The sequence below is a fragment of the Bidens hawaiensis genome, unplaced genomic scaffold (genome assembly GCF_021521415.1).
Source record: "Bidens hawaiensis isolate Kalapana, Puna unplaced genomic scaffold, B.hawaiensis_p1.1 tig00010985_1, whole genome shotgun sequence".
Taxonomy (NCBI): domain Eukaryota; kingdom Viridiplantae; phylum Streptophyta; class Magnoliopsida; order Asterales; family Asteraceae; genus Bidens; species Bidens hawaiensis.
This window is the reverse complement of record NW_027491850.1, coordinates 4,992-77,080: the sequence shown is the minus strand read 5'-3', so window position 1 is coordinate 77,080 and position 72,089 is coordinate 4,992. Positions and strand designations below refer to the sequence as shown.

At 34.5% G+C, this 72,089-nt stretch overlaps 3 protein-coding genes and 2 pseudogenes across 5 annotated transcripts; 3 read left to right on the top strand and 2 right to left on the bottom strand.

The window, feature by feature from the left end:
- Window positions 1-18,509: 18,509 nt before the first annotated feature.
- LOC143536916 (beta-galactosidase 8-like) lies at window positions 18,510-23,641 on the top strand (annotated as a pseudogene). Its single transcript, XR_013135959.1, has 18 exons — window positions 18,510-18,665; window positions 18,794-18,889; window positions 19,252-19,364; window positions 19,485-19,551; window positions 19,640-19,732; window positions 19,900-20,043; window positions 20,135-20,329; window positions 20,733-20,820; window positions 20,886-21,004; window positions 21,106-21,267; window positions 21,494-21,696; window positions 22,082-22,191; window positions 22,285-22,395; window positions 22,482-22,691; window positions 22,775-22,983; window positions 23,054-23,399; window positions 23,492-23,558; window positions 23,601-23,641. The product of XR_013135959.1 is annotated as a beta-galactosidase 8-like (transcript).
- Window positions 23,642-24,935: 1,294 nt separating this feature from the next.
- LOC143536918 (uncharacterized) lies at window positions 24,936-26,414 on the bottom strand (annotated as a pseudogene). The gene is made up of 2 exons (XR_013135960.1): window positions 26,087-26,414; window positions 24,936-25,726 (listed from the first exon to the last, which is right to left on the bottom strand). The product of XR_013135960.1 is annotated as an uncharacterized LOC143536918 (transcript).
- A 7,511-nt stretch (window positions 26,415-33,925) lies between these two features.
- LOC143536905 (serine/threonine-protein kinase GRIK1-like) lies at window positions 33,926-37,602 on the top strand. The gene is made up of 11 exons (XM_077030790.1): window positions 33,926-34,445; window positions 35,161-35,235; window positions 35,343-35,387; window positions 35,518-35,592; window positions 35,717-35,804; window positions 35,908-36,032; window positions 36,533-36,628; window positions 36,872-36,938; window positions 37,025-37,140; window positions 37,212-37,290; window positions 37,367-37,602. The coding sequence occupies exons 1-11, from the start codon at window positions 34,101-34,103 to the stop codon at window positions 37,519-37,521; spliced, it is 1,266 nt and encodes a 421-aa protein (XP_076886905.1). The 5' UTR covers window positions 33,926-34,100; the 3' UTR covers window positions 37,522-37,602.
- A 12,485-nt stretch (window positions 37,603-50,087) lies between these two features.
- LOC143536915 (uncharacterized) lies at window positions 50,088-62,909 on the top strand. The gene is made up of 6 exons (XM_077030798.1): window positions 50,088-50,684; window positions 59,170-59,652; window positions 60,878-61,040; window positions 61,580-61,880; window positions 61,966-62,050; window positions 62,772-62,909. Exons 1-6 carry the CDS (start codon window positions 50,088-50,090, stop codon window positions 62,907-62,909), a joined length of 1,767 nt encoding a protein of 588 aa, XP_076886913.1.
- Window positions 62,910-66,815: 3,906 nt separating this feature from the next.
- On the bottom strand, window positions 66,816-67,352 carry LOC143536904 (large ribosomal subunit protein uL11). The gene has a single exon (XM_077030789.1). The coding sequence runs from the start codon at window positions 67,314-67,316 to the stop codon at window positions 66,816-66,818; it is 501 nt and encodes a 166-aa protein (XP_076886904.1). The 5' UTR covers window positions 67,317-67,352.
- Between the last annotated feature and the right edge of the window lie 4,737 nt (window positions 67,353-72,089).

Below are 72,089 nucleotides of genomic sequence, written 5' to 3'. Positions count from 1 at the left end.
TAAAATAAAATTTTAAAAGTCATAGGTAATTTCAAATTAAAGAAAATAAAGATACATCATTGTTGAAAAATTTGAATTTGAATGGTTAACGAAAAATACTAAAATAGCATTATTTTGGAAACATCAGGTGTTGATTTATAAGAAATTTTAAAAAAATGTACTAAAGTTGTGTAGTTGGTCAAACCTTAGGTATGAAAATGACATTTGATTCAATAATGAATATAATCCACACTATGTTATAACCCATGACCCATGAATAGCTAGAATGAATAAGATTAGAGATTAGGAATTAGGTGAAATGTGGGCTTGACACCTAAGCTTCAATATTTTCTTTTATTAGTATTGTAAGATGTAAGATGTAAGATGTAAGATGTAAGATGTAAGATGTGAATTCAGCCAAGTGTGGGTGTTCTCTTTATACTTGTTTATTGGCGGATCTAGACAATTATTTCAAGGGTAGCATAATTTTTTTTCTTAGTCATACATTAAGAAAATTTTTTTACTGGTTTTGCATTTACCGGGGCCTAATTACGCATTTCGCTCGTACAAGCATCCGGTTACACGTTTGGCGTGCCCCCGACCCGGTTACTCGTTACGCGCGTACCGACCTTAGGTTACCCGTTCCCACGTGTACATGCATTGCGTGACAGATACATAATTTTTATCAGTTGGGGGCAAAAATAAGTACGTCAAAACAAGTCGGTTTAAATGGGTCAGGTCAAAATAACCCAAACTTGTTTGGTTAACGATATTAAAAATTATTCAAACTTATTAACTTATAATACAATAATTTTGTTGATATTTTCGACTAGATCAAAATGATATTGTTAATGAGTAGTTTCAATATTTAATTAAACTGGAAAATAAAAGACAATTGTAAACCAAACATAACAAATAAAAAAAAACATTATAAATAATTGACTAATCTAACAACCAAACGTATTATTTATCTATTCAGTTTAACTAGATTTGATGAATAAGAAATATAAAATGTTTAATTATAAGGTGATTCGAAAATTCAAATCTAACTAAAGGGTACAATTTGTAACTGTTCTAAACTAAAGGGGGTTAATAACAAATTTACTTATACTTTACTTTTTTTTATTTAAAATATTTTAGCCCTCGTCCCCCACTCCTATTTATATCTCTTTCAACAAATCCCTAAACACTATGGATTCCAAACAGGTTTTAAAACTTTAAAAACTATTGTTATGGGGTTTCAAAATGTTTCAAATTCTTTTGATGGGTAACATAATATAATTTCAAGGGCAACATTATACATAAATCCTAACAAAAAGAAAAAAAATTTCATTTAACCGGAAAAGTTAGGGGTAGCAGGTGCTACCCTTCCCATTCAATTAAGTCCACACTTGTACTTGTTTATCATATCATCTAGGAGATAGGGGTGTCAATAATGTTAGATTGATGGGTTAATAGTTAAAAGGTTGAACTATAAACTCGGACCCGACCTGTATAAAACATGACTTTCTTTCCCATATCAACTTTATGCATGCGCATTACCATTAATGGATTGGCTCCGTTAACCTAGATCTTCAAGTGTTAATGATAATACATGAGAATGTCTAAGGTTGATACACAAGTATAAAGTTGATACACAAATAGTGTAACATCCACAAAATTTTGATCCAAATTTGACAAGTTTATAAAGATAAAGGACTAAAAATATCTATGAGATAAGTAATAGGAATAAATGAGAGAAAGAAATGAAAGAATTATATATTAAAGGAATAAGTAAGGAAACTCCATCCCACATAGAAAGTGGGAAAGAATTTAAAGCACTTTATAAGAAAGAAGTTTTCCATGGTAATGTTCTTATATGGCTAACCACTCTCACTAGTCCTAGCGGAGGGTGCGAAGCACCCGACGCGCACGCTAACGGACACGGACTCGGGCGATGGGCGTAATGTGGCGTTTTGATGGCGCACTCCGCATAAGGGCCGCTTTAGTATTTTTGAACTATGATCAAGGTGTGACAAGCTACCAAAGACCAAGGACTGAAAATGAAAATTTAGCACCTTCGCGATACGCGAAGCAACTTCACGATACCCGAAGATGCATGAAGTAATCTCACCCGGTGCTGACACGTGGCAGGCCTAGTGGTTGACTCAGCAAGGCTATTAAGCAGCTTCGCGATACGCGAAGAATCCTTCCAAGGTACGCGAAGGAATATAATATTAATTGCGGCTACATTTGTCCTTCGCGATATGCGAAGATCCTTCGCGATACGCGAAGATGCACGAATTTTTGCCTATAAATAGCCGGCCATGGGATAAAGTTCCTATCACATCACCTCACATCTCATATCACACTTTACCTCAGTTTTCGTGCCAAAGTCCCGTCATTCCCGATACGCTCGTTGTCTAGAAGTACGTGCAAGTAGGAGCGTTACCCACGTGGAGTTTAAGCATTTCATAGATAAGCCACACAAGGTAGGGGTTTTGCCCGATTATTTTATTATATGGCTTAGACCCTAGTCGGGGTTATAGTCTATACCTTGATTAAATAATAAGTGAAATGTAGCTTTCATAAGATAAAAATCTAAAGCCAGATCATAGATCTAGTTATTTATAGAATGTTGTTCTCGTACTATAGGTCCGAGATAAAGATCAGACATCTGTTGGTGAGAAATCTTGAAATCAACAAAAGGTGAATACGTCCAAACCTTTTTATAGTTTTATGACGTGAATACGTCTATGTACTGTATATTTTGAAAAGATATTTACTCTTTAAAACTATGGACTGTTATCCATATGTAAAAGAGTTATGGAAATATTTGCATGAGGGTTGGTTCAAATCCTCTAAAACGTTTTGATACAAGGTAGTACTAAACACTCAGGCTGAAATACACATGTGTCTGGATCCTTACATATATGTACTGTAGTGGGCACACTACAGACATACTGACCATGAAGCAAGTGACTGTCTCTAGGGCGAGTGAAGTCCGATTATGTGGTTTGTGCGTATGTTAGTTTCGATGAGATGGGATTGAGATCCACTGAGTCGTTGAACACTATTGGTGTTGTGTCATTACGAATGGTGAAAATGTTTTTTTGAGTCAGCGTATTCACCAGCATATAGCTGACGTATTTTCAAACTGTTTTCAGGTAACCAAGAGTAAGGTATAGAGAAGAATATGCCAGTGAAGATAGAAGATCACTAGGCATAGAATGCAGCTGGTGGCTCAGCTAATTTTATATTGAGGCATATATATATTAAACTTGTTTTTTTATAAACAAGTAATTTGTAAAACAAACAAGGGTATTTAATTCCCTATGTTATGAAAGTAAATATTTTAAAATAACATTTTCCGCTGCAAACTTTGATAAATTGACAAAAGTGGTACCAACTGTGAGTCACACGCCTAAGCCCGAAGGCGGGGTGTGACAAACAGAGTTACGTATCAATGTATGTAACTATATATTACTGTAAGTTAACTTAAATGAAAGTGAATACGGTGTGTATCATATTAAGATGTATCTCATGAATATGAAGATGAATTTATCATAAAAACACAATAAATTTTATAAAATGATTATTTTATATTTAGACATGGCATGTTGCCTTTTAGTGCCAAACATCCAAATATGTCAATATTCCATTATTCCACTAGAAGTGTACATTACCCTTATTCTAAAACGGGATAAAGCTGGGTGTTACTATAAAATATTGTGATGTTAAATCCTCTTCATTATACGGCGGATTTTACTTTATATATTTCTTCTCTAGGACTAGTTGCTAAACTATTGTAATGATCATAGCAAATAAATAATATGACAAATGACACGCTTATAAATTTATATTTTATAATTTTGGGAGACTTGTGCGTTAAAGTTGCAAAGTCTATGGCTATTGTTGTACAACAATATAATTGGATCGCCATTCTCCCCTCCCTCTCTCTCTTGTACAGACCACCATGTTTTACTGTTTTATATTTTACGATGGTTATGCCTCACGCCACCGCTGCTTTGTTTCGGTCTCTTTGTTCTCCCCAAGGTTTTGCATACTTTCTCTCTTTATCTGCATCGATTTTGAGTGGTAATTCACTTCAACCCATCAATAGTAAAGTGGGAGGTCGGCAGTGACCCAAGCGATAGCCAATGCTCGACAGAAGACCCATGTGTGTAGTGACTTTGCGTCGACTAGTCTGGGCTGAATGGTCAAATTACCGACTCATATTTGGAACGATGAGAATGTGAAAGAAGAGTGAAAATGGGTCAATAACTTAAAACAAATAAAAAAACAAATACAGAATCTCTCTTTTATAAAGCTGATTTTATTTTGAGTTTTTTTTTTTAATTAAAGTCTAGAATATTGGCTAAAATTATTATTTCGGTTATGGTCTTCGTCATTTATGTATTTAGTTTTATTGTTACTTTGATTGAGACTTTTGATATATGATAATATTTCTTCCACATAAGTTTTATCTAATGTATTTAGCATTCTTTCGATATGGTCATCAAGTTTCAAAATTAGAAAGATGGCTCTCAAGCGGCTACTTATATACCACTTCAAAGTTCCCTTCATCTCCTACGTGGGACAATTTCCACTCTTTCCACCTTTTTCCATGTTAATGTTCATAGTTATAAACATCAAGTTCGAACATTGATATCTCATTCATCCTAGTTTACTTTTGGACAGGGTTTTGTTTGTTGCAAAAATCTAACATTGTAGAACACCAACCAAATAATTAATACTTGTATTAACCGCAGTTACAATAAAAATATTTATGCCCAAAGTTAGTGAAAAATACAATTTTCCAGTTAGTGATACAACTCGTTCTTAATGATTTCTCCCAACAATAGCGGATACATAATTTGCAAAAGTTGGCTAACCGGTTTGTCGAATATTTTATTGAACATAATCTTAAACCTAAAAATTTATCCAAAGCATCGCTACTATACTGACTGAACAAACCTTACTACCTTAGGGATAGCCGATAGATTTATCACTCGGTAAAAATTTTGTGATTACAGTGCATATTTATTTTTAGTTTAGTTATTAACTTATTCGGTTAGCCACGTAACTATTTTTCTAATTTCTAAATGCTCGTTTTTAATTAACAAAATATATTACTAACCTATTGATTTGTACCAACGAGTGGAATTTGTACCAAACAGATTTGAAAGGATTCGTTATGATTTAAAGCTTTAGAAAGTTGGTAATGAGTATGCATATGTTAAGATCATAACATACATCTTAACAAACTTCGGTAAATCATGATCTACAGACTACAATGACAAAATAAGAGCAAATCAATAAGGTTAAACGTTATCTAAAATATTAAAAAATAAGAGCAAGCGTATGATCCGCTTGATAAGTTTTATTGACTCGTGACTTCTATATCATTTTAGTTTTTATATAATTAGATAGTTATTGCATAAGTATTATATTTTCCTAAGTTGTATTAATAAGTAATAATATATAGGATCAGAATCATGTTAGAAATTTTTGAGAATTGAGAACTATGAAAACCATTTTAAACCACAAAAAACTCAAAAATAAGAAAAATCATAAAACAAAAAAAAACATAAAAATATAAAAAGTAAAGTTCTTATTTATCATCCCGGTTTCTAAAAAAAATCTCGGTTTACCTAAAATTATACATATATATGTACACATAATTTTTTATACACATATGTATAATTAAAGATAAATGATAATGTATATTATGTAACTAGAGATTAAATGAAATTATACGCATATAATAGGTATAACACGAATTAAAATTTTATTTTTTTTGGTGTTTTTTTATGAAACCGGAATTAAATATAAAATTTTGATTTTTTTACTTTTTTATAATTTTTGTTTTTTTTGTTTTATATTTTTTTAAAGGTTTTTTTTAGTGCTCCAAAATGGTTTTCAAAGTTCTTACTTTGTCAAAGGTTCTCTTAAGATCCTTACTTATAACCAAACGACATACACAACATAAACTGATAAAAGATAGATGAAACACAAAAAGAAAACTACAAGATTTCATTAACATGGAAATTATATTACAGTAGTGCATATGGATACATTTTTTAAATTTCCTGCCGAACTAGATCAAGTATGGATACATGTGTTGCGGCAAATAAAGGTGCTTTTCAAACGTGTGAAACTCTGTTATACTCATTTCAACGTTATAACGTTAAACAGAAAGTGAAATGTTGAAGTCACGTCATAACCAACACACCCATCTTATATAAATAAGGTTATTCGAGATAAGAATGTATTTATTGTCAAAAATTCAAAATAGTTGGATGCTGACCACATATCGAAGATCTATCTTTTGTTTGTTATTACAAAATGCTATTTTATGTTGCCTTACGTAATATGCTATCTCTGGTCCTTGCTAGCCTCTCGAGGAAGAAGAACTTGGAATGTAGATATGGTTTTTAATATGGCATGTTAAAAGTTTAGATAGGGTTAAAAAGATGAATAATTACATGATATTTAAAGATCCAAGATATATCCGTCTAGTTACATACAAGCTTGGTTTAAGACCTTGTTTGTTCATATACAATAGAATATAGAAATAATAATAGAAGCATTTGCATTAAGAAAGCGTCTTAACATGAGACGATCGATCTTAAAGGATAAACATGAGGTGAATTTAAGCAATAATGTGTGAATATTGTAAGGAACTAGTTATAAGATGATTATAATAAGTTTAGGTGTTAATATAAGAAATTTAAAATTGAATGCGCATACAAATCTATTATGAAAACAACATATACCATATTAGACTAAGAGGGTGTTTGGGATTGCTTAATTAACTCTAAAAATGTTTATTGGCTTCTGGCTTTTTGAAAAGGAATTTTTAAAAAAGTGTTTGGATTAACTTATGTGGTTGGAAAAGCCATAAGCACTTTTTAAAAATGTTTGGCTTAGCTTATTTACGTAAAATGACCAAAAAGGGTAAAGGGTGAGTAGATTAGCAAAAATTCAATCAAAAAGTCAAAAGTATTTTTGAAAAACCCCAAATTGGGGCTTTTGAAAAAGTGTTTTTTCAAGCCAATCAAAAAACCAACACCGAAAGGGCTTTTACATTTGCCAAACACCTTTTTTGCTTATTGGCTTCTTGAAAAGGCCAATAAACCAATAAGCATTTTTCAAACTCAAACCCAAACACCCTCTAAAGATCTTCCTTTTATTGGAGACTAGAGCCTGACTATCACAACATTCTAGTTGGTAGTTGCCGGATAACAATTGTAACTATTGGCCCTTACATGAATGGGAAAACCATTACTAGAAACTTATCAACAATAACATAGTTACCTTAGTGTGATCACCTAGTAACCATTTATGTTCAGTGCCACTAATGCTCAAATACAATTGGTCCTACCTGTCGTTTATGGTCAAGTTGCTGCTAATCTCAGTTACCGGCCAATAACCACATGCAACAACTTACTACTAACAATTAATTCCCGCTAATAAGCATTCCATACAATTTTTAATAAGACGCACAAATCTAAAGCAGCTTCCAGTGGGGGTAATGCACCCTTAAATTTTCTACACCCTTATATTCATACTCATATCAACATTTATTCTTATTTGTAAATTCAATTATATTAAAATTAATATAATGAAACTAAAATCACTAAAGTTAGAATCCCAATTAGCTAATAAAACAAAAGTCAAAATCCCACTCGTGAACCCATGTTCAATTGGTTATCTTGTTAATAGTGAGAAAGGTCATACACAACATCAAAACCTAGAGTTGTTGATCGATGCCAAATCGTGCACCCACCCACCAACCTCAATCAATTTTGCTTTAAAGGTGCAACCACCCAAACATCACCACATTAGTCCTTTCATAAAAAAAATAATAAAATAAAATAACATGACAAATATTTTTTTTTATATAAAATGACAATAATTCATATTATAAGCAATATTCATGTAATTAAGAAACCGTTTGATCTATGTCATCGTGTGGCATAAATGTGATGAATTTATTAAGTATTATGTCGTTAAGTATACGCCATTCATAGCAAAATTGTTGGTAAGATCGGAACATTGTGAGATATACACAAATCGTATCTTTTATCTTATTGGGATAGAAAAACTAATTTCAGGAAGACTTAAACTCCAAATGCTTATCTAAACCTAACAAGTATATTAGAAAATTAGAATGTTAAAAAGTATAAGTAAACTATCAATAACAAAAAAATATAATGAAAATGTATAATAGTAAATGGTCGGTATTGACATATTTCACAAAATGTAATACACATTATCTTAAGTTTTGTTTGTTAATATTATATACGGTCTTTAAGTATAAAGCTTATGACTGTTTTAAAATAAAAGTAAAATCTCTTTCTAGCTAAAAGTGTTTACTAGACATCGCTTATTAGTTTTCTAAATATGAATAGATTGTTTAAATATCAATTTGAGGATTACACTAATTATTAGGAATAAATTAATAAGATTAAACAAAAATTGTTGGCAGGTAGTTCATAGAATCTCTATTGGTCTTTGTTACCTGTTTGTCGTTTTGGTCGCGCCTATCCAAAGCTTCTGAGGCACCACAGGATTAATATTATTAGCATACGTACATTTTAAATTTCATGAAAAAACAGAATTAAGACTAAAATATTTATGACGGAGTATGACACAGATATTAAATTCTACATAAGATTAAATATGTTTCTTTTATGAGTTTAGGATGGTATTGAGATACATTAATAATATATTATACGATAATAAGGATATAGCAAATAGTAAAATAAAGTCGTTAGTATTAGACCGTACGTATATATTTATTATTTAACTTAAGTTTTGTATGTTTTTTATTATTATAATTTGATAATAGATCAATCCTTCATTCATGATGAGGGCAGATGATATGCACATTAAACCTAACAAACCTACAAGGTGTAACACCCGGCTTTAAAGCGGAAAACACTCGGGTGCAACGTACAGATCACTCATAAGCTCGTAACACTATTAATAGCGACAGTATATTTATTTCATTCCATAATATCACAAGTACACAAATAGTTTGATAATGAGACAATCAACATTACATCTAAATGAAACAAATATTATTCATTGAAATAATCCTAAGGTATAACTAGTTTTCTTGTCCTGGCACTTCATCGTATCAACCTGCAGCACGTTTAAAATAATATATTTTGTCAACAACACATGTTGATGAGTTTTTATAAGTTTTTGCGTATATAAATATATATAAAATGCGCGATTCAACGATCGTCATGCAATAAATATTTAAGCATAATATAAATGAAATCAAAAAGTGTCGTCCTCTCGTTCATTTAGCCGAAGCCGTAGAAGTCGGGGAAATGAGAACCACCTTACGTAAACAACCGAAGTCGTAACGTTAGACGTCGCAGGTACGTCCCGTCGGACCCTCCCACTATGTGTATGCGTTTGCGTTTGCGTAACTTCCACCAATAAAACAATAAACACGTTGCAAACAAGTTCACGTATAATCATAAACAATATGCACGAATAATATAAACATGTACGATATAAGTAAATCGGTTTGTAAACAAGCGCATAACTAACGAAATAAAAACTTGTGACGTGCTACACCCCAAAACATTATAAAGCATTAAAAATGGGGTTATGAAGAACTCACATGTTAAATAAGCAAGAATGAGTAAATAAGCGAAGATGTCTTTAAGCGAGTGAACCGACAGGGTTCGGTTCAATAAGTGACCCTAGATAAATAGATAACTATGATCAAAATAAGGTTGAGGAAAGATAAGAAATAGATGGCCGACATGTTCGATTTATAATTCTTAAACGAAAAGTTTGTTAAAAATATATTTTTGTTCTATTTTTATAAGTTAAATGAAATAGATTAGTTATTTGATTTTTAATCAATTTTATTTTAGTTTTAGAAAAAAAAAATAAAAATAAAGGTTATAATAATTATTAGTTAATTTTAATGATTTCGGTTCGTTTCCGAGCCGAATATTATTTAATAAAACAAGTTTAACGAGTGGTTCATGTTTTTGGTTGGACATGAACTCGGTTTGATTCGGGTTTATATTTTACATGCTTGAAATGATAAGATGGCGTGACATGTTGGAAATTCGTAGTCTTGTTTATTAGCTTTGCAAAAGTTACTTTTTAACTTAAAACTTATTTTTAACCGAACATTAACGTGTCGGCGAGTGATAGTGAAAACACAACCACGGTTGTTAATTTAGAGTGACAACATGATGATGATCACATGATATGTTGTACATAAACAAGACAATAATTACCCGAGGATGTAATATCAAAGAAGAACTTGAAACTTGGATTTTTGCACCATTTGAAAAGTAATAACACAATTGAAAGTGTAAAGTGTTCTCGTGAATGATTTGTAGAAGTTTGAGAGGCTTTATATAGGCTTCAAATCGTTAATAACAAGGTTGAAGTGATTAAATGCATAAGCTAGTCATAAGGCTAGTCTTAAGCAATATTAATCACCAAATTAATGAGCTTTGACCCAATTTGGTGAATTAGGAAGCTAATTATCAATAATAAAATAGTCTAGGTTCATCCAATACTTGGAAAAAAAAAACAGGTCAAATGGCGGGAATTTAGAGAGGATGAGAAGAATGCGGTTGACCTGTTTTGAAGAATACCAATAATTATAAACAATTAAATAACACAATCAATACTCAATAAATGCGGAGATTTTATTAATAATCCGAAAAGTATCAAAATTTTAAAATGGTGCGGGTTTTCGGGTTTTTTAAAAATGACGAATGTCACAGGATTCACAACTTTTAGAAATTTCGTCATGAAATTAATTTAAAAATAATTAAAAAAAACAACTACTATATGGAGTTGTTAAAAGTTTTAACAAATTTTATATACATATGAAAAATAAAATTGATAACTAAATAAATTAATAACACTGATCTTTGAATGACCTGAAAAATGCCACAAATGGGATGTATGGCAAGGGCACTTATATATAAGATGTACCAGCGGCGTATCCACCATGTCCTTATCATACTGCATTTGTCCTGTTTCCCAAAATCATTCCAAGTTCCGAGTTATTCCATACAACCGTACTTATTATGTTTTCCATGCGAGAACTTTGATAATTACGTATCAACCCATAATTATCTTTGTCGTCGGATGGTCCATATAATCTGTCCCATTGTGTGGGTTTTAATAAATAAAATAAAATTTTATATAAAAGTTTAGAAATCAAGAACAATGAACTATAAGGATCAAAACTAACAAAAATATATAAGCGAGCCCTTAAGGTTATGGATAACGCGAAAGTATTATGTCAAAATAAATAAATTAAACTATTGAAGTTTAAACAAAATAAACGATGTTATTCGGGTTTAAAACGAAATAAACTATGTTATTAACGTTGAAACGATATAAATGATGTTATTGAGGTTTAAAACTAAATAAATGAAACTATTGAAGTTAAAATGAAATAAGCAAAACTCTAGAGTAACATAAATTAATAAAAATAATGATTGAAAATTTAAGGTCATGAACGTCGCAATAAATAAATAAATGAAATATTGGTGGGTTGAGAATAGCTGGGTGATTTTAACTAGCAAAATATAGCCAAGTAAGTCGATATAGCCTTGAGTTCAAGAATAAAATACATAAACGGCACTTTTTTTGTCAAAATATCAAAATACATTAAGTTTTTGTGGTCGATAATGACATGTTAAATAAGTGAAACTTCATATAAAATAAAGTATCAACATGAATAAGGTAGCATTGAGATTAAGAATAACAAAGTAAATAGTTGAAACCTCAAGATTGAGAGTAACACGGTAAAACATTGGACTCAAATTGATGAAACATTAAGATCAAGACTAACAAGATGGTTCGGTGAAACATTGAGCGAGAAAAGAGCCAAACAAATAACCTAAACAATTCATGTAAAGTAAATATAAAATGAACACGTGTGTTATACCAGATAGCTATAATCATATTCCTGGTTATAAACAAACTAATCTTTTTAGAGGTAACCAGAATAGATAGCCAAAGGTAGAAATACGGTTTCTATTAGATAACTATCCATGTTCATAGTCCCAACTTCCACTAAACGATTATGTTCATGGGAAATCGGTCATAGACCGTGAGATTGAGGTACAAAAGTAAACCAATTTAACAATACGACTATATATTATAAATGACACATGTATTTATGTGTTTCGTGCTTGAGAGTAAACATGAACGAAAATAGGTCAACAATCGACAAATAACCAAACTCAGATATAAATTTAATAACAACTTTCGAAGAAATTAGATACATAGAATTATTTCGATGATATCCAAATATAAAAAAAATTCATGAAGAAGAAGTTAAAGAAAAAAAACAAAATGCAGCTTGCAATACTTGTCTTCTCGAAGGTAGGTGGGTTGAGGAATGGAGGCTAGGGTGAGGGGCGGTGCCATGATTTCTTAACCGAAACACGTTGGTGGTGATGAAGGGGGTGGGGGGATAAAATGATTTTTAAGATTCATTTTAATTTGTGAAAATCGGTTGCAAAACATGGTGATTTATAATTCAAAGTTAATTTTTTTTTCTTTATGATAAATAAAAGTCCTGAATTAGTGCTAAGGCTTTCGAAACTTTATGATTTTTTTTTTGATGTAAAATAAAGGTTTCCCGTTTGGCGGCGTACTATGAAAACTTTAGAAAGGATCGTCAAATAAAATGACTCATTTTGATATAAATAATATATTAGCCTAATGGGCTTGGGACTTGTTTGAAACAAAAATTTTTTTGAACCTTGGAAAATATTATATATAATAATAATAATAACAATAATGGTAATAATAATAATAGTGATGATAATAATAATAACATTAATAATAGTAATGGTATGATGATGATGATGATGATGATAATAAACCATTTGATTTGACTTAGAGTCTTTTTGAAGAAAATTAACTGATTAGTTAATTAGCTATTTAAAATAATTGAGAATTTAAAATTATAAGTGTAGGGTGTTCATAAAAAAAATGAAGCGGAGAAACATGCATGGTTTAAAAAAATAGGTATGTTTGACGAGTATGAAGGGCCTAAGTATTGGTGCAAGGCTAAGAGTGAGCTTCAAGTGGCCAGGGAACGCGGTTTAGGGTATTGCATGGCAGAAACAAGTTAGGCCTTCCTGAGCATAGTTGGTGTGTTTGGGTCACTACAGTGGTACTAGGCTCGCAACATCAGCATATGGTAAAACATAAGGTGTGGTAAATGGCTGAGTAATGGGTCGTGGGAAGCATTTCGATATTGTGAGGCGATTGAGTGGTGACGCATAAACAAGCCAAACAAAGGTTGTGTTTCCGTGTAAGGTATTTTTTTTTATCGTTGGGTTGGCTTTGGGTGTCTTGGGTTTGTGTTGGGTTTTAGGTTGGTTAGGGCATAGATTTGGTGTTTGCGCTTGTTGTTGTGGTTGGTGTTGATGAGTTTTGATGCATTTGGGTCAGCATGGTCAGGATCACGACAACCTATTGTTTGAAAATCTGGGCTGTCACTTTGCGGGTTGAGTTTCGAGGGCGACATCGAGAAAACGAGAAGACATGTTGCGAAGCAGAAATGATTCGCGTGACATGGGACGTAAATATGAAAATTCGAATTACCAACCAATAGAAACACTACATGAAACATTTCTGAAATCAGAATTACTCTGTATAAATAATTAAATAAAAGTGCACTAAGCAAAATTTTAATTCGAGATTCAAATGTCCATGACCCACCATGGGTTTTCGGATTTCAATAATAATTTCGTAACTAATTAAATGAAAACTATATCAAATTTGCAATCAGAATATCCATGAACCGCCATGGATTTTCGTATCCCAATACAAACTTAATATAAACAGTGAAATCGAATTTAAAATCGAGTGTTCATGTATTACCATAACTTTTCGAATTTTCAATTAAACCAAAATAATAATCAAATATCCGAATAAGGAAAACGAACTGAAACTCGGCTATTCATGTATCACCATGAATTTTTAAATTTCTAATTAAATCCATAGTAATAAATGAATATATAACTAGAGAAAACGAATTGAAAACTCGACTATTCATGTATCACCATGACTTTTCGTATTTTCAATTAAAATCATAATAATAAATGAATATATAACTAAAACGAAAACGAATTGAAACCTCGACTATTCATGTATTACCATGACTTTTCGAATTTTCAATTAAAACCATAATAATAAGTGAATATATAACTAAGAAAACTTGAAAGCTCGACTATTCATGTAACACCATGACTTTTCGAATTTTCAATTAAAATTAAAATCATAATAATATATAACTTAAAAGAAAACGAATTGAAAACTCGACTATTCATGTATCACCATAACTTTTCGAATTTTCAATTAAAACCATAATAATAAGTGAATATATAACTAAGAAAACGAATTGAAAGCTCGACTATTCATGCAACACCATGAATTTTCGAATTTTCAATTAAAATCATAATAATAAATGAATATATAACTTAAAAGAACACGAATTGAAAACTCGACTATTCATGTATCACCATGACTTTTCGAATTTTCAATCAAAACCATAATAATAAGTGAATATATAACTAAGAAAACGAATTGAAAGCTCAACTATTCAACACCATGACTTTTCGAATTTTTAATTAAAATCATAACAATCAATGAATATATAACTTAAAAGAAAACGAATTGAAAACTCGACCATTCATATATCATCATGACTTTTCGAATTTTCAATTAAATCCATAGTATAAACAATTGAGTCTTTGGAATCAAACGTTGTATGAATTATCATAACTTGTATGTTCCAATAGAAATAAAAAATGCGTAATCAAAACGAACCAAAAGCTGGTTATTCGTGTATCACCACGACTTGTCAGACTTTTAGTTAAAATCAAAAATGTGAAATCAAATCGAACCAAAAGCTGGTTATTCGTGTATCACCACGACTTGTCAGACTTTTAGCTAAAACTCATTGTTAAACATTGAGGGTCGGAGTCACACGTCGCATGAACCACCATGACTTGTGTGGCATCCTTAGGAGTGTAACCATATTCTTTTCACAAAGAGAACATGGTCACATTTGAAAGCATAAAGTTGTGATTCGTATGACGTTTAGTGTGGTATGCTTTGGCTTAATAGGTTTCGTGCCCTTTCCGAACTCTCCAGGCAAGCAACCGGGTCTGCGTCTGATTGAATTTGTACGCATTGCTTGTCCTTAGGTTTCAATAACCTTGGTGTCAAGAGTTCGGAAAACAAGCATGTCCCCCTTACAGTTGACTACATACCCGCCACGTAGAACCATCTTTAAAAAGAGGGAATATCGGAAAACCGAAATAAAATCGATTGAAAAAAATGTTTTGAAAATATTTGTTTTAGGCCTAAGCCTTGGAGTTTGTGTGTGAATATGTGTACAAGCGACGTTATAAAATATTATAAATATAAATTCAAGCGTACGAATGAACTTTAAATATAAGTGCGGGCACATAGCACATAGAGTATACATGCAATTGAGGCACTAAAAATAAACTATAACTATACTAGGTCGTTACGTCTAACCACCTATCTTATAGTCACGGCTCTGATACAAATCTGTAACACCCCGGCTTTAAGCGGAATACGCCCGGGTGCAACGTACAGATCACTCATAAGCTCGTAACACTATTAATAGCGACAATATATTTATTTCATTCCATAATATCGCAAGTACACAAATAGTTTGATAATGAGACAATCAACATTACATCTAAATGAAACAAATATTATTCATTGAAATAATCCTAAGGTATAACTAGTTTTCTTGTCCTGGCACTTCATCGTATCAACCTGCAGCACGTTTAAAATAATATATTTTGTCAACAACACATGTTGATGAGTTTTTATAAGTTTTTGCGTATATAAATATATATAAAATGCGCGATTCAACGATCGTCATGCAATAAATATTTAAGCATAATATAAATGAAATCAAAAAGTGTCGTCCTCCCGTTCATTTAGCCGAAGCCGTAGAAGTCGGGGAAATGAGAACCACCTTACGTAAACAACCGAAGTCGTAACGTTAGACGTCGCAGGTACGTCCCGTCGGACCCTCCCACTATGTGTATGCGTTTGCGTTTGCGTAACTTCCACCAATAAAACAATAAACACGTTGCAAACAAGTTCACGTATAATCATAAACAATATGCACGAATAATATAAACATGTACGATATAAGTAAATCGGTTTGTAAACAAGCGCATAACTAACGAAATAAAAACTTGTGACGTGCTACACCCCAAAACATTATAAAGCATTAAAAATGGGGTTATGAAGAACTCACATGTTAAATAAGCAAGAATGAGTAAATAAGCGAAGATGTCTTTAAGCGAGTGAACCGACAGGGTTCGGTTCAATAAGTGACCCTAGATAAATAGATAACTATGATCAAAATAAGGTTGAGGAAAGATAAGAAATAGATGGCCGACATGTTCGATTTATAATTCTTAAACGAAAAGTTTGTTAAAAATATATTTTTGTTCTATTTTTATAAGTTAAATGAAATAGGTTAGTTATTTGATTTTTAATCAATTTTATTTTAGTTTTAGAAAAAAAAATAAAAATAAAGGTTATAATAATTATTAGTTAATTTTAATGATTTCGGTTCGTTTCCGAGCCGAATATTATTTAATAAAACAAGTTTAACGAGTGGTTCATGTTTTTGGTTGGACATGAACTCGGTTTGATTCGGGTTTATATTTTACATGCTTGAAATGATAAGATGGCGTGACATGTTGGAAATTCGTAGTCTTGTTTATTAGTTTTGCAAAAGTTACTTTTTAACTTAAAACTTATTTTTAACCGAACATTAACGTGTCGACGAGTGATAGTGAAAACACAACCACGGTTGTTAATTTAGAGTGACAACATGATGATGATCACATGATATGTTGTACATAAACAAGACAATAATTACCCGAGGATGGAATATCAAAGAAGAACTTGAAACTTGGATTTTTGCACCATTTGAAAAGTAATAACACAATTGAAAGTGTAAAGTGTTCTCGTGAATGATTTGTAGAAGTTTGAGAGGCTTTATATAGGCTTCAAATCGTTAATAAAAGGTTGAAGTGATTAAATGCATAAGCTAGTCATAAGGCTAGTCTTAAGCAATATTAATCACCAAATTAATGAGCTTTGACCCAATTTGGTGAATTAGGAAGCTAATTATCAATAATAAAATAGTCTAGGTTCATCCAATACTTGGAAAAAAACAAGTCAAATGGCGGGATTTTAGAGAGGATGAGAAGAATGCGGTTGACCTGTTTTGAAGAATACCAATAATTATAAACAATTAAATAACACAATCAATACTCAATAAATGCGGAGATTTTATTAATAATCCGAAAAGTATCAAAATTTTAAAATGGTGCGGGTTTTCGGGTTTTTTAAAAATGACGAATGTCACACAAGGTAAACCGGGAAACAACATCAGGATAATTACCACCGATATATACAAATATACGGTTTAATTAAATTAAATTAAATAAATACATCAGGATATTATAACATTATAATAATTAATAAATACAAATATATGCTTAATATATACGGTTTAATAGATACTTGCTTAATCAATGAAAATATTTAATATTTCAAATAGTTACACATATGAAGTTAAAATTAGATTTTGATTAAAGAGAACATCAACATGACAACATAAAATGTGTAATCAGGTAAGACCATAAATGGATATACTCATGCATTTGGGGAATCGAAATCCACAACTCAACGGGCATTGATAATGGGAGCATGACATCCACCAGACTACGAGTATACGACACAATTTTATAATCAGACATAGCTTTCGATAATCCAAACTTGTCTCCTAACCAACTTAATTCATTAAAAACAAATCACTTGACTTTTTATGTTTGTGTTTAAGTCTCTTTATGTTTTATTCAAATCGAATCTTAAAATCTGTTTTTATTTACTACTCAAATCTTTGCTTTTAACAGATAAACATATAAACTTACACGTAATCAAGTGTTTACTCTACTACGGGATAACGATAACATTAACTACCGTGCCCGCCACAGCTATAGTGGGCCCTTCAGGGATACAATCTGTCAACCCATCAAAATCACACCAAAGTGTCATTTTCGTAAAATTTAACACTGTCGTGTACTCTGTTAATATTTCCGTGAGTCACCCTTTGTCCTTGTTCTCCGTCAAATAATTTCACCATCTTTGAAATGCCACGAATTTGCAGTCATTTTTATATAATATATATATATATATATATATATTATTAAATATGTTTACCATAGCTTTTTATTCATTATAAATAATATTCGTCCCTCTTGCTAACTAGTTATTTCGTGAAGATGATAATAAATTGTTGATGGTGTCACGTGACACATATATATATAAGTCTTGACATTTTGGTTTGATTCTTTACTTAATATTGTATTTTCCGGCAAAAGCAAAATGCTTTAAGAAAAGTGTTTTTTGAAGCCATTTAAGGTGAAAAAACATAAATGTTTTGTGTGTGGGAAAAATAATGATAATGATGTTGAGGTTGTTGATAGTGTCGGTGCTGGTGGCGGCGGTGGTTGGAGTGAACGTGACGTATGATCACCGGGCTGTGGTTATTGACGGCAGGCGGCGGGTGTTGGTTTCCGGTTCGATTCATTATGCCAGAAGTACCACCAGACGTAAGTGCACATGTTCATGTTCTAACCACCGACACACACACAAACATTCATTCGTTGTTTTCTTTTTCTTTTTTTTTTTTAAATTAAGAAAATGTATTTATTTAATTTAATTTAAAATTTAATTACAGATGTGGTCTGGGCTAATTCAGAAATCTAAAGATGGAGGATTGGATGTGATTGAAACTTATGTGTTCTGGAATTTGCATGAGCCTGTTAGAAACCAGGTTATTTATTTATTTATTAATTTGTTGATGAGTTTCAAGAATCTTGGACTTGGAGTACCCATTTGCATATTATTTGGTGGGAAGTGTTTCTTGATGATTGGTGTTCAAGAAAATTAATAAAGTTTTGATCTTTCTTTTGTTGTTATCTTCAATCTTTAAAACTTTTAGTGTTCTTGAAAATAAATAAATGTTTTTGCAAGATTTTCTTGATTTAGCTAGCCCAGTTATTCAGATTCTGTTATACTCTTTTTGGGTATTTTTAATTAAGATTATGTTGACCCAAATTAATGTTATTATTAATTTATTATAACCCAATTCCCAAATTGCATGCTGACAAATTCTTGAAACTCAACACTCAACAGTATGACTTTGAAGGAAGAAAAGATTTGGTTAAATTTATAAAACTGGTGGCTGATGCTGGTCTGTTTGTTCATCTTCGAATCGGTCCTTACGTTTGTGCCGAATGGAATTATGGGTTAGTGTTAATTACTTAATAACAATCTTAACATTCACAATGCTCCAATTTTTTTATTTTTTATTTTTTTATTTTTTTTCTTTTTTGTGTTTATGCTAATTAAGCTTTGTTTTCAAACAGTGGGTTTCCGCTCTGGTTACATTTCATACCAGGAATTGTGCTTAGAACAGATAACGAGCCGTTTAAGGTTAGTTATCAACTTATCATCTTTTAGTTGGTTTCAAAAGCTTCCTTATTTGGTCAAAATTTTGCTGACCAATTTGTGTGTGCTTTAGGCCGAAATGAAACGCTTTACAGCCAAGATAGTTAATATGATGAAGGCGGAGAATCTTTATGCGTCTCAAGGAGGACCTATAATCTTATCTCAGGTTAGTTTATCAGTTTCTTGTTGACACAGAGCCAAAGCGAGAAAAAAAAAGTACTGATATAATATTGAATGCTTAGACCATATAATCAAGCTCTCCATTAAAAATAAGTATATTTAAATTTGGCAGGTCGAGCTAAATTTTTATTATTTGTGCATCTTTAATGGCAGATCGAGAACGAATACGGTAACATCGATAGCAGCTACGGTCCGGCTGCAAAGTCTTACATCAAATGGGCAGCAAGTATGGCTACATCTTTAGATACAGGAGTGCCATGGGTGATGTGTCAGCAAAGAGATGCACCTGACCCACTTGTAATACTAAGCAAACACCCAAGTAAACTTATGTTAGTTTTTTGACCCATTAACAAAGACTAACGCGCGCTTTCTTTAATTATGAATGCAGATAGACACTTGCAACGGGTTCTACTGTGACGGGTACAAACCAAATGCTGAAAACAAGCCCACAATGTGGACTGAAAATTGGACCGGGTGGTTTCTCTCGTTTGGTGGGGCCGTGCCTTATAGACCAGTAGAAGATATTGCATTCGCGGTTGCACGTTTCTACCAAAGAGGCGGAACCTTTCAAAACTATTATATGGTTAGTATATGCATATAGTGCGTGTTTAATGTCAAAAATTATTAAATGTGAAACACAACAAGAAAATAATCAGTTCGGATTGATCTGTGTAATTAAACGTGTCATGTTCAGATTGATCTGTTTAGCCCGTATAGTTAAACAGGTCGGCCCATTAACTCGTTTATGACCCATTTAACCCATTTATACAACCCACGATTTCCACGTTTGATTATCACCCACCAACCTGTTTGGCAAGTATATCTACAGATTTTAAATGTGAGCGGGCTAGGGTTGATGTTTTTTGCACGAATAAAATATGGGTTGCAACCGTCAACCTGCCAATCCGACACCGTTGGCAGTTTGACACCCTTACTAATATCAAAGGTGTTTAATATTTATCGGTATATTGCATGGCCCGTTACAGTACCATGGTGGGACCAATTTTGGCCGTACAACCGGAGGCCCGTTTATTGCAACAAGTTACGATTATGATGCTCCACTTGACGAATATGGTATGATTTCTTCTTAAAATTATTTCGTGCGTTATTTTGTATGTCTTTTAATGTGTTGTTTTTAGGAGCGCCTCGACAACCTAAGTGGGGTCATTTGAAAGATTTAAATAAGGCCATCAAGCTTTGTGAAGACGCGTTAGTGGCAACCGACCCGACAACTACTTCTCTCGGTCAAAATTTAGAGGTAAAATATAACCATTTTAATCGTCTTGATTTTTTTTCTAAACTAAGGATGTATTTTTAATTTTTTACAAACATAAAGTTTTATTTGTTATATTTATTTAGGCTAGTGTTTATAAGACATCATCAGCATGTGCTGCTTTTCTGGCAAATTTCGATACACAAAAGGATGCAACCGTTAACTATAATGGAAATTCTTATCGATTACCAGCGTGGTCTGTTAGCATATTGCCCGACTGCAAGAATGTAATTTATAACACGGCGAAGGTTAGTTTGACTATTACAGTCAACCCTTGTCACTATACAATTCACTGTTCAAATTGGTTTCTTTACTAATTAAATATAATGAATATACTTAATTTTAGTATTTGTTATAAGCTTTAGTCTGGTTATCAAGTTTTAATACAAAGTCCGAATTATCGTTGGCAATATTGAAGTTGACTTTGGTTCTTTTTGACCTGTAAGTCAAACCTGACAATTTGAGATTTGACAGATAAACTCTGTGACTACCATCAGAAGGTTTGCAGCTACAAGTGTTAAAGATGGTTTAAGTGATTCAAAGGCCATTTCTTCAGAATGGAGTTATGTTAGTGAACCGGTGGGGATTTCAAGTAATGATGCGTTTAATAGACCGGGATTAGTGGAGCAAATTAACACCACAGCTGATCAAAGTGATTATTTGTGGTATTCAATAAGGTAAATATATTTTTGGTTACAAAAGGCGAGTAGAGGTGACAATTTCGACCCGTTTTGGTAATAAACAGGTCAAAATGTTGAATCAAATAAAGGGGAAAGGGTCGGGTTATATCGTTATATGGATTACTGTTGTATGCTATCTCAATAACATGTTATCTTTATAAAAATGTTAAAAGTTGGCAAAAAAAAGTGGTTTTAGGTCAACCCAACCTGGCCTGTTTAATGCCAGGTTGAGGGTATTGGTTGGCGGCTTGACTTGTTTAACTAAGGGGGTTGGGTTGACTATGTCAACCTGAGCACAACCCGTTATTAAACACGACAACTTGGCTAGTTACTCAACTTGTCCATCTTGCCACGTCTGATGTTAAGTTATTTAATTTTGTAGCACGGACATTAAAGGAAACGAGCCCTTCCTTCATGATGGATATCAAACAACTCTTCATGTGAAATCACTCGGTCATGTTCTTCATTTGTTCATAAATGGTCAGCTTGAAGGTACGAGAAAGCAACAGATAAATAAATAAATAAATAAAATCTTGTGTTATCTTTCTTGAATATTTATAAATGTTTGATGTTTTTAACTTGTAGGTAGTGCAATTGGCAATGCGGGCCGCCCCGGTTTTACAAAGGATATCTCGGTTGTCCTCAAATCGGGAAAGAACAAGATTGATCTCTTAAGTTTGACCCGTTGGACTTCAGGTTCGACTTCAGTAAATTTCATAGATTTTGATATGTGTAGCAAACGGTGAATCTGTATATAATATTCATCTTATCTTTATGTGCAGAACTATGGGGCCTTTTTTGATAAAATGGGTGCGGGTATTACTGGCCCGGTTGAGTTAGAGGGCTTGACTAACGGGTCAACCGTTGACCTTTCATCTCAACGGTGGACATATCAAATCGGGCTCAAAGGAGAATCACTAGGCCTGAACACTGGTGGTTCATCACTTTGGGTCTTGGGGTCGCCAAAAAGTCAACCTTTGACTTGGTACAAGGTAATACCAAAGTCAAAAAATAAAGTCAACTTTGACTTGAATTTTGTATGTTAATCAAGAATATATGTTGAAATTTGAAACAGACTAGTTTTGATGCTCCTTCGGGTGATAATCCAATTGCAATTGACTTCACAGGAATGGGGAAAGGCGAGGCGTGGGTCAATGGTCAAAGCATCGGGCGGTATTGGCCAAGTTATATTGCTCCAAGTGGCGGTTGCTCGGTATGTAGTTACAAAGGGCCGTATAGCTCATCAAAATGCCTCAAGAATTGTGGGAAACCTTCACAAAAGCTGTAAGTGAAGTCTTTATTGAACATATTTTATAGAATTTGAATCTTTTTAATATTTGGCTTAATCTTGTAGGTACCATATACCGCGAGCATGGTTAAAACCAAGCGGGAATGTTTTGGTCTTGTTTGAGGAAATAGGTGGAGACCCGACACAAATATCCTTCACGACACAAGAGTTAGAAAGTTTGTGTGCGCAAGTCTCTGAATCTCACCCGCTCCCAGTGGAAGCATGGAGTCAAGATAATGCAACAAGAAAGTCAAACTCAAAGTCAAAGCCAAGAATTTTGCTAGAGTGCCCTCATCCTAATCAAGTAATATCTTCAATCAAGTTTGCTAGCTTTGGAACACCTCAAGGAAAATGTGGAAGTTTCAGTCATGGTTATTGCAGGAGTCCTAATGCACTTTCAATAATACAAAAGGTCAACTCTTTTGACTTTTTTTACTTTGACCTTTTCATGTCCATATATGTTAATTTAAACTGTTTTGAGCTTATAAATGATAAATATTGCAGGCTTGCATTGGATCAAGGACATGCAACATTGAAGTTTCATCTGCCATATTTGGTGATCCTTGTATAGGTGTTGTAAAAAGTTTAGCCATATTTGGTGATCCTTGTATAGGTGTTGTAAAAAGTTTAGCGGTAGAAGCATCGTGTGCATGAAAAACATATTGATGTGCGTCTTAAGTAACATCATAAAATAAAATCATATTATTATCATTAGAGTAAAGTGCCAAAATCGTCCTTGAGGTTTGGTGAATTATGCGGCTTTCATCGAAAAAGTTTCTTTTTTGCAACCGGGCCATCGAGGTTTCCAAATTGTTGCCAATTTCGTTAAAATCGATAACTTGGTTAATTTTTTAACGTTAAATGAGGGGTAAATGGTCATCGATCAGAATTCGCCACCTCCCTTTCGACTAATTTATCAGACTAAATTAGGGTTCTAGTCGTTAAAGGAAGAATTGTTCATACCTTCTTTGCTTCAATTTTATTAGACTAAATTAGGGTTCTAGTCGGTAAAGGAAGAATTGCTCATACCTTCTTTGCTTTAATTTTATTAGCTTCGATTCGATTAGGTTAATTTTGAGCTTCTAACATAGTTTAGGAGTTAACCTTGTTATGGTCATAACAGTGTAAGGACTAGAGTTGTCATTAGTAATAGTATAGGGTTCAAATGTAAAGATCATCTGTACTTAAATCAGTTGAGTCGTTAATAAAAATCTTTTATCAATTGAATGAACATTTCTTCTTAACTTCTTCTCTCTGATTCTATCTATCGATTCTGCATGTATCAACCAAGTTTCAGGTTGTTGGTGATATTGACTTTTGTTGGTTATGGTGATGACAATGGAATGAAAGATGGTGGGTCTAATCTTGTTTATATTATTTTGTAGGTTTAATAATGAAAAGATGATTAAAATAATAAGAGGATTATAAAGACCATTTTACCCTTTATTTAACGTTAAAAACTAACTGATTTATTGATTTGGACGAAATTGTCAACAATTTGGAAACCTCGATGACCAGTTGCAAAAAAGAAACTTTTTGGACGAAAATCGTATAATTCACCAAACCTCAGGGACGATTGTGTGACACGCATTGACAACACACGAGCGGCGAGCCCACTCTTCTTCTTTCTATCCAAAGGGTCTTAAAGAGAACGAATGGTTAATGTAACTTTCTACCCTACAACCTTTTTTTCACCTTTTAAAGCCATTCATATCCCCTTTATACATTATACATATTTACATAAACAAATTATACACATTAGTATTTTGTAAAATTCAAAAGAAGCTTTGATATGTTCTTACCCCTTGAATCATCCAAGTACTTAAGAACCATCAAAATCAAATAAAACATTAGTAGGAGAAACAACCATATACATAATAAGAAAACCTTTATTCTTTCGTATTATTGATAAATACTTTTATTGACACCAACAAATTATACAACAGTTGCATATACATGCAATTCAAACAATTGTACTCGTAACATATTATTAATCAACAACCAAAACATCAAACATCAGCCGAACCACCAGCCGCAGGTTTCTTCTTAAACATGCACGCGTTGCAAGTAGCCGAGGTTAAACGTGGAACTTCATACTTGTCTTCCCCACCCATTATCGGCATGGCCACACCTTGCTTCACCGGACTCACATACCCGGGCTGATAAGTTTTCCCCAAAATACCCTCAACTTCGTCCGAAAGATTCAAGAACTTGAACTGTGTCTCGAAATGGGCAAATGCGTCATTTGAAGGTAACTGGTAGTTATGAGCTAGATTGTCCTCTTTAGTCACGGGGACCGCCTTCATATCAATCTCTACCAACCCAGCGACGGTAACTCTAACCGAGTTGGTGTCCTCGGTCCTCTCAACCAACACTTCTCTTATTCCAGTGTCGATTTTCCATTCAGCATCTCCCAATAATGGGACTGTCACTTCCTGACCGTCCCATTTCATGAGAAGCACATCAACCTGGTCGTCCCACCATGCTACTTTCTTAGCTGAGACGGTCAGGGGTTGTGTGTGTCGAACATGACTGCCACTGATTGGACCCATGTGTAGTCACGCTTCCGGCCTTCAGGGCGGTTCCCAATGAAGAGAGCATTGATTTGCAAGTTGGTGTCGGACACTAGTGCGAAACTACGTCCTTTACCGCCATGGAAGTAGAACATAACTCCATCGCCACCGATGAACCTTGGATCGTAGCATAGTGCACCATACCCGTTGCATTTTGCTCTTCTCCCTGTGAAATTTAGAACTTGTTAGCAGGGTTGTTCAAAAAGCTTGTTTGGCTCGTTTAAATTAAACCCTAAAATGTATTTTAGTATATATAAATTGTCACTTATATGATTAATAAGATAAATTATAAATTTGATATGTAGTTAATAAATTTGCATTACCCTTATGCTAAAAATATTAATTTCCATTTTTTCAAAAATACTTTAGTATATGTGAAAACCACAAATTATAAAAAAAAATTAATAAAAACGATCTAGCTCGAGCTCAACATTTCAGCTCGTTCGAGCTTTGTTAGTAAGAAAGATATGCATGCATTTAGTGAAACAAAGTATATTAATATTTACAAAGAAGCATTTAGTCTTACATTTGCACGTAGCCTCACACTTGCTACCACAATGGATGAAGCACCCTTTCTGCTTCCTGTTCTTCTTAGGCTTCCTCTCCGGGCACTCGACCGGACACGTGAGAACCTTATACTTACAAACTCCTTCTGACTTACAAAATGCCCGTTGTCGTCCAGTCTCCGGTTCAGGGTCCAATACATCATAGTTAGTGGTATCGTCCACTACAGGCTTAGGCGTGGGCACAGGTGCTGGATTCTTCTTCTTGTCGTCATCAGACCGGACAAGGGTGGGGTGAATGGAGACGAAAATGAGAAGGAAAGTAGTCACCAAAAGGAATGACTTCCCCATGGTGAATATTATTTGTTAATGGCTGTGTGTTAGTTATAAGTGTGAACTGAGTGTGAAGAATTATGAAAAGATGAAATGATGGTTTTGTGACAAGAAGATGAAACCATTTATAAGAAGATTGGGCATGGAGTTCGGCGATCATGCAGGCACGAAAACTATATTTCTTGTAATATTATTTCACATGATTTTTATAATTAATTAGTTAAGCTCTTTAATTGTTGCTTAGTAAATAAGTTAGTTTCACAAAATGGATCATTGACAGTAGGTGGTTATTCATGTTAAAATATCTATATCAGTGTCTATACTATATATAATATAGGAGTGAAGGACCTCTTAAATTTAAGAGGTAGTGTCTATACTATATATAATATAGGAGTGAAAGACCTCTTAAATTTAAGAGGTACTATCCTTATTGCACATTATACACGTAGCAATACATGTAATTTTATAAATGTAGGGATAATATAGTCTTTACACATCCAAAAATAATTTACAATAATGGTCCTTCAACTTCAATCAAGTTTTGTTAATTTTATAAATAATTACACATTTTCCTCTCATTCGAAACCACCTACCCCACGACTTTTTAACAGTCATAACTTTTTCACACGTTAATATTTTTTTTAAAAAATTACACTATAAAAACGAGCATTTTATTCTCTTTAATTTGAGTATGATATTGCTATAGTATATTAATTTTAAAAAAATTAACATGCTACGTGATAACCAGTTATTACTGGCAACGGTCGGGCAGGTTTGGCTAATGGTATCAAAACGAGTTATGGTTGGAACAGATTTATACAAAAAGGGTTAATTTAGTTCATGTCCGGATGTGTTTAGATTGAAAGGGGTCATGTCAAAATGGGCTTCAAGTTAAAACATTTTCGAGTCGGAACATGTCCGTCAAAATGAATAGGGTTAAAAAGTAGTTTATTTGAAATTACTGTACATTTCATCTTTCCTTCTTGATTGTCGCCACCAGTTTCGCGAGTTCAGGCATCATTTACTCGGATGACATTGTTTATACATATCGGATTGCTTGCGCATAAGCGTTATGTGACGCGCTTACTGACTGATTACACGTCCGATGCTACGTTAAATGCCTACCACCTCGGGTTACGCACATACAGTTGCGATGTTACAAACGTCCTAACACCGGTTGCGTTTGCGCAAACACCGCTGCATCGCGCAGGCAACTGGCTAGTATTAATAATAATAATAATAATAATAATAATAATAATAATAATAATAATAATAATAATAATAATAATAATAATTAACCTCAAACTTTACTTGTAACCTATTATTTACTATATAATTTGTTTTGAATGCTACAATTACTTCTACGTGTAATTATAATTATAAATAAATATTTAGTGTTTATATCATAACTACCTATATGATAATATTAGTGTGTAATATATAAATGTTAATACATTTGTAAAAAACAATAATTTAAAAAGTTCTGCAAGTATTAAAATATTTAGGCTCGCAAGGCCATTTAAGCTTGGTATATAAAGTTTGGTTATATACGGGGATGCCGAACAGCACAACGCTCCTGTTCACTACGTTGTAACATAGCAAATATAGTATGTAAATAATAGAATGACATCAAGTATCAAAGACAACAAAACTAGTCACGTCTTTGAAAGCTTATTTTGTTGATCAAAACACGTAAGATACATGATCCAACCTCCATTTATACCCATACAACTCATGTTTTTATCCCATTTCATATTCATTCTATTCCATTTACAAAATATTTTTTACGCGCTTCCTAATTTCCATTCGAAAGGAAACACAAACATGAGAAAAAAGACGTAAGTTTTTAGAGGAAGGCAATATTATTTTCGAATGCGTAAACATTATATCAATCTCATAATTTGGCAGGTAACACCAAAATCTTGAAATCTAAAATTGACCAATTAAAAAATGACATTACACAACTAAGTAAATGTTTAAATGGATGAACTCAATGATTCGCAGGTTTTACGCAAGAAAACGTAATTAAATAATCAAAAATCCTATTAGGGTGGCTCAAGATGAAGGAATATGGGTTCGAAGGTCAGACATCCAGCTTGTTAAGGCGTCGACTCCATAAGATGGGCCTCGTAACTCCAAACAAATAAAAAGTTATAGCCATTTGTAAGTTAATTAGTCTTTCCTAAGGTTTAAATTTTGTGTTTATCTAGTTAAATTAATTGTCCATCTCATTGACATTAGAAAACAGGTGGTTCACATGGTGGTCTAGATTTGAAAACGTTTGCTTGAGCCTGCAGTCATGGAGTTGTGACATATTATAGCACAAGGTGGGTTTGAGTGTGGCAACAAGCAACCTATTAACCAGCGCATATATAGCTTCAGATCTCAAAGACTTAACGACAACTTGTTTTTTGTTTGCTTGCAAACCCATAAGACAAAAATAATAAAATTATTGAATTAGCAACGACCTGGTCAAAACTTCTGGACCGGTTCATTGTTGCGTAGGCCAAAATTGATGCGTCAAGTGGTTTGTTTAGTGTTCACACCTCACGCGGTTGCTTCATGCAAAGGCTTTAAGGTGGGTGGAAATGAGTTTATATATGGTATCCAATTAATTACTAAACCTACTTTAACTAAATTAATTAGGATCGATCATAATCACGAAGAAGAAATCGGCTTTGTTAAAATTGGACTAGGGTAAGCAAGTTGGACCTCTCGAGGGTTAAGTTCACATGGGTTGAACTGTTACTGGTTGGACCAATCTACTACTTACAACTGACGGTTAACTGTTGACATGGAGTGAAAACAAGAATAATAGACGCATAAATTATACCGGTCAATAAATCATAGGTGTTATTCAAAAGAAACTCTCAATTTGTAGGATTACTGAGTATAGGACATGTATATCCTATTCCATATAGGATATAATTTGTATATCCTATAGGATACAAACTCTCAATTTGTATATCCTATTCCATATAGGACATGTAACTGAACTCCTAGCCATATTTGCGTACATCTAAAAATGGGCTTTTTCTACCATGTGTTCTTTTATACTACTAGTCTAATTAAGAGCTTGTTAACTTCGAGATTAGCGTCTTAATAGCCATTGTTTATAAAAATATATTTTGTAGTAGACTTTTGTTAAAAATTATACGTTTGTCTTTTATATATAATATATCAATGACCGTAAAGAATTAAAGATAAAAAAGGAAATATTGAGATGGCTCGAGCTTTTAACAAGCCAAGCTCAAGCCCAAACTCGACAGGCCTTGGATATACTTCTACTAATGAATCATCTATTTAACTTTTGATTTAAAATAAAATCTTTAAATATTATCTTACCTTCAAGCAATTTTATAAAATATATAATTAACAACTTTGGTGCTGTAAGGACCCTGTTATGCTACTTGGCGGCACCTTATTGGTGGAAGGGATTTTTGTTTCTTTTTTCTTTGTTTTTTTTAGTTTTTTGTTTTGTTTTGTTTGTTTCTGGTATTGTAACGAACGTAACGAAAATCGACCGAATCTGAATCTGTGTAGACCGGATTTTTTTTTTTCGTTTTAGTTTCAAACCCGTAAAAAGCATAACGCAAACCGACCGAATTTGCGTAAAATGATCGTCTCAACGTCTGGGATCGACAACAATGGGGTTTTACCAACGCTTGAGTTTTACCGACTGACGCTACGCTATTGGTCAACCTCAATTTTTAGAATTTTTTGTTTTATTATAGTTCTTGTTCCAATACAATAATGCACGAAACCGAAACCGATCAAATTCATGTCGACTTACCACCCCTACGTTTGGATTTTACCATCGCCAGCGTTTTACCGACCTGTCCCGACGCAACACGCCGGTATAACTCTAGTTATTCACAATTTGGCGTTTGAATGCACGAGGATCTAAAATGAATTCTCTCTCTAAAGACGGACATTTTAAGATTTTTTCCAAACGTTATCAATGAAGAGTAAATTATTCTAATTCTATAGAAAAAAAAAAGAATTGTAATGAAAATTTGTTCAGGTAATATACCAGAACAGCTAACGTATGTTATCTAGCTAGGATATTCATCGACTTTGTTGCTTGTTGGAGCTAACATATTTCTACCCATTAACATGAACATTGACAAATTGTTCTCCCTCTATGCTATGAATTAGGAAATTCTACAATTATTTTTATTATTTTTTTTAGTGATGTAAGAAAAGTTGGATTATCAATCGGGCACTTGAATTAAATTATGCTTGTGTTTTGGTAATTAAATTTTTATCCATTAACTTTGGTAATAAAACTTTTGTAACATAAATTTTACATACGAATCGAATGGATATCAACCGATTCTCGTCGTGTATCCATTGCGACACGTGATAGCTTTTGAGCATGTGATACATTTAACCCGCTTATCGCACCGGACATAAATACATGTTATTTGTAATAAAATAAAATTAAATTTTTATTTTTTTAGTTGTCGAGAAAGAGTTTGTCGACACTTGTAGGATAAGATAGCAAAACGGGGGAAAATACATAAATAAGTGGGCCGCTTCGCCATTGAGACTTGAGAGTAGGGTTGTCCAAGCCGCTCGTCGCTCGAACTCTTCGTCATTTGTCGGAATTTGCTCGGAAAATGCTCGCTCGTTTTTTCGCTCGATTGTAAACGAGCCGCTTCGCTCGGTTCGGTTTGTAAACGAGCCAAGCAATGAGCAAAGGTCCGCTCGGTTCGGTTCGGGTCGAATATTTTTAATTCATTTTATATATATTTATATACTCATAAATATATATTTTGTTTTAATAATTATCTTGAATATTAAAAAACTGAATATTAAATATAATATCTTTTAATTATTGAATATTTTCTAGTACTTTAAATATAAAAAAAAAAACCCTGCAAAAAAATATATAAAAAGTAATCATATTTAGTTTTCAATATTTCAATATTAAAGATAATTATAAAAATAAGTTATGTATTTGTGCGTATATATTTACATAAATAATTATTTTTTAATTATTAATTGTTTTATTACATTATATCAAACTTCAAACTTCTATTTTATCAAAAACTACAAGCTATCATTAGTTTTTATAAAAACTAATAATTTGTTTTCAATAAAAACTACTAATTTGTTTTCATGCACACCATATTCAACTTGAAACTTGTTTCTTATAAAATAATTTAAAGGGAAAAAAAGAATAAAAAAATGTATGCTCCGAACTCGTTCGATACCGCTCGAAAAGTGCTCGGAAAATACTCGGTTTGATTTTGGATCGGTTCGATTTTGAGCCGCTCGGCTCGGTTCAATTTGAAACGAGCCAAGCAACAAGTAAGTCCTTACTCGGTTCGGCTCGGCTCATGAACAACTACTTAATAGAGACGAGAGCGAAAAAAAAAAAGAAAGAAAAAAAATGGGCCATTCTGATGGGCCGGCTCCGCTGTTATTGTTGAGAATTGAGATACCCTTTCGAGGCTTCGACGGTCTATCCTTTTTCTTGACTGCGTCTCTTTTCTTTAATAAAATAACAATAATTAAAAGGCATTGAAAAAGAAACAAACAATTGTTCCAAACAATAATATATTTCTTTACTTCACTACTTTTGAACCAATAGTATAGTCCTTAATTACCAAGTTTATTGTTTAGACTAGAATAAAAAAGAAACTTCATAATTAATTTTCAACAGATTTAAGTATTATAGGGACTTTAATAAGTACACAAAAGAAAAAAAAAATAATTAAAAAAAAAAACATAGGAAGAAACCTTTTAAGAAGACTAAGTAAGTTATATTTGATAACATAGGATTGAGTTTGAAAACACTTTATTAGCTTATTGACTTTTTTAAAAAACCATTTTGAAAAAACCAAGATTTATGTCTTGTTTAGAATATTTTTAACACCTTCAAAAATCTAAAATAAAAATAACTTTTGTATTTGTCAAACCAATAAGTTAATAAATTATTTTCAAACTCAATCCCAAACATGTTCTAAAAATAAAAAGATTAATTGGGTCATGCGCTGTAACTTTGACTCACCCTTGATCCGGTCCGGCGATAGCAACCCCTTGACATATGAGATCACCGGGCAGATCTGCGTATTTGTTTGCCAAATTTGACGTTCCGTTTTGATTGATTTCGATGTATGTGAAATCTTTCCATACCAAATTTTCACACACCTGGCTTAAAATGCTATTAATATAGTAAAAACTAAAAAGTTAAAAGCCAATAAAGCAAATGATTTCATACTAAATTACCAAAACACCCCCCCGTCCGTCATCATCAACAAATTTCCAAAGCAGTTGGTGTCGTGAATCCACGCGCCGCCCTCACCGCCATATTAATTCACTGCTGTCTGTCTCTACTTCCTCGTCAATCGATCAATTCCAGCCCTAATTTGGTTTTCGTCATTCCAATCCAAGGTGTTATTATTATTATTAGTCCACGCGTCAATGTCATCATATTATTATTCTAATTCGTAATGATTTGGAGCTGTATGCAACTTGTATTATTATTATTATTATTAATAGTCATCTCGGTTACTTTTTATTATTTGTTCTTCAATTTGGGCTTTTTTTGTTGTGAAGGTATCGTAATTGCTGTTGAGAGATGTTATTGGCTTTGAATCGTAATGCTACTTGTCTGATCAACTGTGTATTTTATTTCTCTGAATGGCATCCATTGATTACCTAGGCCTTAATTGCTCATTCAATCTCTGCAGCAGGTATGCACAATTAGCTTCCTAATTTCTAATAATCTGTTGTTGAAACACTTAATTATGATATATGAATTGCTCATTGAAAGTTTGCTGTATTTATAGAAGATTATTATATCAAAAGGCCTAATAGTCTTATTGCAATGAGCTGCAATTTATCAGTTGTCTTTTTAATCCATTTGATTCTCAGTTTTTAAAGTAGTTCTCTTTAGGCATGCAACCGAACCGTTACTCAGTGAACACTTGGTGATCCGTTTGGTGGGACGTTTGTTTATTTAATAAGCTAACAAACATGAACAAAATGATACTTGTTTACGTAAAACGAATGAATATAGGCACGCGTTTCGTTCTATCAGTTATGTTTGTGAACGGTCGTTTATATTTATTCGTTTCTGTTCCTTCATAAATGTTTGCTTGTGTCAATTTGGAGTAATCTAAAATAGATTTTAAATTCATTGAAAATTTTATTTTTTGTTTCAAATTTATGAAATCAGGTAAACCATAAAGAATGACAAAAAAAAGTAAATAAAATGAAACTAATAAACCTTCAAATTGACTTTTGAACTCATTGTTTATCAATTTGAATCTTTACTAATTGTTCATTAATAAATTCATTAAAAGTTTTTGGACCATTACACCTTAGTTTAGTTTAAGTTTTAACAAATTTTATATTGTTAACAAACAAACATAAACGACTCAAACATGTTCATTTTCTTAACGAGTGGACATGAACAAGAAATCTCTGTTTGTTTAACTGTTCATCTTCAATAGTTTTTTCGGTTGAATTTAGAAGAATGTGAACGAGCATGCTCTGTTTGTGTTCATTTGGTTTGTTTACAAGTCTAGTTATCTTTTTGAACACAAGAAGCACTTACTCTTACTGTTTGTAGGCTGCAAACACTTGAAATCTTGTGGATCATTGCATGTTGTTTGATTTGAAGTTTATTTCGTTTGTTGAGCAGGTTTGTTAAAAGTTGTTAATCTATTAGTTAAGATCAAGTATCCAATAATGTTTATTAGGGGATACTCTCTTGCAAGTGTGGCAGAAATGGGATGTTGTGGTTGTTTTGGGTTTTCATTTACAAAAAAGCAAGAGAATGTTAGACCTAATTCCCACATTGGGAACCGCATTTCACAGGAGTTTTTGCTAAATGATGAAGTTGAAGAGGAAGAAGATGAGGAAGAAGATAACTGCTCATATGGAGATGATATGTCTGAATCTGAAAAAGGGGATCATGAAGAGTTTAGGAACCCATCAAGACGTTCTGAAGATATTCTTCTGTACAGGATGCAAAATGGTTTGATTTGCAGGGAATTTCCTGTTAAGGAAACTCACAAAGTTGTCCGTTCAGAGGTAATTTGGTAATATAGTTATTGTATGTATGCGTTGCTTGCTTTTGCACAAAGTTATCAATAAGTGAATTTTTTTTCAATATGACATTCATATTGGTCTATTTCTTGAATTTTAGCAAGATAAAAAAGTTTTGACTCGCCTACTAGCATCTGTTAACATTAATCCTGCTCCCTTTTGTAATTTGAGGCTACCAAATAGTGTTAGGGCGCTTAATTAATCTTGACGTTATATTATTATGAGAATGTGGAGATAATGGTGGGGCCCATTCAACTTTTTTCGCTAAGTTCACCATAAACTGAAACTACTTTATAGCATTCTCAAGCATGCGTATCAGCATATGGTTCCACTTATAGCAATTCTGTTGAGAAACACGGCAAATAATGAAAATGTCCTTAGTTTGTTTAGATAATAACTTTAACATATAACATGCTGACACCTCATCAAATTCAAAGGTATCTTCTCTTCCAAATCTGTAATGTTATTTTTGTCATCTGATATGCTTTAACTGGACTTGGTATAGTTGAAACCATATACATACTTAGGTGGCCTATACACTAGTTAAATGTGGTATGGGTGGTCTTGATGAAAAAAAGTTGAATACTTTGGTGGCTTCCATATACATTCTTATTTTTATTTACTATCCTGCTCTGTTTTAATATGTCAAAATTATATTATTCTTTTTCTATTTATATTTTTGTTTTTCTTCATTTTCTAGGATGAGAACGGAAACAAGATAGTGAATGAGTATGTGCGCGAGTACAAAATTGGCTCTGGTAGCTACGGGAAAGTGGTGAGTTTTTTTATTTATATACGTTGCAAACTTCCTTTTTTTTTCAATTGGAAGTTAAAAGGATGTATTTTATTAAGGCTCACTCGTTTAGTTTGTATGTCTAACAGGTTCTGTACAGAAGCCGGGAGGACGGAAAGCATTATGCAATTAAGGTATTGTACTAAAAAGGAATTCTCTAAATTTTGTTATTCCAGATTGGATTTTAATCATGTTCTTCCAGATTGGCTTTCGATAAATTTTGTTATTCTTATTTTGATGGCCGTGTAAAATATTTAAATACAGGCGTTTCACAAGTCTCATTTGTTAAAGCTGCGAGTTGCCCCGTCCGAAACTGCAATGTCTGATGTTCTTCGCGAGGTATTTTTTTGTTTTCTCATGTTCTTTTATATCATGTTTTATTTTTAATTTATATTTATTCAAAGTGAAATTCAATAATTATACAGTTCTGTTGGCTAATGGTGGTTCATCAATTGACTTGCAGGTCTTAATTATGAAGATGTTAAATCACCCCAATATAGTAAACCTAATTGAGGTTATTGATGACCCAAGCACAGATCATTTCTACATGGGTATGGAAGGCTATTGCATTTATTTTTCTTCTTGCATTAAGGTTTTTTTAGTTTTCATTGGTTACTATGATTTCTGATCTATTAAAAAAAAATCTCTTTTCAGTTCTAGAATACGTGGAGGGAAAATGGGTCTTTGAAGGTGCTGGACCGCCAGGTGGTTTGGGTCAAAATGTTTCAAGGAGATATTTGCGTGATATAGTTTCTGGTTTGATGTATCTTCATTCTCATGTATGACTCCCCTTTCAACTTTAATATTCTATTTTCTATTGATGGTTTTAAGCTAAATGAAAAAAAGAAAAAAAAAAACTATTTTTTTTGTCTTTGTTGGAAATTAATTCGAATTATGCCAATGAAGTTTTAAATTTATTTAAGTTATTGTGCCATGTTATAGTCAACTAAACAAGAAAATATATCCTTTCTAGAAAATGTTTTCAGTGTCATTTAACTCATTCATCATAGCAAAAGCTACATTTTGTCTTGTGCTTTGTGTTATTCCTATTAAAGTCAACTTAACATGTGTTTAATATTGTGTTGATAGTCCAAGCAGACATTATTTTATTTATTAAAATTCCATACAAAGAGCTACGTAGGGTAGTTTGGTAGAAATAGAGAGTAGTCATCTCATATGTTAGTATTATAAAATTACTAAATGTTGACATGGCATGGAACCTTGTCTTGCTCTCTTTTATTTAATTTTTTTCGTATTTTTTTTCTTTTTTGAGTCTCAGAATGTTGTGCATGGTGATATAAAGCCTGATAATCTTCTTGTTACCGCAAGTGGCTTGGTAAAGATAGGTGATTTCAGTGTCAGCCAGGTTTTTGAGGTAATAGTTTGTCATATTCATTTTGTTTTCAGTTATTTTATATAATGTTTCCAAAGGATTTTCCATAATTCATTTAAAAATACTATCATGTTGTCTCAAATATGTTCTATTTAACCAGTCTTTGTTTTCATGATACCATATCGTTTGAATTTTGTTATTCAATCAAGGTTTGACTTCACAACTTCTTAATTTTGACTTTAATTGCCAAATCAATGAATTTAATGGGAATTATGCGATTTATAGGATGAAAATGACATACTTCGTCGCTCACCCGGGACTCCTGTATTCACCGCTCCCGAATGCTGTCTAGGTAAGACGTTTTAGTCAAGATTTCCTCTGTTTGACTTTTTCTGGTCAAAACTGTCACAAACACCTATTAATCGTTTTAATTAATAGGTCTAACTTATCATGGTAAAGCTGCTGACACATGGGCTGTTGGAGTTACCTTATATTGTATGATACTAGGAAGATACCCTTTTCTTGGAGACACACTGCAAGATACATATGATAAGGTGTGCCACCTGGCATTTATATACAGTTCTCAAAAACTTTTTAATTTCTAAGCATTTTGACTTGTTCCCAGATCGTTAATGATGATATGTGGCTTCCCGTGGATATGAACCCGTTACTCAAGAATCTACTCGAGAGTCTTCTTTGCAAAGGTCAACAATTTCATCAACTATCTTTGACTTTTAGTTATAATGTTTGCTGATTTATATATGTTATTACTGTTAACAGACCCGACAAAGAGATTGACTTTAGAGATGGTTGCGGTGCACCCGTGGGTTGTGGGTGAGGAGCGTCCGATACCTTATTTTTTGTGTTGGTGCAAACGTAATAAGTTACAGAGGGAGCAAATGCCTGATGGGAAGATGACAGAGTCCTCTTCCTAATATTGACCAAAACCCTTTTTTTAGTTTTTTGTATAGTAAGAGTTTGTTTGGGAGTTTGGTTACAAGAGTTTGTATCGTGTTAATTATGGAATCGTTTTAGGTTGAGATAATGTGTAGTTGAAAACTTTTTGTTGGGTTAGTTATACCTAGCTGTTTTGAGGTCGTTTTAGCCGCCTAGTTGGTGTGCGCACTGTCATCGTCACCCTTTTAGTCTAGTCGAAAAGTTTTCGCTCAGATCCAATTGTTTCATACTTGGATCACCGTTAAGATCTCTACTGTCACTGTTAAGCCTTAATGCCATTATTACAACTACCCAGGTCAGTAAACGAACACGAATGAGGCATGATTATGTTTGTTTGTTTTACTTTAACCAAACAAGCGATCGAACATATTCACATAAGCAATTAAATGGTTAGGGTTTTCTTGCTCGTGTTCGTTTGCTAAGAAAATGAACGTTTTCGTGTTTGTTTATATTTGATTGTGAACAATATAAACGAACGTAATCAAACATAGATGAACAAACATAAACAAACAGAATTGTGTGAAAATCAATTGAAAACAAGCGTGTACATCAATGTCTTATGTTGTAAATATAAATGAATGTAATCGAACATAGATGAACAAACATAAACAAACAGAATCGTGTGAAAATCAATTAAAAACAAACGTGAACATCAATCTCTTATGTTGTAAAAATCTCTTAAATGGGTTAGGGGTTTGACCTGATTGATTAAACAAATTGGTGTCAACATGTTTAGTTGAGCATGCCAACTCAAGCAGATTAATTATATTAACCTAAACATAATTTGTATATTAAAAAGGTTAGATATGATTGCACAAAACTTAGTTTCTTTTTTTCTTTTTCCCATATCAAAGGTTCAAACTTTCGTTATACTAGATTTTTCACACGTAACTTCTCTCGCTTCTCTACACTTAAAATTCGATAATCTCTCTAGATCCCCACATTTCCATATCTATGTCAATACTTGATTTGTGTGTGAGAGAAATTCTTTGCAATGTGATCAACATGTGAAATTTGATGTCATACATGGCATTGCCACTAATGAAATGCAATTTCGTTCTCTTTCCGCATTACATTATCATCATAATGGCAAGCCATAACTTATCAACAATGTGGCTAGTACATATGACCACTCAAACATTATTCCCTCCACATCAAATACCATACCCTTCGCTGTAATGTTCAATAAAACGACATGGATGACCACTAGTATTCTTATACTTCCCCTCCACACAAGTTCGCTCCTTACACCGTCTTGTGTGTCACAATCATACACCATCGTATTAATGTCTCGTTTGGTCCTTCACCTATTTCTCTTCACATTTATGAGTCGGGCACCATAGTTGAGGTGCCACCAACCCTCCTAGACGCAGCTCCTCATATCGTCTCAAGCCATCTACTCACCCCTCTCTAACCACACGAGATCAGTGGCATTGATCATTAGTTTCCACTGATCTCAGCTTCCGTTGCTATTCCCAATCACCACCATTCTTCCATATAACTTTTAGCCATTCATGTGAACCCAATGTGTTTCTAATGAAACATCTTTAATGTAACAGGGGCATGAGGTATTGTCTCCGAATCCACATGCCCCCTTGAACTCTTTGGTGTGTTGGTGCACGCATGAAATAAGTTTAGTGTTGAATGAATTTATTTTTCATTTGATTGTAATTCCAATTACCCAAATAATTTGATTATGCTAAAATCACCTTCATGACGAATGTCAAATTAGATTAAAAAAAACACTTTTATTTTCATATCATTAGCAATGAGACGAGAATGTTCTTCTTTCTCACCTAACTATTCATTTTATATTCTTGTCTTATTATTTTAATGGGAAAATACTATAAAAAACCAACCTACCTTCTATTTTACTTTACAAAAGTCTCTCAACAATTTTTTTCACGTTAAAGTCCCTTCACATACCAAATTTTAACACAAAAATGGAACTGATTTTCTTTGTCTACGTGTATTTTCTTATCCTAGGTGGCACATGTATTTTTATTCTAAAAGAAAAAAGTAATGAGGTGGATTTAGTGAGATTAAATAACCTAATAAAATCCATTCCAAAAAAAACTAAAACCTAATGAACGTCAGAATACTAACGGCAAAAGCAAGAGTGGTTTAGAATTCTCAACCCGTTTTTGAGCATAAACAAGCCAGTGATTCATGTATGTTAATATCAATCCACTTCTAAGTCATTTGATTCTTTGAATGCTCTTACAAATACTGTTTATACCGATCATTTATAAACCCTAACTAAATGTGTTTTTTACAAAATCATCTTATTACGTGTCTTTTACAAAATTATCGTTGTATAATCGATTAAAAAATCATGTTTTATACGTGTTTTTACAAAATGGAATCACTAACCGCTGATGACGAAAGCGATTTTAGTGACACTACTTATGAAGCGAGTACCGATGACGAGGAGTTGTCAGATTGTGTGTCAATGGACCTTGAAGAGGAGGAGGATGTTACTACTTTAACAAGAACAACCGGTGATCGTTTCTTAAATAAACTCTGTTACGAGAATACACAGCTTTATTTTGTTAATGATGTAGACGGGTTCGATGTTGGTGAGAACTTGGCTGAAGATGACGATGATATTCAATACATTGAAGAGGATAATGAAGGTACTGAACACGTGGTAAAAGGGAAAGTATATCCAATTCATGACCCAAACATGAACTGGAAAGATATGAGACCAGTTCTTGGGCATAGGTATGAAAATCCCGCACAATTAAAGTTTGCTTTATGCTGCTATGGAGTGGTAAACGGATACCTACTAAGCTATAGGAAAAATGAAACAAAAAGGCTCCATGTTGTATGTGGGAACAAAAATGTAGGCTATGCTTGTCCGTTTAGATTATGGGCATCTTGGATGCAAGGTGAGAAGTTAAAAGCCTTAATGATAATCACAATTATAGTAGGAATTACAGTTTAGGGTCCTTAGTGACATCCTCTGGATTGCTAAGATGTATCTTAGAGAACTTATTGCAAGACCTTTTGTTAAAACAAGAGAAATGCAAGCTGATATGTTGCGTGACTACATGGTTAAAGTCAGCGGGGGTCAATGTGCTAGAGAAAAATCTATAGCAAGGCTTGAAATTGAGGGTTGTTTGAATGAACACTGTGCAAAGATATGGGATTACGTGTATGAGATTTTGAGCACCAATCCTGGAAGTTCTGTGAAAGTGGGAGTAAATGGTATGCCAGATGGTAGTAATGTTTTTAGTAGGATTTATATATGTTTCAAAGCTTTAAAAGAAGGTTGGGTTACATGTAGGAAAGTAATAGGCTTAGATAGAACATTTTTAAAAGGGTTATGTAATGGAGAACTTCTAACAGCAATAGGTCGAGATGCAAATAACCAAATTTATCCCATAGCATGGGCCGTTGTAGAGGTAGAGAACAAAGATAATTGGAAATGGTTCATCGAATGCTTAAAAGATTATATTGGAATATCTGATGGAAGGGGTCTCACATTTATATCGGATCAACACAAGGTGCAACTATTTTAAGTTTTATAACTATTTGTTATTTTTAATTGTATCTTATTTACGTCTATTTTGTAATGTAATCAGGGACTAGTAGAAGCTATAAAGGATTTGCTTCCTCGTGTTGAACACAGACAATGTGCAAGACATATATATGCAAATTCAAGAAGAAATTTAATGGGGTACAATTTCGGAACTTATTTTGGGCAGCATCTAAAACGTCTCTTGAGCATGAGTTTGTCTCAATTATGGATAAAATTAAATCCATAGACATTGAGGCATTCGACCATTTAATTGAAAGAGACCCAAATACATGGTCTAGGGCTTTCTTTGAAACCGATAGAGCATGTGAATCTGTTGAGAACAGGATCAGTGAGAGCTTTAATTCCGTTATTTTGAATGCAAGAAGAAAACCAATTATTACAATGTTGGAAGAGATTAGAATGTTTCTAATGGAGAGGAACTATAAGATGAGTAAGAAATGTCACACCCCGACTAGCACAATGCGGAAGCGTAAAACGGAAATGTAACAGACACCTCTGGTATCAACACATTGTTTATAAAGAAACATTACAAACTAATTTACAATATATTACATTTCTTTGTTCTATCATTGTTTTACAGTCTAGGTGGTACAAACAAAACTAGTTCGTTAACTATACATTCTTACTAATAACGCCATTGCTTCTATTCACATAGCATCAACCACACACTTCAGGCAAGTAACAGATCACCCAATCATTCCGATTTAGGTACACCTGAAAAGCAGTTTAAAACGGGTCAACTACTAGAGTTGGTGAGTTTCACGAGTTTCAAGAAAACAGTAATGAGTGTTCACAAGTCAACACTTGTAATCATGAAATAAGTATGTATGTATGTAAATGATGTATGTGATGTAACTATGCTATGCTACAGAGAAGCCTGGACTGTTCGTGCCGCGTGCCTCCATTTCCCACGCTCAATCAACCACTGTGGCCCCTTTCCGCCCACAACATGCCCCGGTAGCTATGTCTAACACTACATAGCATGTTTGTATAAATATGGTCATGTGCAAACGGCTCTATGTGACACGGCAACCAGGCCGATTCCGTTTGTCAAACCAATAGTACTATTCACAAGCCACCGGCTCGAAGTTAATCACTGTGATCGTGGGGACTTTCGTGTGTTAGCACTTAGATAATTCACATCAGTACATGTTTCAGGTATGTATATGTAATCAAACATGCTTTTCACCCCAAAAGTTCGTAAAACAGTTTAAAAGTGGGGTCATGAAACTCACGGTTTAGTAGATACTCAGTACTGTATCAACTCGCGGTTTGTTCAGTCCGCTATCAGTAGTTCCTATAATCAATATTATAATAATATTAATATTTTAACATTATTATAATCTCAATACTAAACTGGGCTGTATAACTAATCTGGGTGTAGCTGGAACGCCAATAAAGTGGCAATAGGCTTAGGTTGTGATGTTGTTCAATGTCTAATACTTAAAACTGAACTTGGCTCAGGTTCCCGTTTTCCCAGCTGGGCCAAGTTATTCGTTTATGCGTTCAGAAAATAGTTATGGGAAAATAAGCTTGGGTAAATGTATTGGTTACTAAAATGATTAAGTTATAGAGAAGGATCACCTATTAGGGTCCCGGATTAGCCACGGGGCCCGTTTCCGTTTATTCAGTTTGATTTGAGAAGAAACGCGCACAATCCACCCGGATTGTCCAGGTTTCTCATAGAAAAGTTCATTTTTACTTAATTAGTCCAAAAATATGATTTTTGATCAATCTTGGTGTTTTGATATTCCCGCAGATTCACTAGTCGCGAACTTGCCGGTTTTTATAAAAACTGAATTTGTTTAATATTCAGATTAGCATAATTAATTAACCGTTAATCCTTAAATTATGAAAATTTAACCACTTATCAATTAAAATATGTACATTTTTATAAAAATATTTCTGGAATTTATTTACTGATTTATTAATTTATAAAAATTCATTTTATCAGCTATATTTTGCCTGAAAATCGTCCGTTTACCCCGAACAATTTCCAAAAATTCCACAAAAATTCCTGAATACTCAAATCATGTCCCAAAACAACCTGTATCAATTACAGAATGTAAAAAGCTCGTTCAATATTCTTTTCGGCCCAAATTCGGCTGTAAAAATTCACACGAACGCAAATAAACAAAATACCTTTAAACTTCTCCAAATGATCCCAAAATTCATATGTGATCAAAATAAATCAAATCTGAGTTCCCAGAAAATTTTCATAATTTTTGAAGTATTTTAGCTATTTTTCCCAAATAAACGTCCCAATTCGGTAATAAATTCGCCAAATATTCTCGGATGGTCGAAAAATTACCAAATTTAAACAGAGGCTCATTGACATGGTCCCTGATGTCCCTTAAAAATTTCAAGTCATAACAATATGCAAATCACAACCTTAACCTAAATAACTCGTAAGCGAGTGTTTTGGCATTACCTTAGCGGGTTTGGCTCGTTTCCAACCTTTTAATCAAGTTTTCATGTTCTTGTGCTTCTAAGAAAGCTAGGTACAAGCCCTATATCACAAACCAAGCAATATTTCATCAACATAACAGCCCTTAAGTTAGGGTTTCGACTAGTGCACGAAAACGAACTTTTGAACCGTAAAAACGTCGTTTCAACCTTTTAATCTGTGTTTATGGCCAAAAAAATTATCAAAACAGGTTCCTTACCATTTGTATGATCAAAACATGTTTATGGACCATTTTTAGGATTTTTACACGGTTAGGAATGATTTTTGGTAACCAAGACATGTTTTTATGGTATTAAACAAGCTTAAACAAGCATAAAAGCTACTTATTTAAGTTGTTACCTTAGGGTTTTGGAAGTTTTCTGGAAAAACTGACTTGCAGCTGCTTGGACTTCAATTTTTATCAAATGAAATGAATAACAAGCTTACTTAACAAGTTATATAAAAAAATGGGGGTGGGGGTGGGCTGCCGATCGGAACCCCCTTATGGCCCATGATGGGCTGTTTTGGCCCAATGGTCAGGTTTTTCAAGCCCAAATACGAAAAGCCCGGTCCAAATTTAGTTCGGGTTTGGTTTTTGGCGCGAAAAACTTATCGGGTGCGTTAAACAGCGCGAAAACAAGTGTTTTTCGGCTAGTTTTGTGTAAAATTATAAAAGCATACTATATGTTTGTAAAAATCAAAAAATATTTTCACGGATCGCTTAAAACATTTCAAATAAGTGTTTGGTAAGTCTTTTTCGGCTTAACGGATGATACAATGTTTGGTTTGTAACTATCTTTCGCGTTTAAATCCAGAGCGGGTGGTTAAACAAGCATGTTTTCGTTTAACTTGTTTGCTATCAAACGAAGACCATATTTCTAATATTTTAGCTTGTATAGATCGTATATAACTTATAAATGGCCCCCCGAGATATCTGGGTCATAACCCGACCCGTTCGGTTGATCGTTCGTTTGTTACGCAACAGGCGTTTATTTGCTTAATCGGTAATTACGTACTGAGGTGTACCTTGTTTTGGCTCAAATGTCACAAGAAATCACAGAAATGGGATGGTAAGGTATGCCCGGCTATAAGGAAAAAAAATAAAAGATTAGTCAAAAAATTCAAGGTAAGTGATTGTTGGTTTCGTTTTGTTAATTGTATTTAGTTAGGGTTTTAGCCCATTTGGTTAGATAGAGCCCATGGGCCTTTTATGGGCTGTTAGCTAGGGTTTAGTTGTGTATATATAGGTGTAGTGGCTTATGTATTAGACACACCTTCAAGTAATAAATATTACTTTCCTACAAACCATTTCTTTACATGGTATCAGAGCTACGGCTCTCGATCCAAACCCTAGCCGCCACTTAACCTGAACCGAACCAGCCGCCCCTAGATCTGAAACCGAACCTGTACCTTCTGTCCAGTTCTCGTAATTCTTTTTCGAGAGACTTTTAGCTGTCACCGCCGCTCCCACTGTCACCTCCACCCTCCGAATAACAAACCCTGAAAAGCCGCCGTCGATCCACCACCGCACGCTCCCCCACGCGCCGCCTACACACCGCCGCTGCCACTCACGCGCCGCCGCGTGACAGCGCGTGACACCATTTCCGGCCACCGGATTTTTTCCAGGTCACTTATCTTTTACTTCCGCACCACCCTGTGTTGTTAGTTTTTCAATTCGAGGACTTTTATTTTTCTGTCTCAGTTCGTGTATTGTATTCGTTCGGATCAGAAACTTTCAGAACCAATGGCTGATAAAAAGGCTTCAGAAACTCAGATTGCTCCAGGTATTATTAATTACTCAGCTGTTCTTCGCATTCCGATCAAACTTGACTCAAAAAATTGGGGTTCGTGGAGTCTCTTTGTCCAAAAGGGTCTTGAAAGTATGGACAAAGACGATCATCTCACTAAACCACCCCCGGACCCAATTACCAAAGATTGGAAAATTGATGATAGCGGAATCTTAATGGCTCTATGGAATGCTATGGATACACAAATCCTCACTATTGCTCAAAACTTTTCCACCGTAAAGGAAATGTGGGATCACCTCTCTTCATCCTTTTCGGCTAAGGAGTCTATCTCTCATGCTTATTCGGTGGTTCAAGCCTATGGTCGGGCCGAGCAAGGTGATTCTACATTTACCGACTATTTCACACGATTCTGCAAACTCCGAGATGAGCTTCGCACTATGTTTCCACCTACTACCGATTTGAAGATTCAGGAGGAGCGAAACGCCAAGATGGATGTCATGACCTTCATTGCCGGGATCTCGCCTAAGTATTCAAGTGCCCGACCCCTACTGTTGAGCAACTCCGCTGCCACATCTTCAGTTGCATCAACTTTTCATCTGTTACGGGAAATGTATGGTCCTGGTGCAACTCTACCTCCTACTGATACATCGGCTATGTATACATCTACTGGTCGGGGTACTGGTCGTGGTTCTCATATGGCCCACAAAAAGGGTATTGGACGGGGCGGTGGTCTTGTTTGTCACTATTGCAAGGAACCTGGTCATACGAAATGGGACTGCCCGAACCGCCCTCCTGGAAGTCAGCCACCTTCTCGTCCCAAAGCTCGTTTGGCTGCTGCTGGTGAGACTTCAGGTCCAACCACCACTCCCACTTACACAGTTAGCGAAGAAGACTATTGTCGTCTCCAGCAACTTCTAGCATCTCAGACTCCTGCTCCTGTTCCTGCTCCATGTGCCAATACGGCCGATTCAGGTATGCTTCCTAGTCCTTCTTCATCTTGGATTATTGATTCGGGTGCCACTCATCACATGACTGGGAATTCGGGTATTCTGTCCAACCTCAATAAAGTCTCCCACCAACCTGTTCGACTGGCTGATGGGTCTTCCTGTCCTGTACTAGGTGTTGGATCCATTAACACCTCATCCAACTTAAATCTCTCGTCTATTCTATATGTTCCTAAATTTCCCGATAACCTTTGTTCGGTAAGCCAACTTACTAAACAACACAATTGCTCTGCTAAATTTTATCCTACTCACTGTATCTTTCAGGAACTAGGGACGAACCGTCTGATTGGCACAGGTTTTGAATCTGGAGGCCTCTACCGCTTAATCTTCCCGTCAGATCCTACATGCTCTATAGCAACTACTTCAGTCAAGGAGGATCACTGTCGGTTAGGTCATCCCTCTACAGCGGTTATGAGGCAAATGCGTCCAGATTTACCACTTTCGTCTTTTAATTTTCATTGTGAGTCGTGTCAACTTGGTAAACATACCAGGCGTCCCTATCCCCCTAGAGTGTCTAATCGAGTCAGTTTTTGTTTTGAACTTTTGCATTCTGATGTATGGGGGCCTTGCCCTACCAAATCTACTTTGGGTTTTGAATATTTTGTTAGCTTTATTGATGACTATTCTCGCACTACTTGGATTTATTTGATGAAATCTCGTAGTGAAATTTTTTTCCATATTTAAAGAATTTAATGCTTATGTTCAAAACCAATTTAACACCACCATTAAAACCTTCCGATCCGATAATGCTAAGGAATATTTTTCCACCGACTTTTCTTCGTACTTAAAAAATAACGGCATTGTTCATGAATCTTCATGTGCATACACATCTCAACAAAATGGTGTGTCTGAACGCAAAAATCGTCACCTATTGGATGTTGCTCGCACACTCATGATCCAATCACGTGTCCCTCATCGTTTTTGGGGAGATGCCGTTCTCACAGCTGCATATCTAATTAACCGTATGCCCACACCCGTTCTTCATGGTAAAACACCATTTTCTGTACTATGTCCAACCGGTACTCCTTTTCCTCTCGCACCTAAAGTCTTTGGTTGCGTTGCCTATGTTCATGACCATCGTCCGAAAACAATCAAACTTGATCCCCGAGCACTTCGTTGTATCTTTGTTGGTTACTCACGGGTTCAAAAAGGGTATCGATGCTATAGCCCATCTCTTCACCGATACTTTACTAGTGCCGATGTCACTTTTAATGAGCCATGTCCTTACTTTCCTGAATGTTCCAATCCTGTTTCTGATCCATTTCCTGACCTCGATATACCCACATCTCCCTTCATCCCCACCATTCCTGTGTCAGTTCCTTCTACCGATCCACTCTCTACTGATTCTGACCCACCGACAGAATCTCCGCCACTGCTTTTCACATATGCTAGGCGAGGTAGGGGTCAAACATCAGTAAATGAAGAATCACCACACCCTGGCCACAACCTCGAACTACCCTCCGATACTCCACCCACATCTGAGCAATCCACACCTCTCACTACTACATCCTTACCCGATCCACCAACCTCTGATACACCCGTTTATGATCCTCCTGGTGCCCCTCTTCCCGATATACCTATTTCCTTTCGCAAGGAGCCCCGGACATGTACTCGTTACCCGATTCAGGACTACGTTGCCTACACTCATCTATCTCCTGAATCTCATGCGTACACCACTACCCTTGATTACTACCCGATTCCCAAAAATGTGATGAGCGCTCTCGCTCACCCAGGATGGAGACAGGCTATGGAAGATGAAATTGGAGCTCTACGGTCCAATCATACTTGGGATCTTGAAACACTTCCTGAAGGGAAGCGTATTGTTGGTTGTCGTTGGGTGTTTACGGTTAAACTACACCCGGATGGCTCCCTACACCGCTTAAAGGCTCGGTTGGTTGCAAAAGGGTATTCTCAGGCATATGGCGTTGATTACGATGAAACTTTCTCTCCGGTTGCTAAAATGTCATCTGTTCGTATTTGCATCGCTCTTGCTGCCATTAATCATTGGCCGCTCCATCAGCTTGATGTCAAGAACGCCTTTCTTAATGGTGTTCTTGAGGAGGAGGTATATATGGAGCAGCCCCCAGGGTTCGTCGTTGAGGAAGAGGCCTCGAAAGTTTGTAGACTACGTCGTTCTCTATATGGTCTTAAACAGTCTCCCAGAGCATGGTTTGGTCGATTCTCTAGTGTTATGGGACAGTTTGGGATGACGCGGAGTGCCTACGATCACTCTGTCTTCTTTAGACACCAGAAAGGGAAGAGGATTATCGTAGTTGTTTATGTGGATGACATTATAATCACAGGTGATGACGAGGTCGGGATTTCCGAACTCAAGCAGTTTCTTCAGTCTCAGTTTCAGGTAAGCGACTTAGGTCGACTGAGGTATTTCCTTGGCATAGAAGTATCCCGCTCTCCACAAGGAATACTTCTCTCCCAACGAAAGTATGTTCTTGATATGTTAACTGAATGTGGCTTACTGGGTTGTAAACCTGTTGATACACCAATGCTTCCTACAAAGAAACTCCTCCCAAAGGAAGGAGATCCGATGAAAGACCCTGAGCGATACAGACGGCTGGTTGGTAAACTTAATTATTTAACCGTCACACGACCGGATATCTCCTTTACTGTCAGTGTTCTGAGCCAATTTATGGCTACACCATACACCGGTCACTGGGATGCTGCCCTTCGTGTCTTAAGATATCTTAAGACCTCACCTGGCTTGGGCATATTATACTCTGATCAGGGTCATTGTCGTGTAGGTGCCTTCACGGAAGAAGGAGATGGTCGAATATCAGGGTTCTCAGATGCAGATTGGGCAGGTTGTCCAATTTCTCGACGATCTACCACCGGATATTGTGTGTTTGTTGGGGGAAACCTTGTATCATGGAAGAGTAAGAAGCAACACACGGTCTCCCGGTCGAGTGCCGAATCAGAATATAGAGCCATGGCAGATGTAACATCAGAGATGACATGGGTTCGTCGTCTTCTCAGAGAGCTCGGGGTTGTTTCTAATGACTTGATGAGGCTATACTGTGATAATCAGTCAGCTATTCACATAGCCAAGAATCAAGTATTTCATGAGAGGACAAAACATATTGAGGTCGACTGCCACCTTATCAGAGATCGGGTAGTAGGCACACAAATTGATCCTCCTTCCATTCAACCAGTTCATGTGAAGACAAATTTTCAGCTAGCAGACATTCTAACTAAACCGCTCCGGAAAGCTCAGATAGATTTTATTTGTAACAAGTTGGGCATGATTAACATCTATGCTCCAACTTGAGGAGGAGTGTTAATTGTATTTAGTTAGGGTTTTAGCCCATTTGGTTAGATAGAGCCCATGGGCCTTTTATGGGCTGTTAGCTAGGGTTTAGTTGTGTATATATAGGTGTAGTGGCTTATGTATTAGACACACCTTCAAGTAATAAATATTACTTTCCTACAAACCAATTCTTTACACGTTTTAATTTGTTGCTGATTTTAGTTGGGTTTTCTTCTATTTTTCTGATGTTTTTATGCTGAATTTGCTGTATTTTACTGCTGTTAATATTGTTTTTATTTGCAGTTTTGTTGCTAATGTTTTGCTGACTTTGCAACTGTTTTTTTTTTTTTTTTGTTGTTTTGCTGATATATGATGTTATTTTTGCTGCTGATTTGCTGTTGTATTTGATGTAGTTTTGCTGCTGATATTTACTGTTGCATATTGTTGCTGTTTTGTTGTTTTGCCACTAGTTTTTTGCTGTTTTTTTTTCAATGCTGCTCTTATTAGCTAATTATTATGTTGTTTAAGTTTTAGTTTTCTATGCTTATATTTAGGAACTGGATCGTTATTCCAAGTGGTGGCAATGCATTTGAGGTAAGGAATGTATATGAAGCCTACACCGTGGATTTATATAATAGACAATGCAGTTGCATATTGTGGCAAATATCGGGATTACCTTGTTTGCATTCGGTATCTGCTATATACTACATCAACAATGACCCTGAAGATTATGCAAGTGATTGGTTTGGGGTGGAGAAGTTCAAAGAGACTTACACGCACTATATGAAACCGTTAAATGGAAGTAAAATGTGGAAGTCAACGCCTTACATTCAGCCTCTTCCTCCAAAGGAGAGACGGATGCCGTGTAGGCCATCAATCAAAAGAAAGAGACATGAAACCGAAAAACAAGGCAAGTACAAGAAAGTATCGATTAGCGGAAGATATATGACACGTAGCAATTGTTTAGAGAAAGGACATAATATAAAAACATGTACAAATGAGAAAAAGACCATACCACCAAAAGAACCTAAGAAAATGGGGAGGCCTAGATCAAGGATGACGACTGAAGATGGCATTGGAATTGGTGGAAAAGGTCAAAGAGGCGGAAGAGATGGGAGAGGCGGAAGAGGTGGTAGGGTATATCATGTTGATCAAGAAAGCCAAATAATTCATGAAGAAGCCTAGCATAATCAAGATGTGGAAGTTGGTATTAGAATTCAGATTGATGAGAAGTTGAAAAAGCCAAGTTGTCGAACCACCTTAACTACGTAGATTAAAAGTATTTGCTTATGTTTGTTTTATCCTTTTTATATTGGTTAAAAATTGTATGACTATTTCAAATGGCAAAACCAATATTATTTTGCTTGCAATTGTGATATTTGATTGAATCTCCCCAAATTTGATCATCACAGTTTCGGAAAATGACGCTAATTCAAAGTTTTCATGTTGATTCTACACTTTCAGGTTGTTTCAAATTTTCTGAAAGACGTTTTTTTTTTTTTTGGCAATCCAACAAATTTGTAGCAGCCATACAAATTGGTAGCAACCGAATGCAGTAGTTGATTTAACCTACCAGTTCGAGGTATAAAATAACTTGTAAACGCAACTTAAAAAGTGGAAACAAACCATCACATAAAATAACTTGTAAACACATGTTCATGCATACACATCTAACCAATCAACACTGCGATCATACCTTCATTACAAAATTTGAATGCCATAGACTAATTTAACATGATAGTTTAACTGTTGTTAATACATTATTTCACTACCTTGTCAAATCCAAGTTGTCAAAAACTTCTCTTAAAGTTAGATACATCCCATTCAAACTGAACGGTCACTTTGAACAAACTTACTTTCCGATCTATTTGTTGATAATTTGAGGTACTGATTTTTTAGTAATAACTTGTTGCTTTGGTGCCTCCAAAGTAAGATACACTATTTCAAATATTGTCTCAATCAAGTAAAAGATAAAACAACACCAATTGAGGTTAAAATTCAAACCTATATAAATCCCCAAATAATATCATGCTCACAGTTTAAATGACATATCAAAATACAGCCAAATTCTTACTTTTGTTTCTTGGTTGGAATTATCAATGAGACTCTGAGAGTGTAATCAACAAAGCGGGCTGCTGATATCGCATACAAAATCAATGAATTCCCAATCTAGCTCTGTTTAGATCGAAATCTATAAACGAAATGAGGTTTGTAAACATATTAGCGAATCCATAAAAACAAAATCAGAAATACCTCATCAATCTTCTGGTTCACAAGAACATCTGCCACTAAACCCTAAACCAATCAGACGATTACACAAAACGATTAGGTTTTGACTGTAGCCAAACACCCCTGCATAGAGTCGTCGACCTTGATTCAATTATCGATTCGTAGGCTGGCCTGTTGGAAGAGGTCGGATTATTCCAACATTTGAGAGGGGTAGACTGGGCGGGAGAAGAGGAGACGGTTTTTCTCTGCATAAACAAACCTCGATACATAAAAAAAATCAATAAAATTTGCTTACATGTCAATTTTTGACACATAGGCTGTCCATGTCAGCATGGTATATATGACTGTATGCCACAGAAGCAAAAAAATATGTTTTAATAAGTTATGCCATTTTTGTGTTAAAATTTGGTATGTTGAGGGACTTTAACACGAAAAAAATTGTTGAGGAACTTTTGTAAAGTAAAACAGAAAGTAGGTTGGGTTTTTATGGTATTTTCTCTATTTTAATTAATATTATTTAATTATTTGAGTGTGTGCAAAATAGAGGAAAGAGAAAAATAATAAAATATTATTATATTTTTTAGGTAAATTATTGGATTGCAAAGAAAACAAGAGCCAAATATGAATTGTACGTTGGTCGTATTTAACATTTATTCCCCCTAAATGACCCATGCATCCAACTCAAAGGGGGGATCCCACTAGTTACAAATTTTTGATTGCAAAACGATAATATAAACAATATAATGGTGATAATATAATTTAATATATGAGAGCCGATGCATTCTTTATTTATTGATTTTATAATTTAATAAAAAAAACAACCGTTCAAAAAGGACCATAGTTTGAAATATCGTCAACCAACAATTATATTAACTTTATTTATTAGTTTTGATGTCAATTTTTTTGTTTATTTTAGTATCATCTACTTATTTTAAGTAAAAGGGTTTACTTGAAGACCAAATGAGATAGCATAATAAGGGAAAATATTGACTATTGTATCGATCATTTTAGTTCGGCATAAGTACTAATTGGTATCATTGAACATACGGAAACTGAAGGGGTAACAACACCGAAAACATGTAAACCGAATGCTGGTATCGATCTGTTGTGTTCAACCAGTAACGTGAAAAATGCTCATCCCTACGAATTAGGATGTGTCAAATACATGCCCATTCAATACTGTAAGGGTGAAACCCTAAACCATAGGGGGTCCAAAGGGTTTGAATCTGACGAGTGATCAGTCGATCTGGGGATTGCCTTAGTGGGGTCCAAGGAGCAACGACCTTTCCTAGGTCCAAGGGTTTATTTTGTTTATAGGGCAGGTTTGGTTCTAAATTTCCTTAAAGATGCTTTTGAAATGTATCAGATCAAAATAGATGGGTAGAAGTTGCATGAAAAACGATCTTTAAAAGTTGCATGAAAACTTATCGGTAGCAAGTAGCAACATAGTTCCCGATGCTCGATAGTAACAAAGGTCGGTAGCAAAAAGGTTACCACTAATGGTATTCCTATCATATAATGATAAATGTAAAAAAGTTATAGCCGTTTGTTAATGACCAAGTGAAATGTTGTGATGCTATTATAAATCATCTAGTTTTATTTCATGATAAAAATAACGTGAATTTCACATGTAGGAACATTTCGATTTTTGCAATACGCTTTCTGTCTCATTCGATTATTGATCTCGTGTACCCATCAAATACTTAATCTGAAAATGAGATACACATGATTTAGAGAGCTACCCAAATCAGATTGAAAACACAAAACCTAACATCCTAAAATTTTGATTTTGATAATCTAACAATGATACTTTAGGACATGTTTTATTAGTGGTAAAACATAAGGTGAATTGAAGTACTTGTTGCAAGAGTCTTGTGTGGTGTGTGTTGAATGTAAGATGTTACAAAACATATAGGGTTCCTTCCATGTGTGGTGTATGTTTTAATCATACAGTAGTATTATATTGTTATATAGTTGACATTGATGCACTTTGTGGATTGCTAGTGGGAAGGTGCACGTACATCAAAACATGACTAATCAAGAGGTTTTATTCTTGCATTTAAATTTAAGGATATCCATTAATGTTCATTCATGATTTGATTGATGCCTAAGGGACTAGCCTACACTATTAGTTAGGTTATATGCAAATGCTTCTATGTTAAATCTTTAATAACTCAGTTAACTTTATAGTTGACAAAGCAATATTACTACCCTTACCTTAAAAAAATAGTCAATAATTAATATATGAGAATTGAATTTGTTAGTTTATTTATAGAATTAAATATGGTGTGAATACTGTGGACTTGAGAGTGGTGAAGGCAATAAGAGATGGTGTGATTGGGGTTTATATACTGTATACTCAGGACACAAGTGCATGACACATCATAGATTCACAATATATGGTTATGGTATAATTGGTTTGACTTTATCTTAGAAACAGTCAAGGATCATCAATTTTAATCATTCACAAAATCCCAAATATTGATTTGCTCACTAACTTCATGACACCATGCCAACTTCCATCAATCACTCATATATATTCTGTGTCCTTATTACACCTATATTTTCTCAAAACTTCTTTCCTAAATTATATATTTTTATAAGCTATTATTATGTTTTTATTGTCATTACTATTACTTTATTTGGATATATATTCTATTAACAAATATTTCATAATAAATGAGCATTAGTGAAAAAATGGTTAGATCACCTACAATGCATATTAATGAAAATTCACTAATCTTTCTATATAACATACATGGTTTATGCAACACGAGTAATCGAATAAGATGCTTTAAACTGATATTTGTTTTTGAGTAATATCGTAATATTTTACTATATACGGTAAACGGCATAAACCTCAAAAATAGCTAACGAGGCTAGAAGTTTATCAACCACAACTCTCAATTAGATTTAGGCGCATTTTCTTTTACGGCTATCGTCTAATCCTAGCAACAAAGTATTGCTCACTATTAATAAAGGTGGAAATAAAAGCTTAAATGTCCTAAAGCGTCACGTGTCAAAGTCACTGAATAGCCAAGTGGCCCAAGTCTCATTTCCTAAAAGTTATAATAACAAAACATGAAACTAATATAACTAAAGTTTTTATCCTTTTAAATGGTGAGGGTTCAAGTTTTTTGATGATAAAATCGCAAAAGACGTCCTTTATGTTTGACCTGATTTTCATTAGACGTCCTTTAATGAAAGAAATTGCAAAAGGCATACATCATGTTTCAACTTCCTTTCAAGTTACGTCCTTTGGCACTAACCAAGTTATTTTTTTTCCGTTAAATATAGTCATGTTCAAGGCACACAAGGGTAAATTTGTCTTTCTACTCCTTAAAAGACTATTTGTGTAAATTGCTTAAAGTTTGAGAAAAAAAATAAAAATTAATAAAGATTTAAAATATATATATATTTATTTCTCATATTCTCTCTCCTCCCTCTCTCTCACACTGATTTATCACCACCATCCACCACAGCTGATTCATCCCTCTCTCTCTCTCTCTCTCTCTCTCACTATCTCCTATCAACTCCCACAGCCACCACACCAAACCCAAACGCCGGCGGTTGAATCGGACCATAAAAACCCTAGATCTAGAGGTTGCAGTCCGGTCAAACCCAGATCCCATCAGAAACTCTGAAATCGTCGGCGGCAAAGGTTGCAGTCCGGTGCCGGCGCCGTCGTGGTAGTAGAGCTCAAACCCTTGATCTCCGGCGTCGGAATTATCATCGCAGCCGTGGAGAACGACAACCGGATTAAACGGAGACATGTCGGATCTATTTCGGTGGCGGATCCTCATATCTGAGCGGTCGGTGGCGTACATGGAGGTACGACGGCGGAGAAGAGACGGGAGTGTTGACGGCTTCGATGAACAATAAGGACATGTAACGGTGTCTTCTGATGTAAGTCTGACTATGCGTGTGCATCTATAACACCAATAGGACGTCGTGGTAGTAGTTCTGGACATGTTGGAAATGGAAAGTATGAGATCCGGAGAATAAGTTACAGATTCCGGCAACTGGTCATTATATAAATAGAAAGAAAGAAATTGATTTGATAGGAGAAAAGTAAGAGGAAATTTGGTTATAAAGTTCAAGCGTGATGATGAATTAGGTGGTGGTGGTGGGTAGGGGTGGCAGTTGGCAGCAGGTGGTGGGGTTTTGGATGTTGAAAGAAGGTGGGTTGTGATAAAGGGAGAGGGGGAGTATTTGTTAGTTTTAATATAAAATAATTTATACATAAAATTACAAACATACCCTTATGTGTAAGGCACACGACCAGATTTAACAAAAAAATTTAATTTAGTGACAAAGGACTTAACGTGAAACAAATTTGAAACATTATGTATGTCTTTTGCTATTTCTTTCATTAAAGGACGTCTAATGAAAATCAGGTCAAACGTAAAGGACGTTTTTTGCTATTTTGTCTTTTTTTTTTTATTATAAAAAGGAAATATAATTTAGAAGCGGAGTTATAAAGTGTGTAAAACATTGTTATAGAAAAATAATTAAAGTCTACTAAATATCCAAATTAAACCCAAATGTTTTTAAGTTATTATTAAATTCTTCTGTGAATTGTAGTTTGTTTATTTATTTATTTAAGTCTATCATACATAATTTAAATAATTAAAGTCTACTAAATATCCAAATTAAACCCAAATGTTTTTAAGTTATTATTAAATCCTTCTGTGAATTGTAGTTTGTGTATTTATTTATTTAAGTCTATCATACATAATTGTGTTTGTTCTAGTTTCTTAAGTTGAGAGGAAATAAAAATAATGATGGGATGACCAACCATTATATAAAGTGAAGTTGCTTACTCTACACATCTTAGTGATCAGGAGCAAAGAAGTCCCATTTCAACTTTTAGTTAGGTAAAAGAAAGTAAGTTCAACAGAATTCTCAACTAAGCTATTGTGACATCATTGTCAAAATTTTGGTGATGGACACAATTTCTTTTTTTTTTAAATAAATAAATAAATAGAAGGATGTGAGTATTGAAGTAGCCCCATGCCTCTGTGATTTCATGCCATTAAAGACTCTTCTTCTTTTCTTTTCTTTCTGTCTCTCTCTTCTTTAACCAATTTATCTTCAAGATATTTACTTTCAGATTCTTGGTGTCCAATAAAAATCAAAACTTTATCACAAATCATCATGAAATCTGAAGATAATAGCAAGGCCATGGTTGTAGCTGAAGCCCATGGTGATTCAAGTTCATCTTCATCACACACTCAACAAGTTGTCATACCTATTCACAAGGCTGGTTATCACTGTCTTCCTTATTGATTTTGGTTTCTTGTTATTATTCAAATCACTATATATATCATGCTTAATTATATGAAACCACTTATGAATCTTCCTTAATCTAGATATTTATTTATTGCTAAAGTTATAATCTTTTTTAGTTTTTAGCATGTGGGTATGTTTGTTTCTAATATCAGTTATTGAAATGATGCTATTGTACACTATTTTCAATTTCATTGCATTTGAAGCTAAAGTTTGCATAAAGAACCAAAACTTATTAACCGGGTCACAATAGGAAATCCGCTTCAATTACTTTATCGACGACAATTTTGCGTTAAACCGTAAAAAATATATTTTGCCTTAACCATAAAATCTAATATAAAATTTGTCTATCCTCCATGTTTACCTTATTTTTATTATGGTTTAAATTTTTAGGAAGATCAATGAAGTTAGGTCCAAACTTTAATTTCAGTGCCATGTGTTTTGAACTTGTTGCCTTTTTTAGGTCATGTCACTTTTTCAGTTTTCAGATTCTTTAAAAAGAATTTTCTCATGAACAATAAATTGTTGCTTTTACTAAAAGTTGTTCTGGACAAAAAACACTTTCTTTCTCTTAATTTCCCTTTACTTTTTTTTTATAAAATTTGAAATCTTTATAACTAACTTCCATCATTAATTTGCAACTTAAGTTTCAAGTTCAAGACTTGTATCCTCATGATAGTTACTTTAGAACAACACACATGATGTTGGCACTTCACTTGCAACATATACCAAACAAACGTATCTTATGTCAACTTATGATTTCCACTTTTAAAGAAAGTGAAATCATTACTTTTAATGATTAAAAAAGATGTTACAATCCTTACCCTTTTACGGTCGAACAACTGAACAAGGATGATTTATGCTAGATATGTGAACGGTGTGTTATGCGCGCATTAGGAATCGGCTTTTTATCAACAATCTTTGGTTAAAAGGCAACTACAAAAGGCTAATTCTTGTTTTACATTGAGAGAGTAGTCTTACTTTTGATCCAACTCATGGATCCTTGTGATTACTTTATGTTACTTGAAATTTGTGGTATATTTGATGTTTACTCATGTTAGTGCAGAATGATTTGGATTGCATTTATATATCAAACAAATCTTCAAAAAGAACCAAAAGTTGTATACTTTTTGTAATTTAAACTAGTTTTTACATGTGGGGTTTCTTATTAGTTTTAAAGGTAACGAATTCCTTGTCGTTAGCTTTAGGGGGTGTTTGATATTGCGTTTTGAAAATGATGGCATGATATGGAATAATCACACTCATGGATTGTACACAATAGTGTTTTGTTGTTTAAAAAATTGATTAGGGGCGTGCATGGGTTGTTTGACCTCAAACCGAATTAAGAACCAAATATTATGTTCTTGGGTTTTTAAAAACCGTTCGATGGTTTTGTTTATCCCAATGGGTTCGGTTTAGTTCCGGTATGTTCAGTGGGCATGAAATCTTTGGATCAAAAACATAAATCAAATAATAAAATTGGGCCCGAAAGTCCTATTTTTATTTTATTTTAACTTTTTATATTTTTTTATTTATGAGTAACTGAATATTACACATTTGACTCTAATATACTTCTACACCATTTATTGTTCTTTTTATAAATTACTTAACATTAAAATAAAAATACTAAATTTAACCCATAAATTCAATAACAAATGTTGGTTTATTCGGTTCTTAAGGGTCCGGTTCAATTATAAACACCAATTCAGTTTTTACATTTTATTTCGGTTTTTTAAATTTTCTTACATACAAAACCGAAACCAAACCATAAATTTAGTTTTTGAAAAACATAAAACTCAACCGTCGTTTTTCTGTTGGGTTCGGTTATGTTGGTTATGTTGGTTGCGGATCAGATATCTTGGTTTCATGCACACCCCTATATTTAAGGTTTTCGAGTATTTAAATACATTCTTATTATTCAAAGTTTTACACTTAAACAACCCCTAAACAGTTAGTTATATAATCAAAATCCTTTTATCTAAATCACTTTCATTTATGTCCAAACACAATAATCACATGATCATGCTCATAACACAATGCCACACACCCATCATTTCAACATTTTCATGAATCAATCATCACATCATTTATCCTTCATTTTCAGGTTGAACAAGAAATATCAACTGTCCATATAACAGAACCATCAAATGCAAAAAACTGGAAGAAACAAAACCTGTTTCTTGAAATACCATCAAGAACATCAGCATCACAACCGTCTTCATCTCAAGAGTCCGTTCAAATCAAGAACGCCTCAACACCGACTCCAACTCCTAGAAGAGTAAACTTTAATCTAACCCAAAGTCCACCACTGATAACACCAAATGCAGCAGCTTCTGCTAGTTGCTCATCAAGAACCAAATCTTTAAAGAAAAGTTTACTGCCAAAACTGAACTTTATGAACAGGAATACGATTCCGGATACTGAAAGGAATGATGGTAATGTGATCTCAGCAGCCTCGATCCCGAGATCATGGTCACTTACTAAAATGTTTGCCCCTCAGAGGACATCTTCATTGCCGGTTACACCCATTGCACAATCGGATCAAGAATCTGTACTTGGAAACTCGGGTGGTTCACTTAGTTTGGAGGTATGTTAAACTAATAAGGAGGCTGCATGGGTCAGTTTCGGTTATAGACGCTATTCAAACCAAAAATCAAAAATTCAGTTTTTGGGTTTTGGAAGGTTTTTTTGGACGCCCTGCTTATTCAGTTTTTTTTTGGACGCCCTGCTTGCGGTGCGCGCATATAATGTATATATGTGTGAACCCTCGGGTGGGCAAAAGTAAAATTGCACTAATTTTGACGTTATTTTACTAATCTCGTGAAAATAACGTTAAAAGTGGCGGAAGGTTAATCAGGCATCATGTGGTGGCGTTGATAGCCGAAAGACAAGGGCACATGCACCGATCAGCCGGTGTCCCGATGATTGAGTGCTATGTGCCTTATGTCCAAGGCTTGATGCAAAACTACTATCGAGCCGGGGGTCTCACCGGAAGCAGCCTCTCTATCCCTATGGGATAGAGGTAAGGCTGTCTACATCTTACCCTCCTCAGACCCTACCATAGCATTGCTATTGGTGGGATATACTGAGTACGATGATGATGATGATGATGGAAGGTTTTTTTGGATTTTACAGTTGGTTGGTTCGGTTTTTCCATTTGGGCTTCAAACTTTTGGGCCTAAACTATTTTGTTAAAGTCGTTTGAGGCCTGAAACTTTGGGTCTAAATTTTTTTTTGTTAATTAATTATTTAATTGGTTGTTACACATTTGGGGCAAAAAAAAATTTACTACTATTTATTAACTTTTTATAAAGATTTAATATTCAGAAGTAAAGATGAGTACGTGTCACACCAAAACCGAATGAAAAGTTCGGTTTTTTACTTTCAGCATGTTAAGTCACACGGTTTTTACTTTCAGCATGTTATGAATAGATCATTTTCGTTTCTACTTTATCTCAAATGTGTTAAATAAAAAAAATTGTCTTCAACTGGTCGAAATCATCCGAAGATTGTTTCTGACGCATACAACCTCCGAAATCACTTTTTATTCAAAGACTTTGATTATTTATGTAATAATATTGTTTGAGTAAACATAACTAACATATTAACTGTTCACTTAAACAATATTAACTGTTCACTTTGATTATTTATGTAATAATTTTGTTAACATAACTAACATATTAACTGTTCACTTAAACAATAAAAAGTGTTTCGGGTTAACCTGACCAATAACCAGTCTTAACACATACTAAAAGATAACTCATCCCATCATAATTCTAGAAATGTAAAATATTTTAAATTTTCATGTGTAGACTAAAGTCCAAGGACATATAGCCCGGTCACTTTCAGTCCCGGTCCTCAATGAGGACACAAGCATCAAGCGAGTGGATTCCTTTTTCCGCGTGATTCCTTCAACTCCACGAGTTAAGGATCCTGATACCATCGCACCAACCCCTTCTCCAACTCATGACACGGGTAATTAAATAAGGAAAATCATAAATATAGACATTTTGACTTGTCTTTTTGCAAAAATAGGCATTGACTTTAGCCCTATGGAAGTTAGGCACATCCAAAACCAATCAATCAGGCAACACCAAATAAGCACCGACAACTAAAGAGGCACGATAACAACCGATTAAATCAATGCATGTGTAAAGACCGGCTAAAACTTAGCCAAGTTTAGCTGCCGACTAAAATTAAGCCAGCTTTTACACGTGCATTGATATGATTTGTTGTTTTTGTGGGGCCTGTAGTACTTTTCAAGGTTTATTGTGCTGGAGAAAACTAGCCTTGTTAGTTGGTTGTACTTATTTGGCATTGCGTAATTAGTTGGTTTTAAATATTTCTATTTTTAAAGGGCTAAAAGTCTTTCGGTTTCTAAAAAAGACGGGTCAATATGCCTCTTTTGATGATTTCCCATCAAATAATTACAACATCTTGAACCTTTTGAATCATATTTACATATATAACATAATGTATTTAATTTATGTGAACAAATGTCTATTATTCGTTAGATACCAAAGAAGGGGACGGTGAAGACATACCCGAAGAAGAAGCCGTTTGCAGGATATGCATGGTTGAATTATGTGAAGGCGGCGAAACCTTGAAAATGGAATGCAGTTGCAAAGGGGAGCTCGCGTTAGCCCATAAAGACTGTGCAGTTAAATGGTTTAGTATCAAAGGTAACAAGACATGTGATGTGTGTCATCAAGACGTGCAGAACTTGCCCGTTACACTTTTAAAGATACACAGTTGTGTTAGAAACCGAAGTGTTGGTGCAAGTAGATCTAGTCCAATGGAAGTAACTGGATACGGGTGAGTTAGTTATATTATTCGGATTGCCACTTTTTACCGCTTTGTTTTTTGAATTTGGTTTTAAGTTAGTTTTTGAAATGGGCAGTGATGTTTATAAGGTGTGGCAAGAAGTGCCGATTCTTGTTATTGTTAGCATGTTGGCTTACTTCTGTTTCATTGAGCAGCTACTGGTAAGACTCTTAAGAAAACTGATTGCCATTTGCCTGTGTTCAAAAGGCTTGCTCGAAATCGGCTCGGTGTGTAAGCGAGCCGAGCCAAGCCCGAGGAAGAGTTGGCTTGGCTTGTGGCTCGCTTACATTTGGGCTTGCTTTTAAACAGCCAAATGAGAATTTTCCACATAAAGAGATTTTATTTGATTATATAGGTTCCAACGAAAACCACCTTTAACTTGAAAACTCGTGAAACCCTCTTTTAACCAATAAATTTTTTAATTTTTTTGTTTTTTTATAAGTTATCGGTCTTTGCCAAATTCAAAAAAAATAAACAATATACATATGTATGTGTGTGTGTATCTCATACGAGATAAACATATGTAGATTATTTGCTAAATATTTGCACTTTCGTGAGCTACATATATATTTTTTATTTCTTTTGATTTTGGCAAATATCGATAACTTATAAAAAGAAAGAAAAAATTAAAAATTAAAAAATGTTATTGTGTTAACAAGTGGTTTTCACGAGTTTTTAAGTATCTTAGTGGTTTTTATTTAATAAAGGAGCTCACTAAGATAGCGAGCTGGCTTTAGCTTTTGACGAGCTTTGAGCTGGCTAGAGCTTTTGACGAGCCGAGATCAAACTTAACATTTCATCTCATTAAGATAAACGAGCTGATCCAAGCCGGATCCTTCACAATCTACAAAGGATCTCAATAAAATGGCATTTTGTATGAAGGTTGGGAACATGGGTACGAGTGCAATCGCGCTCTCTCTTCCATTTTCGTGTCTTTTGGGCCTTCTTTCATCCATGACCTCTTCAACCATGGGTAAGGAGTCAATATTTGTAGTTCATATTTTAGCTTCACCACTCTAGTACATCTTTATAATAAGATTCTGATATTTTACAGTGGGAAGAAGATTTGTGTGGCTATATGCATCAATTCAGTTCGCGTTTGTTGTTATATTCGCGCATATTTTTTACTCAGTGGTAAGCAACCTACAAAGTTCATCCATTTCTTTCACACTCACAAGAAAACACACTCATTGTGTAATACTTTAATTAGTGGTGTTAATCGTGTCAGGTTGATGTGTTGAAATATTTAACCCAAACACGACCCATATTTTTGTTCGTGTAAAGTACATCAACACTAATCCACACAAACTTAAAATTGTGTAACCTGAACATGACATTTTTCTAAACGTGTCAAACGGGTTGGCGGGTAATAATCAAGCTTTGAAACATGTTAACCAGGTTGGTGGGTTGTAAAAAATGGGTTAAATGGATAATAAAAAGGGTTAGTGGGTCGACTTGTTTAACAAAACGGATTAAACAAGTCAACCCGACCATGACCCTTAAATTAAACAAGTCAACCTGAACACGACCCTTTTAATTAAACAAGTCAACCCAAAAACGCCCTGTCTAATTAAAAAGGTCAACCCGAGCATGACCGTTAAATTAAACAAGTCAACCTGAACACGACCCGTTAATTAAACAAGTCAACCCAAAAACGCCCTATCTAATTAAATAGGTCAACCCGAACATGACTTGTTTAGCTAAACATGTCAACCTGAGCACACATATCAACCAAACACAACCCTTATAATTAAACAGATCAACCCGAACACATGTTTTTAAATGGGTTAAACATGCAAACCAAAACCTTATTATTTTCATGGCGTATCCGGGTTGTGTCGAAAATTGCCACCCCTTAACTAAACAGATTGATGGGTCGACCCATTTAACTAGACAAGTTAAAAATGTCAACCCGAACACAACCCGTATAATTAAGCAGGCCAACCCAAAACCTGATTATTTCCGTTTCGTTTTTGGGTTGAGTTTCGGACAGTGTCAAAAATTGCCACCCTAAATGTATAACAGTCTTTTAAATGGAGTTTTCAGGTTCATGTGCAGCCCGTTTTGTCGATTCTTCTAGCAACATTTGCAGGGTGTGGGGTTGCAATGTGTGGTAGCTCCATTATTGTTGAAATCATAAGATTAAAACGACGATGGTGGCCTGATAGTGACATGTCAGAACAGCAACTGAATTCCCAGATTGTTTTACGGCGGCCACCAAGACGGGCCCAAACTGCATCCTCACCGTCTTATGATGTTCCTCCACCAAGGATTGAAACTGAAAATACAGAAGCTGAGAGAGGTAGGTAAGTGATAATCTTGCAGGTTTATGTTTATTTGAGAGAAGAATGTAGTGCAAAAATTCATTTAAATTTGTATATTGTTCAAAAATATCCAAAAGTTTCGTCAAAATTCAATTTATTAATGTATTGTGTTTGTTATCTATACTCGTTCGAATCAAATTAATAACAACGAATGCATCGACTTGAGATGCATGAATTTATAGTATGTATCTGCTTTAACTCGTGTATTAGACTTTATTCCAATTGGTTCGAGCTAAAAAGTCATGACGTGCGTGAAGCAGCACTCAAGTCCTGAGTCTCACATTTCATTTGTATATCACATGCATTCAACTGATAAGGTTCAATACATATGTGACAGGAACTCGTGTAGTGACCGTTTTCATCATTAACTCGTAATTCTTTTAAACACGTTCAAGAGGGAGATTACGCATTTGTGGGTTTATTCATGATAACAATCCAAACATATTGGAGGCGTTTAAAATCATAAGATCAACTGTTATACATGGTTGGTTTGCGACATGTGGACATGCTACTCATATGAGCGGAGTTGTGCAACATTATCAACTTACTAGAATTTGAAAGCACGTCTACTTCAGCCACAAAAAATGGTCGTGTTTGCGTGTAGTTCCTAAGAATCTAGCTTAACCAACTCCTTTCAATGATCAGTTCCCGAACTTTGTCATCAAATTACAGTCAACATTGTGACAACACACTAATAAGCCACCATAAAATGAGTTTCTTGAGTTAACAAAGAATATGTGTTTCTAAATATTATTTGCATTATAGGTTTGCATGCATTCGTGTTCATCTAAACCTTGTTAATGCCTGCCTTAATAATCGAACTGTTCACAGAGAGCATAGATGTTGGTGACTAGTGGTCAAGTGTTGTCTTTTCTTTTGAACGGCAAATAGTACCTCTCTCTACCTTCTCTTAAATTACACCTAATTTCCGCTTTGCTTGGGATTGAACCCAACCCAGAAGGGTAAAGATGATAGATATAACCTATAATACAAAATGATGCTGATACCTCAAAATTGCATTTTTATCATCCAAAATGTTATAATGCACAAGGTTCTTGTATGACATCATTTAAGGGAATTTACGCAGACGAAAGTAGATACGTGATCAAATGTTTTCATCACAAGACTAGAGAAATTAAACTGTTCGTATATCGCATTTTATTTAACATTGACGCTAACATACATTTAATGGAACGGTTTTACCATTTTCCATAGAACACACAAGCTTCTTGTTGAGCTAAAGCCAATATTTCTGTATTATACAGGTTTCTCGCTACACACGCAGGGGAAACCACCTAGAATTCGTTTGGATCACTCCCATCTAATTGAACGATCGTTTCCAATAACAGAACAAATCAAACTGTGCAAAACCAGAACGATAACTTATAAAAATCTAAAAACCTTAATGATTATCTAGGTAGTCAAAACAGATTCAGAGAAATTCATCAAACTCCAACAAGTTTCCAGTTTAGATAAGCATGAGTTCTGACACACCTAAACTGCAAAGAGTTATATTTTTGTTTTGGAAAGTTAGAACCTATCAACAGATGAGATGAATGAAACATGCAAACCCAGAAAAGCAAATTAGAGGGATGAAGTAATTTTTTATCTTATCACTATGCCTTTCTTGTCCATAGCCAGACCTTTTCTTAGGCCTTAAGTGCGCTCGCATCTTCAATTACTATAGATAGATTTTAAACGATAACCAAACCGACCCATACTCACCACTAGGTGTAATTGTGAAAGATAGAGTTCTAGTGATCTAGGTTTTTAACCATTTGCCGCTAGAGTGATCACAATATGTGCAGCGTCATTCACTGTTTAGAAAGCAGAAATGCATGATTACATAGACGTTGATCAGTTGTGTGAAAAAGGCATTTAAACTGGCTAGAAGTAAGGAAAAGGCGTCTAACTTAGCTAGAATCGTTTATAGAATCGATTTTGGCTTACATGAAATATGTGGTAACAATGGCATACTACGAGTTGCGTAAAAGAAGAAGAATCTACCCACATCCTTGAAAGCTGGAGCTGTAGATGTCGAGAAAGAGGCAAAAAACAACTGATAACAGAAAGAGTAGAACTGGAGAACCTTCCGACCGAAAATACTAGATTAGTCAATTTTTCATGTTTCGCGATTCTCCAATTCCTTCCCACTGTCCACGATTGCATTTTGCCCACCCTACTCGACACCTACAACCCAAATTTTCACAGAAGTGGAAAAATCATTCCTCTATTACAAACCTTGCAGTAGAAACATGTTCTCACATATTCGACTCGTCCTCCTTCCTCCACTTTACCTCTTTCATCCTCGCAAGAAAGAGAATGCATTCGAACACCTCACACTGAAAGTGCTCTAAACTTAAAACTCTTAAAGAAAATGTTCTAATTTCTAAATCGCTTATCTTCCTACACTTAAATCACAACAATTCAATCGACTAAATCGCATTCAAAGCATCAACAATATTCAAATTCAGATCATCATTCAAAGCACTTAAACCGAATAACTTAACCAAACATCTCCAAAAACAAACAATTCTGACAAAACCGGAAATTCAAAGCCTATATAATAAAAAACTTACTCAACCGATCGAATCGATATCGATCAATCCATCGGAATCTCAACATCTCCATCAGCAATCTCCTGCTGCAAATCCTTCGGATCCTTTCCATCCACCGTGCATCCAACCGAAACACACGTGCCTAATATCTCCTTCACAGTGCCCTGCAACTCCTTCGCCATAGACCTACCTCTCATCACCTTCGCAATCTCAATGACGTCATCAAGCGAGATATTACCGCTATGCTTAATATTCTTCACCTTCTTCCGGTCACGCTCCGGCTCCTTTAGCGCTTTGATGACCAGCGCGGCGGCGGACGGGACGACGGAGACTTTAGCCTGACGGTTCTGGACGGTGAGCTTGACGGTGACACGTAAGCCTTTCCAGTCCTTGGCGGTTTCCTTGGCGATGTCTTCTCCGATCTTCTTCGGAGAGAGACCGAGTGGACCGATCTTAGGAGCGAGTGAACTGGCGGCACCGACTTCGCCTCCGGTGACTCGGACGTACACTTCCACCACCTGTGACGGATCGAACTTCGGCGGCATGTTTGATTATTGGAGGCTAGGGTTTTCGGAAGGCGGTTAGTTTGTTAGGACCGTGTGAGACTGGAGATGATATGCTAGGGTTTACAGAGGTGATTGTCGGTTTTACCCCTGGGCTTTTAGCCCATGATGGTTTGCTTGTTTGTAAGAAGGCCCATCACTTAATTACTTGAAATCTGAAAAGTTTAGAGATGCAAAACAAAAAAAAAAATAACAAAGCCCAGAACCGGGTTCTTTTATATTTGTATATAATAATGTTTGGTTGGTTTAGTTGAAAACAGTGGCGAAGTTCCGGGGGCTCAAAATGTATTCAAATATTCATAAACGAGGGGCAGTTGCGAAGAGGTAAATTTACAATACTGTGCAAAAAAAATAAGGTGAACTTTGCCATTGGTTGAAGAGAAAGTGTATCGGAACGATGGGATATGTTTTACACTTTAAGTATCGTATATAAGTGTTTTATATGCTTTTTAACGTTATATGCGCATTTAAGCCTGTAACTTAAAATTAGAAGAGCCATGTTAATTATTATGCTCATAGTTTGATTACTATACACTACTTAAATTGTTAAATAAGAAAGATAAGAGTATTCTCATCTCATTCATTACATTGTACCCCGTCTTTAAATTTTAAAAGAATTTACTAAAAACTAACTTCAACCCATCCACCATATGTTTACCCCAATCCTAAATTATAAAAAGTTGTTATTCAACTTTTTATATATAAAAAGTTACAATTCATCACTCTTTTAATTTGTGTGAGTATATGAAAACAAGAAATATGATAAAATAATTGTTTGTGAGTTAGATGAAGATAAAGATGGTGGATGGGTTGTGGGAGATTTTTAAAAATGAGTATTAAATTTTAAATAGTATGAATTTTAGTTAAATTATAAGGTAAAAAATTATGAATAGAATGTGAATGCTCTAAGATAGGTATTTGAATCTACCCCCCCCCCCCCCCCTCTCTCACACACTCTCTCTCTCTCTGTCTCACCTAAACTCGCTTCCGCTCTCACTTTATCTGTCTATCATCTTCAAATTTATCTTACATATTAGTAACTAACGAAAATTACATGGCATTCCAACGACAACTCAATTGTTGGTATCTCTTTCTAGGAGGTGCATGTTAGTTTCTAGGCGCAAGTTGCACGAACTATAATTTTGCTATAACAAGGCTCGTGTTGGCGGTATTTTGTTTAGTGAAACTGTTATTGCAAACCCGACTTCTGATGCTATTCCCGCAAAATAGTGTCATATGTCTTTTTTTAATAGCGTCATGTCTGTACAATTATTTCTCTATATCTTATTTGTTTTATTTAACTTTCAAGAGTACTATTTGTAGGCTACATATATTAGAACGTAAGCTCGATATGATTAATAATTTGTTATTATAGATAGTGAATTTAAAATATTCTACTGCAATAATAGTTGATCGATGTTACCTCGATCGTGTAATGTATCACACACATTAAGTTTGATATATATTTTGGTTAAATACGTAAATAAAAATTAAAAAGCTATTTTTATGCTTTTGGACTTTTGGTCTAGTGGAAGGCATATCGCTAGTCTCGTGACTTTATTACAAAATGTCAAGATGCAAAAAAGCTATAATGGACGCCTTTTAGATCCACGTGTGTGGTTTTAAAACAATGTAATATCTTTATAAAAAGTCAAAAAATTTGTGTTCGTAAATACAAATTATTACGTATAGTTAACAAACAAACTTATATGTGAAAGCTCATCAAATATTACGGTTTGTTTTGTATTTTTAAAACTCGTCCATTACACATTGTTCTACAAACTAACGATATATTGTTGTTGGTCATATTAAGTTTATGAGGTTAAAGGCGAGAGACTAAGAATTTAGTATTATTTTTCATATCAAAAGTCTATGTTACTAATTTATAGGCGAAAATAAGATAGAAACCTAAACATTTGAACTCCTAATTGCATTGGTAATTAGAAAGTCAAGAGAAGCTAAGTCATAATCAACAAAAAGGATTTGCATCATCATTAATGTGCCCTCTTAAGCTAAACGTCAACAAATCAACATGCTGAACTAAGCAAACACATAACATAAGTTGAGACATTGAGCCATAGCCATGCCTCGTACATAGTGCAAGTCAATATCAGTGTGTTTTGTGCATTTATAAAGCACAAGACTGACTTCTAAGAAGGCAGCTCCGTTCATTTCACCCGACAAAGTCAGTGGAGCACATGTAATCTTTTAAGCTTAGCAGTAGTGCGAACAAATTCACGGTGCTCCGCCTTGGTACTCAATCAAGCATGTGTATGTTGTGTCCTAGAAGTCCCCAACTAATAAGATTGGGTCCAAATAAATACACTAATATCATGTGGTCATCAACGATCATCCAGACAACTAGCCTAGTCGGCAACATATAAGCATGAATAACACTGAAGTATGTGTGAATCGTCAAACATGTGTAATAGCACCCTTAAATATACTTCACAAACATTTACAACTGGTTTGCAAATAATCATTCCATAACATGATTATTTGAATTATAATTTTGGATCAAACCAACACCCAAAATTGAAATGGTTGTTTTCTTTAAAGGTTTGATAAGTGTGAAATATTCAATGGCAACAATAACATGTAAGGCTGAACGTGAAGGAAGGGTCAATTTTATTTTTAGGCCTTGAAAGAAACCTAGCTCATCCACTTTCAAGTACCCACGTAATTTAAAAGGAAGCCTCCACTTGCAAGTTACAACGACATTTCAAAAAGAAAAACGAAAAAGACATATAATTTAAATTTTTATATTATGTATTGATCGCTCAAAGACGTTAAAAACTAATAATTTTGCGAGGTTGGATTTTTGGATCTTTTGATCACCTACAATTAAACATATCAAATATTCTTATTTTATAACTTTTTTTTTTTAATTTTATATGTTGTATTAAAATCAATGTTTTTAATCAGTACCTACCTAGTAGGTAAGCTACTAAAAACATTGATTTTGACCCTCATTTGCTAAGGGCCCCAATTATAAATAAATATGTATGCATGTATATTAGACTCTCCAGTGACTTGTCGCTGAAGGTTGTGAAAAAGACGTGAAGAATTGAAGCATTTTGGCGTTGGTCGGTTTTAGGCTCTGTTGTCGTTCAATTCATCTTCTAAATTAATCCAATGATATTGTGTCATGCAATGCTTACTGGACACTCGCTGAAGCCACATGAGTCCGTTGTGGTTCAGGCGAACAGTGGCTTCAACGAATTTCTAAGTTTTTATTTTTTTTAATACAACTCAATAATGTAAACTAAAAAACTAAATTTTATAAATAAAAAACCATTAAGCATTACAAAAACATTAAAAAAAATTACAAATTCAAAAAAATACAAAATTATTCCCTATCTCCGCCGCCTCTTGCTCTTCGTCTTCGTTCTTGAGCTGCTTGATTTCCTCAATAGCAAGCGCATGTTCTTGTTCAAACACCTCTTGGCACATGGAATCGAGGTTGCTAAAGTCCGTGGTAAGAAAGTATAACTTCCTAAACCTATCTTTTGAAACTTTGACCCCGGATGCCACCATGATACTAGTGGATATTTTGTGGACGTATTCGACAAATTCTGGATCGACCACGTTACTTGTGGTTGATTTTTTCCCCGGTCTCTTCTCATGGGGCAAGGTAGGACTTGCAATTGATCTTCTTGCCCAACCACATTTAGTCCGTCCCTACATGAGCATCCGAGCTACTAGATGAGACATATGCACCAGACGAAGTAGTTTTTGTACGCTTTGACATTGAGTCACCATCTGTCACACCCCGACCAAAGGCGGCGGAACATGCCGGGGTGCAACGATTGCTCATAAGCGCATGACACTATTTAAAGCGACAATATTTAACAAACTCATTTCATTTCACAACATCGAAAATGTCACATAACCAAATATTCATAACTCAAATACAACAAAATATAACAAAATATAGCAAATCAAATATTGTTCATTTTTGCTAATATCCTAACGGTATTTGTGATGTTTTCTTCACCGAACTCCATAATCAACCTAGATGCAAACCTGTACCATTTCATAAAATAAAGTTTATCAACACAAAGGTTGGTGAGCAATTCATAAGTTTGAACAATAGATATATAGTATGAAAAGCCACAAAACTAGTATACAAAACCATAAATAATAGCTATAAACTTGGATAAATAGTTATTGCTAACAAGTTAGCGACACCCAACTATAAGGGGTTGCCAAATAGTTTAGGATTTTATAGTCATCATTAATTGCATTACGTTAACGACACCTTGCCATGAGGGGTTGCCAAATGGTCTAGGATTTATAGTTCCACCATCCAAAAGCGATAAACACATAGTCAAATAAGCATAGAACACCAAATCGAGCAATTATTCAAGTAAGGTATACAACAACGTTTGTGGTTTAAGACCCCAAGTATAAAACATTTAGTTTAGATAAGTTAAAATGTCACCCCCAAAATAAAAGATAGAAAACGGGGTATGAAGTTACTCACGTTCAAGTAATAAACTTGAAAGATTGATTATTTGGAGATTTGCCGGAACGACGAGTTTAACGTATGAAGCCTAAATAAAAGAAAGTCTTGGATTTAGAAAGGTTGTCTTGAAGATCTTTAAATAAAATAATTGTTGCAAAAACTAATCAATTAAAGTTCAAGGTTTAAAATGTAACTATTTAAGAATTTATAATAATAACCCTTTTAAAAAATGTAAGTTTGCTCAAAACCGGGTTAAAGTATCTAACCTTAATATTTACTTAACCAAT

Excerpts from the sequence above, each read along its gene's own strand:
- LOC143536904 (XM_077030789.1), bottom strand. The coding sequence starts at position 67,316 with ATGCCGCCGAAGTTCGATCCGTCACAGGTGGTGGAAGTGTACGTCCGA.
- LOC143536905 (XM_077030790.1), top strand. The coding sequence starts at position 34,101 with ATGTTTATTAGGGGATACTCTCTTGCAAGTGTGGCAGAAATGGGATGT. Across the intron at positions 34,446-35,160 it reads ACAAAGTTGTCCGTTCAGAG|GATGAGAACGGAAACAAGAT; the intron begins GTAATTTGGTAA and ends TTCATTTTCTAG. Across the intron at positions 35,388-35,517 it reads GAAAGCATTATGCAATTAAG|GCGTTTCACAAGTCTCATTT; the intron begins GTATTGTACTAA and ends ATTTAAATACAG.
- LOC143536915 (XM_077030798.1), top strand. The coding sequence starts at position 50,088 with ATGCTTATATTTAGGAACTGGATCGTTATTCCAAGTGGTGGCAATGCA. Across the intron at positions 61,041-61,579 it reads TTCTCCAACTCATGACACGG|ATACCAAAGAAGGGGACGGT; the intron begins GTAATTAAATAA and ends ATTATTCGTTAG. Across the intron at positions 61,881-61,965 it reads ATGGAAGTAACTGGATACGG|TGATGTTTATAAGGTGTGGC; the intron begins GTGAGTTAGTTA and ends TGAAATGGGCAG.